This window comes from Euprymna scolopes, chromosome 5, assembly GCF_053919585.1.
Source record: "Euprymna scolopes isolate OS-2025 chromosome 5, ASM5391958v1, whole genome shotgun sequence".
Taxonomy (NCBI): domain Eukaryota; kingdom Metazoa; phylum Mollusca; class Cephalopoda; order Sepiida; family Sepiolidae; genus Euprymna; species Euprymna scolopes.
The window spans coordinates 9,859,297-9,931,385 of NC_136486.1; the positions used below are offsets into that span (position 1 = coordinate 9,859,297).

At 34.0% G+C, this 72,089-nt stretch overlaps 1 protein-coding gene across 2 annotated transcripts; it reads right to left on the reverse strand.

The window, feature by feature from the left end:
- Positions 1-1,062: 1,062 nt before the first annotated feature.
- LOC145276700 (pyroglutamyl-peptidase 1-like) lies at positions 1,063-56,879 on the reverse strand. Of its 2 annotated transcripts, none has more exons than XM_080127892.1 (5): positions 56,469-56,879; positions 12,920-12,972; positions 8,286-8,455; positions 6,133-6,362; positions 1,063-1,276 (listed from the first exon to the last, which is right to left on the reverse strand). In XM_080127892.1, the coding sequence occupies exons 2-5, from the start codon at positions 12,951-12,953 to the stop codon at positions 1,117-1,119; spliced, it is 594 nt and encodes a 197-aa protein (XP_079984018.1). In that variant the 5' UTR covers positions 12,954-12,972; positions 56,469-56,879; the 3' UTR covers positions 1,063-1,116. The 2 variants fall into 2 exon arrangements, with proteins under 2 accessions (XP_079984018.1, XP_079984019.1); XM_080127893.1 differs by having other exon boundaries at positions 12,920-12,969; positions 56,469-56,739.
- Between the last annotated feature and the right edge of the window lie 15,210 nt (positions 56,880-72,089).

Below are 72,089 nucleotides of genomic sequence, written 5' to 3' on the forward strand. Positions count from 1 at the left end.
TAATCAGGAGAGTACTGGGAAGGAGGAAAAGAAATAAGTTGCTAACTAGAAATTATGAACACAAAAAAAAAAAAAAATAAATAAAAAAATAAAAAATAATTGGGATGACAAAACACCCCATGGGACTAACGCAGGGTTAGGCAGGCCATTTTTCATTTGCAATCCTGAATTTTGATTTATATAGGCTGGAAAAAAGAGGATGTGATATATCAAAACAATTTATTTTAAAAAAAAAAAAAAAAAAAAAAAAAAAAAATCAGTCCATGCTAGAAAAACATTGTTAACAGAGGAGGAGTAAAAATTAACTAATTTCACTTTTGACAACAAATTCAAGAGCTTGTATAGATTGGTGATTTAAGCAATGCATTTCAAGTGAAAACATTACGCATGTCGTCAAAATTATAAATTACAAAAAAATGATCCAGTAGATGTGCTAGGTGTAGTTTTAACAGAAATTTTCCACAATTACACTATGAGATTGTGTTTAAAAATGGCAAGCCTTAAATAAAGGCAATTTAAGTCAAGGGTTATCTCCCTTGTTTGTCATGCTGAATTGGTTACATAACTGTTTCATATTAAAACATACAATAAATTATGCTTGTAATTATTTTTCTACTAAATCATTTTTCATAATTTTTGGAATTAGATTAATTTTGACATAACATGTAAATATGTAAGATTTTCACCTGAAATTTGTTAATTTAAGATCACCAATCTAGATAATCAATTTTTTTTGAGGTTTTAACAGTTATCATTTTGATTAAATTGTCAAGTGTAAAAAAAATTTATTTTAAACTTTGGTGTTTACAAAAAAAAAAAAAAAAAAAAAAAAAAAAGGCAAATACTGTACAAATTACTTATTCAAAATTTGATTTGTGTTTTTTTAAATTACTGATTGTCCTATTTATTTTTTTAAATTTCACCCCACCCCCACCCTCCACCTTTAAAATAATAAAAAGAAATTGTTTTTGTTTGTTTCTTTTTTGCATAAAAATGAAATTGGGGGGGAAAAAAAAAAAAAAAAAAAAAAAAAAAAAAAAACATGAAAGACAAAGAATTCCATCTGATTTGATTTTTCATGTTTTTGTCAGCGGGACAGCAGAGAGAGGAGTCAGGTCAGGAGGAGATCTGTTCAAGCATTGAGAGAATTGCTACTTTCAAGCCATAGGCGAGTTCCTCGGCAGTGTAACGCTTGTCAAGGGTAGGGACATGAATGAAAGCGCAGCGTCTTCGGTTGATGTGAAGCGATGTAAAGTAGGAATAATCACAGAGGAACCTTTGGAAGAAAAAGGAAAAAGATTGCATAAAAACAGTTCATACAGATTTTCAGTGTTCATTTTCAAGAACTTTTCAAAGTTTTTCAAGGTGTTCCTCAGACAAAATTCAAGTTAAAAAAAAAAAAAAAATACACACACAAAACAAATGTTGGCATAGCCAATCAAAGTTACTTTGCAATCTACCTGCATCATTTTTAAGTAGTTTTAAATGCTTTTGATTTCATGTCAAATATTAAATCTTTACGGCTTTTTAATTTCCAAACAAAAAGATTGCTATCTTGTCCATTTTTAGGGGGCCCGGCAGGCCTCATTTTGGGTTATCAATTTTTTTTTTTTTTTTTTTTTCCTCTCCTCCAAGAGGTGGGCACAGTTGCCATTGGAGGAGAAGGAAAAAAGATTAAACACAAAATAAAATTGTATAAAAACAATATGGCTGCAAATTTAATAAAGTGAAATCTGCTAACACACTGATGAGCAAGTTGCATAATGTTCACCTGCTCAGATTGTTAGCTTCATGCATCCAGGTTCAGGAAGGTTTTTGGTTTTAAAACAAAATGCTCCATACAGCATAATGAAAGCTACTCTATGATTAATTAAAAGATTCAATTTAAAATTCATTGAGCGTTATGGACAAGAGTATTATTAACATCGGATTCAGTTTAGAGCATGCACCGGATGACTTTTAGAGTTGAACTTGCAAACTAATCTATTTTGACCTAGTCTTAATTCCTCGATCTCAAATCGAAATCAAAGTTCATACAGATTTTCAATGTTCATTTTCAAAACCAAATTTTATATATAAAGAATGATATAATAAACCAGAAACTAATATTTTCATTAATAATTTAAAATATATTTTAATAGTCTTATTTGGATTTTGAATTTCACTTTGGCCACATCCATAAAGTTTTATGGACAACATTAAGTAGTTTCGTGATAAAGGGACGTAACTCTTATCACAAACACCAGAAATCCGAAATGGAACACATACATCAAGTCTGTTGCCAAGGTCGCTGGAAAGATGGTGGGATCCTTCTATCGCTCCAGAAGATATATCACTACTGATGCAATTCTCTATCTATATAAAAGCCAAGTACGTCCAAGAATGGAGTACTGTTGCCATATCTGGGCAGGAGCTGCTAAAAACAGCCTATCCTGCCTTGACAGAGTACAAAATAGACTCCGTGGCTTAGTGGGGGGATGCCCTTTTCTCTACCCTGCAACCTCTCTCCCACAGAAGAGACGTTGCGAGCCTGTCCTTGTTTTATCGTTATTTCCATGGCAGATGCTCGTCTGAACTCCAATCTCCAGTCCCCCCTCGCCAATCTTTCACGAAAAACACCCGAATCCACTGTGAAAAATTTCCCCCACTCTATATCTGTGCCTAAATCAAAATGCGGATTCCATGAACAAAGCTTCTTTCTTAGAACTGCACGCCTATGGAACTCTGTTCCGTCTGCCTGCTTCCCTCCGGACTACAACTTGGATGTCTTCAAGTCCAATGTTAACAAATTCCTAATGAACCGCCCCCTTAAGTAAACACTTCAGCAAATCTCACTAACTTAATGTACTTGCAATAACCCTTATCCCTGAGTGGCTTCCCGGCCTTGATAAGTGGTGATCACTGTGTAAAAAAAAAATAAAAATAAAAAAAAAATAATGATGCAATTTCAAGAGAATGTATTTTAATTTTATTTTTAATATTCAACACAATTTTTTTTTTTACTGAACATAAATACATTTCCAAGGCCTTTTCAAGGTAATAAAATTACAATTTAAATTCAAGTACTTTTCAAGCCTGTGCGAATCATGTCAATATAAGGATTGACAGTTTTCTGTTATCTATAATATAAATCCCACCTGTGTTTAAATGTATGTATGTCTGCTAAAACTTGAAACAGACAGATTTTTTTTTTTTTTTTTTTTAAGTCTATAGACTCGAAATTTGATATACAGGGTATGGAGATTTGAGAAAATCTTTATAATCTGTTTTCGGCCAGAAATTTGTCTGTTAAGGGGTCAAAGTTCAACGATTTGACCGTTGAGAACTCTACCAAACTCCTCTGCCAATTTTTGGTATAAACAATTGAAATTTTAGATATAGGTTCCTTGGACATACATCTAACTTAATAACTTGATTTAAGCCTAAAACAATAAATGTTAAGGGGGTCCTAATAGGGGCCAAATTTAAAAGAAATTTAACCTCTGCAGTCTCTACCAAATTACTCAGACAATTTCTGGTCTAAACATTTGAAATTTTACATAAAGGGTATTCAGAGGTAGGGCAAGTTTTTTAATCGGTTTGGGTCGAAAATTTGAGCTACCAATATATAAATGTGTGTATGTATGTTTGCATGTCTGCCTAAAACTTTCGACAGAGGCGACTGATTTTCATAAGATCAGTATCGTTTTGGAGCTCGATCCTTCAGACGACAAATATCGAAAAATTGGCTAAAACCATTACTTCCTTCAACCTCAACTGGGAACTTTTCTACAGGGAGGGGACGCTTTTTTCGCCAATATTTTCGAGAGTCATCCTCTCTTTTCGATTGATTAACCTTAATTTAAACTTACGTCACGTCTGGTTTGGCGATGGACGCAACAGCAAAGACGTCCCATTTTTTTTTTACATTCTTTTCCTCCTTCGCGGAATGGGTTTGAGTAGTTGGTGCGCAAGAAAGGATAGTTGGTGCGCAAGAAAGGATAGTTGGTGCGCAAGAAAGGATAGTTGGTGCGCAAGAAAGGATAGTTGGTGCGCAAGAAAGGATAGTTGGTAGTGAACTTTAGAGCCCCATGCAAAGAATTCAACCTATCAAAAAATATTGACGCTTCACCTTGCGATGGAAAAATAGCAAAAGTGTCGTCAACATATCTGAAATATGTAGTGGGTTTTGTTATAGAGTTGAACAGAATGGATTCACAGTATTCAACAAAAATATCAGCTAAAGTTGGGGTCAACAGACTCCATTGAAACACCATCGACCTGACAGTACATAAAATAACAAAAACTAAACTCCAGATTTTGTACACATTAAAACGAGTTCAATAAGAATCTCTAGAAAACCGTGGAGCAGTCAGGTGACCATCATAGAGCGCGTCTGTACATATACGTATAGTCTCATCCAACGGTATGTTGGTATAGAAACTAGAGACATCAAATGAGCAAATAAAAGATGTCTCTGCATTTGAATCCAACCCACGTAAATTAACTGAAAAGAATCAGGGATGCAGTGCATGGTATATAATTCGCACACAGGTTGCAGAATTTCCACAAGCCACTGAGCCAAAGAACGTTGTGCCAAACCAATCATTGATAAATTAGGTCTCAGTAGAACACCTTGCTTATGGATTTTGGTGAGACCATACATTCGGGGACGTGAACCAGAGGGTCTAATCCTGTCATAGACGTTGTTGCAAAAAACATTTTCAAATAATGCAAGTAGACGCCTTTGCATTTTGGCCTCATTCTTGGAAGTATTATCCGTCAACTCGACAGGGCCGCGTTTACGGAATTTCGAAACATCATTGAGAATAACTGCCATTTTCTCAACTGTCCAAAATCACCACTCCTGCACCTTTGTCTGGTTTGCACATATAAATATCGGCATTGGACTTTAACGCTTTCATTAGTTTTAAATTGCGTTATGTTCCATACAAAGTCGCTATAAATCAACAGGTATGTTACTGTATCGGTGAGCTAAGGCAACTAAACTAGATTTCATCCGAGAAATTCTTTCCGGGGAAATTGGAACATTATGGTTAAGTTGGGAGAACAAAACTTCAAAGGCAGAAAGTGTTCTTTATTTATACTGGTTGGGGGAATACAAAAATCTAACCCCCCTAGACAGAACTATTTTCCATTTCTGTAAGTACAGTTTTCGAAAAATTGAAAATATGTTTGCTTCCATTAATGGGTTCACACCCATATCTTCTATGAACCAGAAGAGCAAGTTGTTTATTATTCCAAAGATAAACAACTTGCTCTTCTGGTTTGTAGAAGATATGGATAAAAACAAATCAAATTTGTTCCAGATCCAAATCCTCTATATATCAAGTTTCATATGTGCAGACCAAAAATTGAGGAGTTTGGTAGAGATCATTTTGCACACACATAGACAAGGTCATATAAGAAACCATAAAAAAATTTAAAAATGAGTTAAAGTTCATTTTTCAAAGTAATATGCTAATTAGTTAACCTTCATAAAGTCACTCATATCCATGTCCGAGTATATTAAAGTCGGTTTCAATAATTTTAAATTGAAAATAAATTAATCTAAATACATTTGTTATCTAAATTCCAATCAGTAATCCAAATTACCAATCCCATCTAAAAAATTCGGAAAATGGCTTTTTTCTTTTTTTTTTTAAATAACTTCACTTTTTCAGATACATGATCAAGAATTTTTTTAATAATACTTAAAATAAAATAAAAAATAAAAGTCTAAACATAATAGTGTAAAGCTTTCAAAACAGATCTATACAATCAGAATTTGACAGAAACGTTCCCAGAGGTTGACAAAATACACCTAAAGTTAATTACATCGACCAAATTGTGCCACTAACACTGAAGATAACAGTAGTCAGAAGAATCGAAATATGAATAATCAATCTTCAGCTCAAAAATTCAAAACGGTAATTCAAATACTAATTAATACTTTGAATAACTTCACAACTCTTCAGGTACATGATCAAGAGAATAATTCCAATGTTTGTTTTAAGAAATTAATACTTTAAAAACAAAGAAATCTAAACATACCAGCGTACAGAAAAGTGCTCAAAGATGTCAAAACATCTATAAATTCAGCAATCTGAAACAAAGTTTTTTTGAATATGCAGAACTTTAATATCTACATACCTGCCAGCATCATCCGATGTGACCGCCATTATTTTGTTGGTGTTATTGACAGAATCGCAAACCTCCTGCATGTCAATGGCTGAACTGATAAAGTCCTCAGCTCCATCAACACAGACATTCCCTTCTGGACACATGCCACTGATATCCTCAAGAATGTAGCCATCATTGTGGGCAAGCTGTTCAAGGGTCAAATCGTTGGCAATTCCAGAGACACCCACATGAATGACCAACTGAAAAAACATTTTTGGACAATTTAAATTTAATTAGTGACAAGAATTAATAAAACTAACACATTTACCCAGCATTGGCCGGTATTAAACAAAACCTAAAGACCGAGTCAAGTATGAAAACCCATTAGACCAGCTTGACTATCTTTTTCAAAGCTGAAATAAAGGAAACTGGGAATAGATCAGAATTCTGAGAAACACATGCCAGAATAGTATTTGTAGAAAATACTGAGACCAGCAACTAGTTCTAGAAGTTTATTAAAAACAGGGGAACATCCTCAAAAGAGCCATTTATTTCAAATTCTTTTGATATTTGTGTTACCATCCAACCAAACCACTTCATAACACTTTGCCAATCTGTTGCTTTTTATATGCGACCAATTGATATCCTCAATATTCAATAGTTTTCATATCTGTCACTATAAACATTTTTCATGACAACTGAAGAATTAAATTGCATAGAAATGTCAGTCAATCAATTCACCACAGATTGCGAAGTGTTAGATACAAATAAGAGGAAATAAATGGACAAAACTTTTGGAGATCAACATTATAAAACTTAATTTACAACTAGAACAATTACAAAATGAGGTTTTAATTATTAGGGAGTCGATGTTAAGTGTCCATTCGAATATTTCCTATTCGTTGTCATTTAATCAGGGCAGATCAATTAGTGCTTCAAAATGTTTGTAGGGGAGGCAACTTTTACATAAGTTATTTCCCTTTAAAAAATCTGATGTTACAAAAAGTGAAATTTTAAACGTGTCATGTCGCAATATGTATAAATTCCAAAAATTAAGAAAAAAAAAAATAATTACAAGTAGAACTGGAATTTATTGAATTATAGTTATATTGTATGTTTTAATATGAAAGTTGTACAACTAATTTAGGATTTATTTCCTTTGCTTTCTTTAAAATCCATTAAAAAAGATAGAAAATGTCTAACCGCAAGTGACTGATTTTTTTTTCTTTTTTTTGTTGCTGAAAAATACATCTAGCACACCTACTGGATCATTTTTCATAATTTATTTTGAATTTATACAAATTTCAACATAACATGTTAGTATGTAATAATATTTTCACCTGAAAATTTTTTTTTTATATTCTGGAGAAATACCAAATATATAAAAAAAAAAAAAAAAAAAAAAAAAAAAAAAAATGGTGGCATGTATCTAAAAATATTGAGGTCTTTCCAGTGGCGTAGCAACTATTTTTGCCACCTGGGGCAGTCATAAAATTTGCCCCCCCCCTCCCTTTCACACTCTGCTGGATGCTGATAATCCGTTAACCTTAATTCTAAAAAGTCCAAAATATTTTTATGGAATTACAATCAAGGCTCTAAAATTTGTTTAAAAACAGTATTACACACATAAAACACAAGCATGTTACAACCTTAAAGACTCATTTTGGTATAAAATGAATCATTTTTTTTGTCAGCTTTTCATTCTTTAAATTTTTTCTATTTTTACCCAAGATTTGGAAAAGTCTAAGTAGTACAAATTTGGATTTGTTTTTAAATAAAATAAAAGCTGGTATTCCTGCATTTACTGACCCGCAGTTTCCACAAAGTTTCTTGGATGTGCTTGGCTGATAATAGGAATAACCAGACGCAGCCGATTGCAAAATGTTAAATCACAAGAAAATTATGATAAACAGGAAAAAATATGGAAATACAAATAAATAGAATTACAAACATGTATCTAACCCTAACACCTAACCTGCACAATTAAAATAAATTTCTTTCAATTTATAAAAATGTAGCCTTCATAGATTCGTATTAGCTAAAAGCAAACAGTGCCTTGGTTAAAAGTTGAGGAATGCTCAACCAACATTTTTGGTTATTTCCGTCAGCTGCCAAGTAAGCCTGAGCCAACTTTGGAAATTGCAGATTGGTAAACGTAGAAACACCTAAAAATCTTAACTTACTACAGGATCGAATTCTGACCATAGCGATGGTATGACAGTTTTTACGCTTTCATATGCTACGGGGATTTCTCTGACCACAAGCCGGACATCATCACCAAGGGCAAGTTTAGCTAAATGCTGTACAACCACCCAACTGGCATTGACCTTGTGGACACCAAATGGACCAAAACCTATAAAGAAAATAAAACAGGTCAGTATAAATGTCAGCAGAAATTGTATTTAAAATGCATAAATTGGACATTATATAAACACATACAGGGGAGACCAATAAAAAAAATTTTTTTTTCTTCATCACTGGCAACAGTATTGAGAATGATGATTGCCATGTAGAAAAAAAATGTGTTAGTACAATTAGGAAAACTTTCAAATGAAGCATGCTAAAGCAGGATTACATATTTACAAGAAATATTTATTTACACAGATTACGAACGAACGTTAGAGTTTGTATGTATATGAACTAGCATGCATGTAGTAAAATGCTTATTGTGCGTATGTGTGTGGGGATGTATACGAGAGTTTGTTGAAGTACACATTGGAAGTCAATTGTGTTTGTAAGAGTAAGTTTTGCACAAGTATTCGATCCTACCTTGGAGAAGGAAAACGCTCTGCCGAGGCGCATCTAAGATTTGCATCCACTCACATTAGAGGAAGATTGGGAGAGAAAGAAACGGAAATAGAAAACACCTGTTGGGCAAATGGAAATCACAAGGGCAGGTAATCGGTGCATTATTTGAAAGCATGCATGTGTGTGTACGGTTGGAGTAACGCGTTAGATTTAAAAGACATTTGTCCATAGATGTCAGTTCACTTGCACATTTAAATTTTAACAAAAAGACTCTTACAGTCTCCTTCCAACATGACTAAATTATAAAATAAAATGGCGAATTTAAAACTAAACAGCCATTTTTTAAAAAATCTTTGAAGAAATGGTTTTAATGATTTTTAACTGATAAAGAGTGACTATAAAGGGAGGTAATTCATTTCTCAATGCTTGCAATGGTGTTTTTTGTGGTACTGAACATACAGACAAGTAAATTATTATTTAGATATGTGACATTTAATAATACATAGTTTCTGAATGATTATATCCATAAAGATTTTTTGATTGTCTATCAAGCTTAGATATTACATTAGTGAAAGTTTGGGATTATTCAGACTAATATACAATCATGTCAGTCCCCCTCCCCCCTCCAACAACTGTTGACCCAACATTTGTGTTATAGGTTTCTTTCATCTTGTTCTGGTCATGTCGTTTGTCTTATTGGCAATCACCGAGGATGCAACACTAATCTACATGTTGCATACAATAATAAAAGCAATGCAAACTCACATGAAAAAAAAAAAATACAACTACAGATACATCGTGTATTTGACTTACTGGTAACAGCTGCACATGTGCGTGCATCTAATCTGCTCTATCTACTCGTCTATCTAGATTACCAGAAATCGTTCTGTATGATACTTAGGAGAAAAACACCACCCAATAAATAAGCATCTTTCATATCTTTAGAAACAAGATAAACTCAAAAACTGATGGAAGCCTGACCATTTATTCAATTTGATCTTTGTTCTAATCACCGACGAGCCCTGATCTAAAATTAAGGGGTGAGAAACAAATCACTGAAATCACTAATTATCTCTTGTTAGCCCATATCATTTTACACATCCACATGCTCCAAAATAGTTTTCTATCACGACTCTTTAAGACGTCATGTCCGTTTCTATTATCACAGTCTATCAAAGAGCCAAAGTCGACCCCGATTAAACTCCGTTTTCCATTTCCTGTTATTCTCGACTATTTTATATGCTAGTGAATTTACTCTCAAAACATAACTTATTAAACCCGCATATTTGTAATGTTTCAATAACATTCGAGTATTGTTGGGAATGTTTCTGAATTTTTTTTTTTTAGATAAGGATTGATTATTTGTACTTGCATTCTTTAGACTACTGTTCTCATTGAGTAGTATTCCCACAACGCTTTGGTCGGTGTAACAGATGCGCTACTTTAAGTGAATCTTGTCAAACTCAAAGATCTTTCTGTGAAACTGAATCAGCACAGAATTTCAAACAGAACCTTTATTTAATCCAGAGTGATAGCATGCTTTCATCGCATCAGTCATGACTCGGTAGAAGTCCTAAATAATAGCAATCGCAAAATTTCTATCCAGTCATGGTTGACAGAACAAGAGCATGCTACCACTATGGATTAAATAAAGGATTCCATTCAAAATTCCAGAGTTCAACAGAAAGATTCCCAGAGTTTGACAATATATACCTGAAGAAGGTTGGAGGTTATATCAACCATAACATGAAAATAACATTAAAGATGAAAACAGTAGTTCAAAGAATTCAATATAAATTGTTGAAATGCCTGCTAGTTTTGTTTTTTTACAAAAAGGAGTCCAGGAGGTCACTCGAGGATAAGAGCTAATGAGTGTACAGCAGTCAATAGAAAAATATAGTAATCGTTTTTTTTGTTCAAAAAAGCTTATAAACTGACAGAATCTAAATGTGAATGTTTCCTACAATTGAATATTCATGCCAAAACACTAATCTAAGTGCACTAACATGTCAGAATTGTTTTACAATAATTAGATAAGATGACTTATGCCAAGTCATCAACTATGAAAAGAAAATATTCATAGATAAAAAGCTAATTAGAATTCAGGATTATTTTCATAAAAAAAAAAATTTAAAAAAAATGAGAACCATGTTAAAATACCGATACATATAGGATTTTCAGTACTCTGCTTGTAGTGCTATAGTTAGCTATTTAACTAAGATTATTCACATACAATTGACAATGCTCGATTTAAGTTTCACAAAAAATAAGGTACATATATCTTATTGTTGGAGTTTAATAATAAAACCGACTTGAAGTTAGTGTAACTTATGGTTTAAAATCTAGAAATAAAAATTTGACCCATTGGGTCACATTGATTTTGCGTTATATTGATTTTAAAAAAGTTTGCAAATTAGTTAATTATAAATGTATGAGATGCTACTAAATGCTTCATAAACACGTTCTGAAGACATAATTTAAATTAAACCGATTCGAGAGTAGTAGAAGATACTGATTATATAGTGTTCGTTTGCTATTCTTTAGCACTCATCTCTCACAAATAGCGAGAAACCGAATATTAGGTTCAGTATTAAAAGGTCTGAGATTTTATATAGTACTAAATGCTTCCTAAACACTTTCTAAACACACTCATTAATACAGTAATAATGTAATATTGCATACAGTTCTGTATTTCATTAATGTAGTAATGATAATGTAAACATTGTAATGCAACAATAATTTAAAAAAAAAAAATTAAAAAAACAGTACAGGAGAACAGCAACACCTCAGTCATTACACATACTGTATTACTGTACCGTATAGTCATTTTCTATGCATACAACATTAGAATTGACAGATACAGTATTCTCTAACTATTCATGAGGGGTTATATTCTTGCTCCTCTCTGCAAATAGCAAAAAACGCAAAGATTGAATACTCAAATTTCTAATTTTTCTGGAGCGTATATACATGAAAAGAGACTACATTGACATAATAGTTGTTCGTTTCTGCATAAGGAAATGGATCTGTAAAATCTGTACCGAAATTTTAACATGCTGGAGGAGCTGTTTTGCATGAAAAAAAAAAAAAAAAAAATTTAGATCTTTGAAAGTAACTATACCGTTCTCTCATTATATATATATATATATATATATATATATATATATATAACACACCAATATTTTATAATGCATGTCTACAAATATTTGAGATGTCATTGCAAATAACTACAGGTTAATATATCGTTTAACAATTTTTGGTTGTTTTATTCTCCATCCCACCTGATTAGATTGTTAAGTCAATTTTATCAAGACAAGAAAAAGTGCTTCATAGCTTTACACAGAAGTACTATCTTACGATGTATCTCACTCATTGATTGCATTAAGAGTTGGATTCTTTCTAGAGTGATCCAACTATTTTCGCAGCAACATTAGCAACAGATTGGATGCAAGTCTTCCATTTTAGGTTTGGAGTAAAGGTCAGTCATAAGCATTCATTAAGCAAAGGGTTTTCATTTCAACTGGGGAAAAACAGATCTAAGAGTCGGAGGTTAAAGCAAATAAGTTTGATATTAAGTGTTAAACGTAGGACTCTCCCTCCCTTGCACTATGTGCTTCAGATCAGAAGAGAATCTACAAGATCTTGATTATCAATGCTCTTAAAACACGTTTGAGAAATTTACTGCAATGCTTGTACAGAATAATGACATTCAAAAAATTTAATTTGAACTAAAAGCAAATGTTATGTACTTAATGGTCATGTCAAAATTACCATATCCAAAAATTATGAAAAGTGATATTGTAGAATATTAATTAAAATTACTTTCAAAGAAATTGAAAGTTTTACTCAAACAAGGGAAGTAACTCCATTTGGGATCTGTTCAAGTTACATTTTGAAATAATGGCAGATCAATGGATCAAGAAATCGCGAAAGTAAAGGTTTTATTTAATCTAGTAATACATATTTGACATGGTATTAGATATTGCTTTTATTTGAAATTCAAATTTTCGATTTCATTATTCTGAACAAGTACCTTTGCTAGCAAAGAAAACCATAAAAACCAACAAACCTGTAACCAAAACTGTTCTCTTTGTGGTCGGCATTTCTTCCCTGAGAAACCTGCTGCAAAAAGATAAAGATAAATCAAGTATTTAACATTGGCTAGGAAGAATATGTAGTATCTGTTCTAATGCTGAACTTAATCGATAATGTCCTCAGTCTATGAAGGAGAAATCCTTAAAGACTGAAGCAATTTTTATTCCAATCCAGAGTGTCTTTTTGGGGAGGTGGCTTTTCCTCACATTAAAAAAAGCCAACCTTGCATCTGACTTTGCTCTTGTGGAGAGGCAAGTAAAGAACATTCATGAAAATAAAGTTCCTGCAACCTTGACATGACTAACCAGGAGTGTTACTGCTGTCAATCAAAAGAGCGCATGAGGATGCATAGAAGTGAAAACAGGCCAGTGAGGGTTGAAGACGTGTTGCATGGAGAGAAATAATGAGAATTATATAATTGATACATAATTGATCAAGCTTCAGAGGAAGATTAAATTTGGAATATAGGGTTGGTTGGTTGTTTTACGGCATATCAACCTTTTTCAGGTTATTTAATGCCGAATCTAGTTATTTTGAGGAACGAACTTTAATGGAGTATATTTTTTTAACGTCAGATTCTATTTAACCCCTAGTTGGGACCCTAACAGGTACTACCACTCCGGGTCATAGTGGACCTGGGAGCAATGGCAATTAAAGGGTGGCTCCACACTCCCCAAAGCCCGCAAGATGGGGCCTCACCATCGGATATAGTTTTAAGTCATATCCAGGATCTGGAATATAGGGAGATGGCTACAGAACAGGAGACTTTAATAGTATGATCACATTGAAAGAATGTAGGAGATTTCTTAGATTATTAGATGTAGAACAATTGGAGGTAACAAGATTATGTTGGCAGTGGAATCCAAAGAAAACATGGAAGTAAAGTGAGAGATGGGTTTGGTCGATAGGTTATATTGGAAGTCGATTTGTAAAAGCCATCCAAAAGAAACTCAAATATGATGAAACAAGAATAAATTGATTCCTAAAGATATTAAATCTGCATTTTTAGCAACAAAATTAAATGGAGCAAAAAAGTTGGAATGTGCAATAAGCCATGTAAATGCTATGTTAAAGTTGAGCGTGATTTGTGCATTCGATTTGTGCATTTCATAATGAAAATACTGTCCCAACGTGTGGAATGACAAACCAACCAACAAACAAACTTAGACAACCCGACGTGTGGACATGTAGCAACAAAGTGTACCCTCTGATGCCAAAAATGAAGATAATTAAAACCGTTTCTGCTCATAGCTTGACACATACGTGCCGAATCATAGAAATTTCCAGGTTAGTATCTGGGGGCACGTTTTATTCACTGGGGAGATGCAACCCTGAATAAACTTGCATGGCAGGTAGGCAACAAAGCAGTACTCCACGTAATGGTGCACTGGCAACCTGCTGCAAGATGCCTTCCTGAACCTGCATATCAAGCACAGGTTTGCCGCCGTGAATGGAGACATCTGAAGTATGCGAGACATGAAGTTGCACCTCGTGGATCACCTTAAACACTTTGTAGCTGAGGCTGGCTCAATTCTAATGAGCAAAATGTACACTCGTATTCAAGTTCTGCAGCTGACGACACCCGCATGAATTAATAAAAACAAGTAAAATCATTTCAAGTCAATCAGATGCATTTCTTTGACCAAATCAAATTTGCCATTTTGATCCAATTCAAGTGCATAAAAGACCATTTTTTTTTCTTTTAATGCGAACCAAGTGCAAGAGTGATACAAACAATCGAACTTAGAGACAGAATCTTAAAATGATCTCTCAGTTGGAATGCATGTGAATGTCTGGCATACTAGCTAAAAAAAAAAAAAAAAAATGCACTAACACTATAGTCAAAACTTTAATAAATCTGGGTCCATTCTGTTTTGATATAATGAATGTATATTTTTGAAATGAGGATTGATAAAATAAAATCGTTGTGTTTATCAGATAACATTCTATGGCCCTCAAATTCAAGCATGACGAAAAATAAAAAATTTCCATTAAAAATATCTTCCTAAAACCAGCACACACACTGGACCCCTACAATGGATCCCTTGGACACGTCTATAAAAGAACAAGCATTTTTATTTTACATTTGTGGCAATTTAGGAAATTTAATTCTCAAAAATCTGCAGAGATGAATACACACAGCGAAACAAAATGAAACAAGTATAAAAAAAAATTAAGTTTTTAAGATATTGATTTTTATATTAATTCAATTCTAAAAGTCACTCTTGAATAATTTTTATTAAAAAAATATGCATTTAAATTGGAAAGTTTAGACTAAAAAGAAAAAAATAATTTAAAAAGCAATTCAAATGACATGACATTTAGATGCAACAAATGACATGACATTTAGATGCAACAAATGCAGGTCAGGGTTCATTGTCGTTTGAACTGTACAAGACAAAATTCTTGTAGAGATTTTCAACAAAAACAGGTGAACAAAACTTACAAATTTCATTTGAAAACCTTTAAAAGTCTACCATAAACATTTTTATGTTAAAATACAAAACTGAATCTGGTTCCCACTATTATTCTCACGTTTTAACTGATATAATCCTGAGATCTCCAGATGTATCTTGTCAAACTCTGGAATCAATACAGAATTTCAAACTGAATCCTTTATTTAATCCATGATGGTAGATTGTTCTTTATTTTATTCTTAGTATCACCTCTAGTGACGATTGAACTTTCACCTTTGAAGAATCCCTTATCAACTGAAAATTTTTAAAAGTGTGATGATTAAAAGTTGAGATATATATATATATATATGTGTGTGGTTAGATTATTTTTGAAACTTGATTTGAATTTATATAAATTTTCATAATTTCCCAAAACCTCTAATGGAGGGGAGACTAAAACTTGCTATAGTTTCAAATTATCTGAAATAACAGCAAGAGAATTGTTAATTCACTGATAATAGTTGGGTATCAACTACAGTATTTGATTTGTTTTTCAAATAAAAAAAATCTTTGGAACTAAAATTGTGGATATCTATGAAGGCTGATAGCAATGCAGAAAAAAGTTTTAGGCATGAATAAAACCAATTGAAGATAATATTTGGGTTTCAAATCTTCAGGAAATCTATTTTTCAGAAATATTTTAATTCAATTTCAAATCAATGAAACTTACTGGTAAATACTAAAAAAAATATCTGATATCATGTAACATCTTTGATAATTTGGATCAATAAGTAAATATTAAGCCATCATCTAATCAATACCAGACATATTTCACATGTATATACCGATAAGTTTCATAGCAATTTCATAATATAGATTGACGGAAGATTATTCACCGCAGGTAAAAAATAATTTTGAATTTAGAAAGGAAGGAGCAGTTTTGCATATAAATTCGACAAAATGATCTCCCTATTTCAAAGCCAATCTTACTTTTTAGATCAATTAGCCCTCGAAATTGATTTCATTTTTTTTTTAAATAAAATAGAAAAATGAAATTGCTTTCTTACTAAAGCCTTAAAAATATCGTCCATTAAACATACAATCAAGCTTACATCCGAGTGACAAGTCTTACCATAAAAAAAAAACTTCCTTAATGCTACCTCTAACCCTAGGTTTAAGTGGCAATCCCCTTACAAAAAAAATATTCCTTAACCATACCACAAATTCAAGTGGAAAGCCTCTACCTCCAACAAAAACTTAAAAACCATTATTCCAAAGAAAAAATTGTTAACTGCCCTAAAATGCTAAAATAGTCCAAAAATAGGTGATTATCTTTTATTTGCACTAAATGTATACAAAAACTGATCCGTCACTCAATTTTAAAATTAGATATTTTTTCTTTCTGTCATAGTTTTTTGAGTGTTCGCACAATTACCTAAGAAAGGTAGAATCTTATATTTTGGGAGGCGGGGAGGGGGGGGGTAGCAGGTGCTAATCTACAACACAAAAAAAAATCTTGCAATAAATTCATTTTAGAACAATCCTAGTATTGGATTTTAGTTTCTTGTACATAAAACAAATTACAATTCAACTGAATTTTTTTTTAAATAGCGACATTGGTATTGTTAAAATATTGTAGCATATTTATGTGCATTTACAGCAGATTACTAGGAAATTGTGAATTCGTGGACATTTTCATGAAAATATTTGGATGCCTTGCCCAAAATTACTTTCATTGCTTAATCTTGTTTTAACAAAGATACCACACAATAGAAAAAGTAGTGTAAAAAAAATGTGACAAAATGCATATGGTTTTAAAGGGAAAAAATATCCAACTGTCAAAAAAGACAACTTATTTTGTGTCAGAATTTTAAAAATTTAGAATTCCTTAGATCAAGTTCTTTCTATGCATGCCATTATGGAGATTAAGAAATTTTAATTTTTCATGTGTATTAACACTAAAAATAATTTAAAAATAATTACAAAGAAAAATTTATGTATATATTACCTGTAATAGAAGACTTGTTAAAAAAAATCCGGAAGTTTTTTTTTGTTTTTGTTTTTTTCAAAAGTTATAGAAATTACAAGCATATCCAAAAAATTTAGATACTCCTGATTGTTAGGCATAAGTATACTGATAAAAAAAAAAAAAAAAAAAAAAAAAAAAAAACATTAAGTAAGAGATAAACATTTTGTCAGATAAATGTAACCAGTGATAATTATGAGGTTTATCACTAAAATGATTGCATCAAAAATGACACAGCAAAAAGAAAAAAAAAAAATCTAGAATCCAACATTTCCTTAGTACTTTTATTATGTGAACAAATATTACAATTATATTTTATTTTTAAGCCTATTGAACACGGGTCTATATTTTGCACAGGCGATAGTATAGAGTAACCTTACATTCAAACAAATATTAATATTGTTATTTTTGATTCTAATATCTTGATTTTTTATGACCATAAAAAAACAAAACAAATCAATTTGCCTTGTGGATGAGTGGGATTTTAACTTACAATTCCACAATGTTGGAAATCAAGTCAGTTCCATCAAAAATTTCATAATATAGATGGAGGCAGATCATCAAAGGGAGATAATTCACTGTTAAAAATAATTCAGAACTTGAAGAGGGGGTTACTTTTGGATACAAATTAAATGATCTTCCATTTTTCAGGCCATTCTTTCAGTTAGCTCCCCCCAATTCCTTCATTTTTTACAAGCTAAAAAGTTAAAAATTAAATTACTTTTATAACTAACCCAAGGTTAGAGTTACAAAACCAGCCCTTAAAAATGCCCCCAATTGAACATATCACTAACCTTAAGTGACAAGCCTTTACAAAAAAAAAAAAAAACCCTTAACCTAGGTTAGAGTGGCAATCCTCCATTAAAAACAAAACATCCCTTAACTACCACAAGTCCAACCTTTAAAAACCATACAAAAAAAATAAAAAGTAATGCACAAGGTTTATCTCCAAGAAAAATGGTTAACTGCCCTAAAACACTAGAATAGTCAGCAAATGAGAGATTCTCATTTACACTAAATTTATATACAAAACTGCTCCCCCACTAAATTCTAAAATTGATTTTTTTTTTGTTCTTCCAAAGAAGGAGCCATAACCAAGAAACAGTGCTGCAGAAACTGTCCTGGCATCATGAAAGGAGAACCTACCATCATTGATATTTCTGAATTGATTTACTAAAAGTTTTTCAACAAAATAAAACGTTCTTAAAACAGAACTACTTGTATTAAAAATAAAAGTGTAAAAAATGACAAAGTATAGTTCATTATTAAAGTATCCTTTTGTGCAGTAATTTGTAAATTAGTTAACTTTACTGAGATCACGTGTGCATAAAGAGTATAGAAAACAGATAGGATGCTGCTATTGTGTAAACTTGAATAGGGTAGGAGTTCAAATTTTACCTTTATTAATAAAATAATGAAAATTTTTTTCATTTACAATTAAATATTAATCAAGTCTAATATTTTATTCATATAGACAAATATTACAAATTTGTACACTGAACATGCTAATGTTTTGGACAAATTGGTTTGCAAACCAAAAGTCACTTGTCAGGCAATGTAAAAAAGTTTTTACACCAAAGGCATCTAGTTCTAAAAATGGCAATGAAATATCTTTTTATAAAAAAATATTAAAATGCTAAATTTAAGTGGGAGGGGGTGAGCGTTTTAATATTTTATTTTTATAAATATATTTCACTTCTTCCATTTTGCAACCAGATGCCTTTGGTGTAAAATAAAACTTGGTTTCTTGCAAGCCAATTTGTCCGAACATCAGCATGTTCAGTGTAGCGACTATATAATATTTGTCGCTATATTTTTTTTTTATTGAGCATTTTTAATTACCTCATTTTAGTTCATGAGTTTTATCTCCTGATAAACTTAACTTGAAATATTAATCCAATCTATATACTTATAAAGTTGAGTTTTTGTCTTGCTCTGACATTGATATTAAAAGACTACTTTTTCTATTTAAAAATTATTAAAACAAAATTCTTATATACTTGGTCATAGATATGCAAGAGACTAAATAGAGGTTAACTAATTTGCATATTCTACCAAACTCCTAAATTTCTGGTTTCCAGACTTGAAACTTAATATATAAGGTTAAAAAAAAAATTTTTTATAAAAACTTTGATCTTGGGCTGATCATAAGTCGATTATCTCCATTTCTTTCTGCGCATGCGTTAATTAACAGTTATAGGTTTATTTTTTCTGCTTTCATATACGTATGGGTTTAGGTCATATGCTAGTGGAGAAGGTTGGAAATCTGCACATTTTGATTTCGATTCTAGCTGATGGCAGTCAAATCTTTTTTACTTTTGAAATCATTGAATAAATTACAATCATTTATTGGGTACAATATAATAATCAATAGAGAATTAGCTCTATAATATATATGAAATCCGAATTAAAATATATTTAAGCATATTTTACATCTGGGCAATGCCAGGTGGCTTGCTAGTTTTTATATTAATCAGATATTAATGAATATTTATAGTGATGAACTAAAATCTGATAATTAAGAAAAGTTAATTTTCCTGGGTGATGGCAAGGATTGGATTGTAACTTTATGAAAATCCAATAATTTCATCCAAATAAGTCAGAACACAATTGTGCATAAACAACTGTCTTGCTATCAATTAAGGAAAACTCACCATTATTGGCATTTCTGAATTCTATTAACTTTCTAAACATTTGTCTACAAAATATATTCCAAAACAGAAGTAATCATTGAATAAAAAAAAAAAAAAAAAAAAAAAAAAAACCTTAAAATTTTTGCCCAGAAATATGCAAATTAGTTGACTTTACTGCCAATATCACATAAACAGTATTTAAAGCTAATGTGTTGCCAGCGTGTAAACTTGAAAGGGGAGTTTCCTCTCACTGCCAGTGCAAAAAATGAGAACTTTTGCATCAATTTAAGACTGTACTTACTAAGCATTCCCTCTTTTTTTACGTTTGTACAAACTATAGGTTTTTTTGTTTTAATCGAGTTTATCCGATTTTTAAAGGATTCTAAAGGTTAAATATGATAATGGCATCGTTTAGTCATTAATTAATTGAAGCAAATTTTCAAACTATTTTTCTCATTCAGATAATGTTTTAGTTTATATAAATTTATAGGATGTGAATAGCTTTCAAAACATTCACTGAATTTGTCAAGTTTTAAGTCAAACTTACTTTCTATTCGACAGTTTAAATGCTTTCAAATTCCAAAGGGTCACAAAGTAATACATTATATTTTTTTTTGTCCAACTTAAAACAAGATTAAAATTGCTAAACCTTTTATGGAAAAAAAAAAAAAAAAATGCATTCTGGTCGATTAATGACTAGCATATACACTAACCATCATCCTCAAGTGGCCTCCATATATGATGACCCACTTTGTAAAAAATTATTTTGTGCAGTTTTGATTTCAATCTATAAAAGCGTGTGTGTGTGTGTGTGTGTGTGTGTGTGCGTGCCCTACACACTAAATTTTCAGTCTACAGACTCGAAATTTGATATACAGGGTATGAAGATTTGGGAAAATCTTTGTAATCCGTTTTCGGCCAGAAATTTGGCTGTTAAGGGGGTCAAAGTGGTCATAATAGAAGTCAAAGCTAAAAAATTTGACCTCTGCAGTCTACCAAATTACTCAGAATTTCTGGTCTAAACATTGAAATTTTACGTAAAGGGTATTCAGAGATAGGGCAAGCTTTTTAATCGGTTTGGGTCGAAAACTTGAGCTACCAATATATAAGGCTATGCATGTATGTTTGCATGTCTGCCTAAAACTTTAAACAGAGGCGACGGATTTTCACAAGATCAGTATCGTTTTGAAGCTCGACCTTTCAGACGACAAATACCGAAAAATTGGCTAAAAACGTTAATTTCTTCACCCTTAACTGGGCACTTTTCTACAGGGAGGGGGGTGTCGCTTTTTTTCACCGATATTTTCGAAAGTCATCTCCCGTTTTCGATTGTCTAGCCTTAATTTAAACCTACGTCACTTCCGGTTTGGCGGTGGTCGTAACAGCAAAGATATCACGTTTTTTTCATGTTCCTTTCCTCCTTCGCGGTACAGGTTCGAGCCTGCCTTCCTACTACCACTTTTTTTTTTGCTCAACATACACCTCCAAACACCCGGGCAACGCCAGGCTGAAATGCTAGTAAATATTTAAAAGAACAAAATTATCAGATGTATTCCCATACAAAACCTCTAAGAACATTTCCAGACATCAAGTAACCTTTTGTGAAAAAATAAAAATGGCCTTGCTATTTCCAAGTCCATAAGAAACACATACAGAGACGTCACCAATAGAAAACAGAAAAGTTTTAAACTTTTCATATTTTTATGCATTTTCATAAAATAAACAAATTTTGTAATACCGTATATCAAATAAACTCCCACGTCAGTTTGATGTATCGTTCACTTTAATTTTCTCAAGTAATACTTATTTAAGTTTTTTTTTTGTTACAATTTTTTTTTAAATATATTTCAAACAAAGTTTAAAAGGAACAAACGTTGAGTATTGCCATGTCATTAGAGATGTGAGGAGATAAACAATGAAATTTGTCATTTGTTGATAAGATAAACAATCTGATGATTTTAGATATATACGTGAGTGACGAAGAGATGACAATCACAAATCCTTTGCAATTGTTTTCTGTTCTAGAAGTTGATGGTTCAATCCTCGGTGTAGATGATACTAATTGCAAATTACTTAAAACTGGCTGAAGGAACGAGAGCATGCTACTTCCCATGGATTAAATAAAGGGTTCCGTTTAAAATTCCATACAGATTCCAGAGTTCAAAATACATCAGAAGAAAGTCGGAGATCACATCGATCGATATGTTACGAAAAAGATGAGAACAGTAGTCTGAAGAATCTTTTTTTTTCATGGAGGTCACCACTTATCAAGGCCCAGAAGCCACTTGGGGATAAGGATTATTGCATGTACAGTAATCAATGAGATAGCATCGTAGTAATCATTAGTATTGGAGATTTGATAGAGTGACTTAAGAGGGCGGTTCGTAAGGAATTTGTTTATGTTGGACTTAAAGACATCCAAGTTGTAGTCAGGTGGGAAACAGGCAAACGGAAGAGAGTTCCACAGGCATGCACTTCTAAGAAAGCTCTGCTCACAGAATCTACGTTTGGATTTAGGCACAGATAAAGAGTGGGGAAAATTAATGACAGTTTCAGCTAGACAGGTGTTTTTCATGAAAGATTGGTGAGGGTGAACCAGAGATTGGAGCTCAGACGAGCACTTACCATGGAAAATAAAACAAAGACAGGCTCGCAAAGTCTCTTCTGTGAGAGAGAGGCTACAGGGAAGAGAAAAGGGCATCCCCCACTAAGCCACAAAGTCTATTTTGTACTCTGTCAAGGTAAGATAGGCTGCTTTTAGCAGCTCCTGCCCAGATGTGGCAGCATTACTCCATCCTTGGGCGTACTTGGCTTTTATACAGGTAGAGAATTGCATCAGTAGTATCTTCTGGAGCGGTAGAGGGATCCTACCATTTTCCCCAGCGTCCTCGGCAACAGATCTGATGTACAGGTTCCATTTCAGATCAGGAATAAAGGTCAAACCCAGAAGCTTGTCAAAACATGGAGCCACCACAAGACGAGAGCCATCCATTTCAATTGATGCCAGATGGGGATCAGAGCATTGATGTAAAGATAGAAGCCTGATTTTGGATGCATTAAAAGTAATCAGCCACCTCTTCCCCCACTGTACCACATGCTCAAGATCAGAGGAGAGAGAGAATCAGAGAACCTTGTCATTTACGGCCTTTGATGTGTTGTCATAGATGGTCATGACATCAGCATAGATGTCAACAGATGATTTAAGTATGTGTTTTGGGAGATCATTGATGTAGATCAGGAAGAGAGTTGGACCCAGGATGGCCCCCTGAGGAAATCCAGCATTAATACTGTGGGCCTCTGATTTCTGCCCATCAACCACTACTCTTATGAACCTATCGGAGAGAAATGATATAATTGAGAAAACATTTCCAGTGATACCGTAGCTGGAAATCTTGTGAAGTCGGCCCTTATGCCATACCTTATCAAAGGCCTTCGATATGTCAAGAGCAATTGCCCGGGAAAGGAAGTCTTTGTCGAGATATTCGCTAATCCTACGAGATAACCGTTAGCACATCTGCGGTAGATCTTGCAGAGCGGAAACCATATTGCATGTCACTAAGAAGGTTGTTTCTGCTGAGGTGGTTGACTACTTTATTTAATATGGATTCCAGCAACTTACTCATGACACAGGAGACTTATTGGTCTGTACCGAGAGGGGAAATGACTTATTACCCGAGTTCTTAATACAGGGCATACTGATGTTTTCCAGGGTGTTGGAAAACACTTAAGGCAACCCTTAAACAATTTTGTAAGTATGGGGGCAAGTTCTGGTTGGAGCTTTTTCAGCACTATAACTGGAATGCCGTCAGGGCCAGTTGCTTTACTGGAATCAAGGTTCTTGATTAGCTTGGTGACCTCACGCACAGATATTTGTATGTTGCATAGTGTGTTGTCTGTTATAGGGAGGAAATACAGGGAGTTGATGGCTTTCGTCGCATAGGGTAGAATTAGCTGCAAAGTTCTTGGCAAATAGTTTGGCCTTTTCTGATGCTGACGAGATGACCTCAGATCCATTGATGACGGTTGGGATAGAATGCACGCTTCTGTTCAGGATCCTGTTTGCTATTTGCCAAAATGGATGGGAACCAAGCTGCTGCTCCGCTACTTTGGATTTAACGGACTGAGCATATAGCTCTCTTGCATTTTTTTTATTACTCTTTTACAGTGGTTGCTGGCAGTCCTGAAAGCAGCTTTAGTCTCAGTACATCTATTACATTGGTAGCTATGGAAAAGTGATTTTTGTGTGCAATGGCAGCAGCACATTTTGGGGAAAACCATGGTTGGCTGTAGGGTTTTTGTTGGAATTTTTTTGGATGGTATGAATCGGTTTATGCCTACAATTAACCATTCGGTCAGGTCTGATACTATCGAAGACACATCCTTTTTAAAAATGGAATGCAGAGGTAGATCAGATATGAATGTACGGAAGCTATCCCAGTCAGCCATAGAGTATCAATATACAGTACGGTGGAGAGGTACGTCTGAAGACTTATTACATTTCATTTTTATATTAACTGATACAACGGAACATAAACATAGCTCATACTGACTGGTAGTATCGGGCAAACGGGTGGGTTAGTGAACAATCTGAGTGAGGTCATATGCAATGGCAAAATCATGACAAAACCTCCCCTCGTCATCGGTCTTATTTGAGTGGGTCAGTCATTCCATATTATGGAGATTGAAGTCATCGCAAATGTGAATGTTAGCCGAAGGATGAGCAGACAGTATGTGGTTAAATTTTCTCAGATATACTCTTAAAGATAGTAACCCCACTGTTGTGTGGGGGGGGGGGGCGATAGAGGGCAAATATAAATGCAGTGGTGTAAGCTAGTGCAACCTGGAAGCACATAAGGTAAATTGGGGTCTTCTCTGGAGATATCCTTACCATATGGAAAGCCATCTTTAATGTAGGCACATACTCCATGCCGATCTTGGGGGTCAGATTTAGATGTTAAGTTAGAGTATCCTTTAATTATGAACTCATCTAGGGAAGTGGTCGGCCCTATGCCAGTTTCACTTAGAATAGTCCGGTTTCGTCTCCTGTAATTGTTTTTCAACCTCTGGAAGGTTAGAACGTAGACCCATGATGTTGGAGAAGGAGACCTGGTAGTAGGGGTCTACATTGGAGGATGGGGTTCTAGGTTTATTCATATTTTTTTTTTCTGGAGATGTGTTATGTTGAGGTTTTGGGATTTGTAGAACAGGTCGATAGACTTGGTTGGAGCAGGACAGAGAGGGAAAGAGAAAAAGACAGGAAATATTTTGGTAGCACATAAGGTAAAACCGTAACAATTACCCACTTGTATGACATTGAGAGGCCCTACCAGAAACTACTGCATGGTCCAGAATCCATTCACCAAATGGCAATACAGCAGCCCCGGTACTTTGCACCTGCTGATAGGACAGCCTCCTTAGTGGTTAATCCAATGTTCAGGTCCCTGACTATGAACACTGTTTTGGTTAATGTAACCTACCTTCTTCAAGCGCATCTACTTGAACGAGAACGTAATGTAACGAGGATGTATCTGAAAACGGTTGAGTTACATCGGCCAAAACATAGGAAATTTCACATTAATAGATATTGGTGGGATCTGAGGAAATTCCACAATGGCATTTTTCATATGTATGCTGCTGAGCATTCTGTGGACGTTCAGCGTTAATCGAGGCCCCGTGACATTGTGGCCATTTTGTTAAAACTGTAAGAGTATTTATCTAAGTAATCTGGTTAATGTAGTGTTAGAATATGTGGTTATTGCAGTTTACCTCCAATACCCTGAGGAGTCTGACATTTCCATTGTATGAATGTCCAGCACAAACGAAAGCCCCACGATATTATACCATCTTTAGACAGAACAGACTACCCTTGGATCCTAGTCAGTAGACCAAGAACGTATATTTTAGTTTCACGTACAGCCTAAAAAAGGCAACTTGTTTTTTTACATTGCGTCTTTGGTGATCAGGAAATCTTATTAAAATGGAGGATAGGTGATAACATACTACAAACATTAAATTAGCATATCTATATTCTAATTTAATGTTTGTAGTATATCTTTTATCCTTTTTAATAAATAGGACCCCCCCCCAATCGAATAATTTATAATTTGGAAACCATGATACGCATGTACATTAAAAAGTTACTAAGGTATTAATATATTTGTTATTTAAATAAAAATTATGGGTTTTTGTTAAACACCAGATATCAATAAAATAAAAATTTAAGCATACAGATTGATTTTATCGGTCTGGCACATCAATAGATTGGCTTATTCAATGAGAAAGATTATTTGAACAAAAGTTGCTCAAATCTGAAATGTCGTTTTTGTCACTAAATGTGTTGACCATGAATATATCTTAATATTTGTTCTTGTTTTCAATATATTTTCATAAAATTATTAATTACACCATACTTTGTTGGAAATAATGACATGCGATGATACTGGCTTAATACTTGGATTTTTAGCTATGAGCAAAGTAAAGTATCTGTTTCAAAACTAAATTTTATCTTTTCTCAATAAAGATATCCTAAACTAAGGCAATGTAGTTTTATTTTTACTCCAATTCAATGTTCGTTTTTTTTTTTTTTTGTCGGGATGGAAAAGGGGAGGATCTTCCACATTAAAAAATGACCTGGCGTCTAATTACTATCATGTGAAGGCAAGTAATAGAGATGAAAAAAAAAGTTGTTTCTTTTTGGGAAGATGGGGGGGGGGGGCTAATTTATCAAAATATTGAGCACTATACCAACAACAATATTTTATTTACTGTTATTTTTATAAATTACTAAACTGAACTTTAGCATTCAAAATATAATTATAAAACTCAAATGACCTTGTAACGGGTGTGTAACCCAACATCCAGTTTACGACTTCCGGTTGTGCATGCGTACATAAATAATCAACGCGACAATAAAACATTGTTTTACTGTACGTTTCAGCGTCCCAATTGTTTTATTTCGTGTTTAAATTAAGATATCAAAATTTAAATTGAACTAAGTATTATGGTATCTGTTCAGTGCACATTTACCTATAAATATGGCAAACCACTTAAAATTCAATGGCAGTAAGTTTTGTTTTTTCAAAAATAAACAATCATAAACAGAACTCCTAGAAATCTATATTCGCTTTCATTTTAATATACTTTCATAGAAATGTTTTTGTTATGTCAAAACACAATTTTCTTATCACAAGTGTCACGTTCATACATTAATTCCATAGCTAATATAACATACTGACAGGTAGTCTAGTATATTTATAAATTTCAAACAAAAATGTTCATTTTCGTAATAATACATTGTTTTCGCTTCAAACATATCTAATACATATTTTTTTTTATTCAGACTCAACGCTATCAAGGAACATACACACTCCTAACTTTGTATGTTTTTCTCCATACATACGTGATGACGTCACAAATGGATGTTGTCATCCACCAAAACAAATCAAGATCCTTTATGACGTCATACATGTAACAAAAGCATGATGCCATCCATTTAAACAAAACTCCAGGTGCACAGTATGTTATATATAATTTTTATATTTCATGTATATACACACAAATTTTTCCCCACAAAGGAGTCACCACTTATGAAGACCAGAAGGCCACTTGAGGATAAGGGTTAATGAGTGTATGGTAGTCAATGGGACTATATTAATCATTAGTAGTGGAAATTTAGTAAACTGAGTTAAGAGGATGGCTCAAGAATTTGTTTATGTTGGACTTGACGATATTGTAGTCAGCTGAAAAGCAGGCAAATGGAACAGTTCCACAGGCACGTAATTCTAAGGAAGCTTTGTTTTGGCACAGATAAAGAGTGGGGGGAATTATTGATAGCGGTTTCAGCTAGATGAGTGCTTTTCATGAAAGTTTGGCAAGGGGGGGGAACTTTAGAATGGAGTTCAAACAAGCACTTGCCATGAAAAAGCAGTGACAAGCTTGCAACGTTACTTTCTGTGGGAAAGCGGTTGCAAAGAAGTGAAAAGCTAAGTAGTCTATTTTGAAGTTTTATTCTTTGAAAAAAGGCTAAATACAATTTTTTTAAGGCTAAACTGCTTCAAAATTTACAAAATTTGGCTTTAAAAAAGCCAATATGGCAACTCTAAACAATGAGAGTGATCTCCCTTTGATGTAACCATTTTTGAATATCATTGAAATGGTGTGAGATAGGAACTCAGAAGTCTGATATTCAGTTTTTCAAAGTTAGTGAAAAGTTACATAAAAAGGAGCTTTTGAAAGAAACATGGCAAAAAAAAAGAGGACATTGTCTGCAAGGAGGTGCTGGACTGACATGATTTTGTTATGTGTATGAATATCTGTATCACAATATTACTTTGAGTATTTATTAATACTTATTAATTTCTCATTTAAGTTCTATATTTAAACCTAATTTTATAGAAATGTTAACTCATCTGTTGTGCGTTATTGGTTTTTCTGGCAAAATAAACTAATCTTTTGCGCTATCCAGAAAAAGTATCAGTTTTATCAAAACATTCGTTGATAAATATATTAATCATTCTTTGGGATTTCCACAGGTTGTGCCACTACACATATTTTCAGTATTTACTTCAAAAGTGCTCACTACATGAGCAGAGCTTAATAGTATAAAAATATATCAAGTAAGGTACACAGAAACCTTCAGGTTTCATTCCCACAAAATTATTCGGCACGTTAAATTGGATAATAGCCAACATGTGCAAAGTTCAAATCTAATCGATTTCACTTACTGATGTTATAAGCTTCAGTCACTACCTACCAAGGCCAAAAGCCACTGAAGGATAAGGATTAATGAGATTGATAGTTGGATGATGAACAATGTCATGAGAGTATTAGAAACAATGGAAACAATAGAATGATCAGAGCACTAAGTGCCTGATTTTCCAAAGTAAAAAAACCTTAATATTTCTGTAGCTTACTTGCCATAAAGTTTTTACAAAAGGAGTCCGCACTTATCAAGGCTCAAAAATAAAATCTTTGTAAAACATTTTTAAATTATAAGCTGAACATATAGCTTAGAGCATTTGACTACAGATCGAATGATACTGTGTTCAAACCCAGGTGTACCTCACCATTTTATCGTCATTATTTCTTAGTTCAATTTACAAAAAAAAAAAAAAATGTACAATTTAAGATCGCCACAAGTCATTTATTCATTTGTATATTTGAAACTAAACATTAATCAGAAGCGACTTTTCCAGAGCATTCATCATCAAGCCCAAATATCGGCCGACATGATATCAAACAGACAAAATTTGATATTTTTTTTGCGAATAAGTCCACAACAATAAGTTAACAGAGGATTGATTCTATAATAATACATATGCAATCTGCATAAATTAAAATATGCTACAGCATATTGTACAGCTAAGCTGCCAGTTAGTGTGTGTGTATATATATGACTTTAGAAAAAGAAATCCAGCAGCATGCTCAATGAAAAGGAAAATACAAAGATATCTGAAAAATAAGAGCGTATTTATATTTTGTATTTTGTGTACAGAAAGTTGTTAGATGAGTCATTTGTACCGTCGATTTCAAGCCAGATAATTAGAACCGTTTTAGATATCCATATCAAGCTCTCTTCAGCCAATACTCATCTAACAACTTTCTGTACAATATATATATATATATATATATATATATCCCGTTAATTATCTTTCCTTATTCATTCATCATGCCATTTTTTATGTGAAAAATCTTTTTCTCTTGTCTTTTGTGGAAGGTACCTAATTTACCAAAACATGAATAAATTCGTTTTCATATGAAAAATGCTTCAAAAATGGTAATCCAAAACAAATTCAACTAATGGAAAATTTCACACAAAGAAGCCATTTTACAACACTGGGCAAATTTTTATGAAAACTTGTATAAGGATAAAAGATTATGTGATAAAGAATGTCGCATCCAATAAGAATCCTGAAAATGTTAAAAAAATGTTTAGGGATTCAAAGTTTATTCAAAACATTTGAGAAATGGCAGTGAACCTCTAAGGCAACAGACCATCCTTATAAATGCAATCCTATAAATCAATTGAATTTCTTCAGTTTAAAGAGACAATAGGTATTTTTACTAAAACAGTTCTTTTTCAACTTCCACTTTCTGTTTAGCAGAGGTTTTGCTAAATCTTGTTGGGGTTACAGCAAATGAAAATCCTTTCTGATGATTATGTAGTTCCAGTTTAAAATGTTATCAAAATATATTTGTTTAGTCTTTACATTAGAAAAATCATTTTCAAAATAGTTTTATATAAAAAAAATGTACTAGCCTGAGTGCCAGTTGATGGTATTAATGTTTTTGGCCAATTTTTAAATATTTGTCATCCGAAGGGTCAAACTTCAAAACTATACCGATCTCGCGAAAATCCATCGCCTCTGTCGAAAGTTTTAGGCAGACATGCAAACATACATTTAAACAGACAGGCGAGGTTTATTTTAGATATTTAGATATTGTCCTGTGAACCATGTATTGCACTTTAAAAACTCGAAACTGTTCATTTAACACTAAGTGGACTTATAACAGATTTTTGCATCTCCAAAATAGGAAAAAAAAAAAAAAATTTTAAAAAGATTTAAGAAAAATGCTTTAAAAAGGTAAAGAAAAACATATCGTTTGACTTGAAAGAAATCTTAATATTCACTTTTTTAAATATGACCTTATTTTTAATAAATATATTTTAAAAGTCTACATAGTCCATACTTTAAAATCAAAAAATAATTTCGAAGTCAAAACTAAAATATTTTGATAACTTTATTAAAAATAAAACCCTTCCAAAACAACCATTTTAAAGTTTGTTTTTTTTTATGGAGAGTTTTAAAATTGTACTGAATTCACCTAAGTATTAATCAAAAGCCCCCCCCCCCCGAGTATAAAACCAGCAAAACTTCTGCTAAACAGAAGTTCAAAAGAAACTGAATAAAAAATAACCTCGTATTTTGATGAGAAAGGGTGAAACGGTGCAGAAAAAGACAAATCACCAAGATGGAATAATAACTAATGATAATTTTATGTTGCTCGACTTCCAGCTCAATCAGTTAATCAAAATAGTGACAGATGGAAGTAAAAACAGGATTGATCCGATTCCATAATAAAAGAGAATGCATGTATATGTAGAAAAGTAATAGACAACAGTTTTGTCTTCAACCACTATCCCATCAACGAAATGGGAAATGTTGCATCTCTCTGCCTATTTTACAAGTATTTTAATGGTAGATGCTCCAATGAACTAAAAGCCCTTGTACCCCCTCCTCGACAAATACCCGACAAACGGCAAAATCCCATCCCTACACAGTTGGGGGATCCCTAGATGCCAGAAAGCCTACTATAATAGTTTCTTTAGTACTGCTAGACTTTGGAATTCCCTTCCAAGTTCCTGTTTCCCTAACTGTATTGACATGCAGAAATCCAAGTGTAATGTAAACAGTCATCTTGCTGCTAAACTCCCTACATAGTATCCCTGTAATCATGTCCCAGATATCCAGATGGTAGCCCCCCCCCCCCCATCAAAGTGGAACCGTGCCTTGTTTGGGATGAAAATGCAATAAAAAGTCATGTATAGTAAGCAGGAAGAAATAAACTAAAAAATATCCGGGGGGGGGGGTATCCACGTCCACCTACACACAGTGATTCCAAATGACTATGGCCTTAATAGAGCCGAATAGGAAAAAGAAAATGACAAGATGGATTTAAAGACAAAGAAAAGGTAAATTTTTATTTTAACTGCAACTCAACACACCTTTAAAACGATGACTTAATGTTTTCAGGTATGGTGAAAACGAACATCGCATTCAAACTTGGGACAAAGTTTTCTGGATATTAAGACATTTTTCCAATGTATTAATGAATGTCAGTGGCCGTCGCCATTCTTAACATTCTTTGTAACATGCACATTAATATTTATCCCGTGAAAACAAGAGATTACATTGGATAATAAAGGTCTTAATATCAGAAAACTAATCTGCCCTAAATTTAAACGTGATGTTCATTTTCAGCACACCCGAAAACATTTTAAGTCAATTTACCAGGGAATGTTAAGATGTAGTTAAAGTTAAATAAACTGAAATAAAACATTACATTGGTTGTTATAGGAGCAGCTGGCTTAATGAAAAAAAAAAATCTTAATACTTGAAAAATTCCTGAAAAAAAAAAAAAAAAAAAAAAAAAAAAAAAAAAAAAAAAGCTGCGATGAAATACAGATAGCAGCAATAAAGAAAACAATGTCTATTCATAAGAGGCCTTGATTATAAATTCAAATCAATCAATTATATTCAGGATAGAGTCTGTTTATCGAGGGGGTTCCCCCCCCCCAAAAAAAAAGATAAAAGTTGACAGTGATATTTCACCCAATTTGTTGCACGAACAGTCAATGTAATAATATCTTACTAAGAAACTAACATCTGTTCTCATAACTTTAAATTTGGCAAGTAAACAGACTTTTTTTTTTAATAAAGCATAACATGTGAGCGTGTGTTATAACTAGTTGTATTTAGTAAACTTCATACTGGATGGGGGATATTACCTTTAGGCGGCTTAGAGAAAAATAATTGAAAATATCGTCTCGTTTACAAGTTTTTTTAATGATCGATGATGCAACAAAACTGCAGTAAAGAGTTCAGCTTCAGCTTTGTAAGTCTATATCTACATTTCTCTTGGTCTGTCTGCATTCCACTTTCTCAGAATCTACTGCGCTGGTCTAGCTGAAATTATCGAAACAAGTATTATGGTATCTGTTTAATGCACAGTTACGAATTAATAGGGATTAATCATCAAATTACACATTAGCCTAATGCACTCATTCTAAGTCAACAGGCTCTAACTTTGGCCAGTTTTTAAGTGTGTGCGCGCGTGCGTGCTATTAGATTCATGTACATTTTTTTTTTTAATTCCAGTTTTCCTTTAGTAGCTGCCTATATTCTGTTGTAATTTTACTAATACTCATTATGTATTCATTTAAAATATTAATTGTATTAGAAATTTTTCAATAAACATCAAACCATTTCTCCAGAAAAATCTACACTTGTGGAATTGTTACAATCAATGAATTCTACCTGATTGCGTAATATGGATTGCGATTGAGTGAGTTATTAGGTGCAATTCCTTCTTTGTCGGGGGGGGGGGGGCAAAATAGCACTACATACATGTTGCATCACGTAAAAGTCCAGGATAAAACACACTGGAGAGAGAGCATTAACCCAACTACCATGGGATGGATGTAGAAATACTGGAACACTTAAACTCCAGAGAAAACTAATGGTTTTTGCTAGCAGAAAATCATTGTAAACAGCTGTTGTAGAACACAAAATGATTTTTTAATGACCATGAAAAGTGTCAGAAACTTGAAAATATAGGGAACTTGTCATTCGGACTCCAGGGAATACCACTGATTGTCAGCAATCAATCCTTGATAAAAACTAGCATGAAAATGCCAAGTGAGTAAATAATCATATTGGAAAATGAAAAGTACAAAAATCATTTATATAGGCTTAAAAATATGTTCATCTTTTTTTTATTTCTTTAAAAGTGTCGGAAAAAAAAAAAAAAAAAAAAAAAAAAGAATTTATCGATTTGATTTTGTTTTACGGCATATTGACCCTTTTCAGATTATTTAATGCCGAATCCAGTTATTTTGGAAACCGTTTTTATGCTTCAAGTACTTTATATCTTCAAATATATTTGCAGAGTTCGGTTGTTTTACAGCCTATCAACCTATATAATGCAGAATCCAGTTATTTTGGAAATGGTATTCATGTTGTACCCAGTTATTTTGTAAGAAGGTTTTTATTCTTCAAGCTCTTTGTATCTTTAATCACTAGTTTGTAGTGTTTGTTTTAGTCGATTTCATCATTTTTGTTCCCTGCTTTGCAGAACATGAGTTTTGTAATGGGAGAGGTTTACAGTATTAATGTCTAGTATATTTTAAGTTAGGAAACTAGTCAGGAAGTGAGATAAGAGAAAAGGGAAATGGGAAGAAGGAAAATGGGGAAAAGGTGGATTGTTTTTTTTGGGTTTTGCAGAAAATTAGGTTTTGCAAAAGGAAGTAGAAAAACAATGAAGCATCAATGTTAGGTGCATTTCATCTAAGGAAGCAAATATCTTCAGACAGCCTGATCTGGTAGCACCAGGGATTGAAATCATATCTCTAATCACTCATAGATACGGGAGTCTATGCCGGATTGCAAGTCAGCGTTTAACAGTTATCAATCGGGTTTTACTTTGCCTTTTCTAACCCTATGGGAGAACTGAGGCAGTTACTTTGTAGGTCAACTCTTGATTGACCTACAAAGTACGACAGTCAGCAGAGACATCTCATGAGGATAACTTGTCAGAGTTTTGCATTGGAACATACGGCATTGTTAGTCCCATAACTTCACTAATAACCTTAAACTAAAACAGGAATCACAACCGAGACGAAGATAAAACATTGAAATTCAAACTATTATAAATTGCATAAAATTGCGCACACTACTAAAATGTTAGCAATTCCTATGTGTCTGGAATACTTGTTCAACAATCAAAAAGATTATAGCATGTAGGTGGGCATTCTCAAAGTGCCTTCTCCCTGCTCCTAAAGTTTCTATCAATATTATTCCCAACTTCCTTCTGGAGAGTTTTATTGAAATCTGGAAATTTTCCCCATCTGGAATGCTATTTTCACAACGTTTCAGCTGATGTAACTTCCAACCTGCTAAACTCTAGAATCACAAGAATTGTGATATAATGGATAAAGTATTAAGTAAAATTCAGTTCTAAATGAAACTTTGTGGTTGAGGGTTCAATCCTCAGTGTGGGTGATACTAAAAATACAATTGCAAATTACTTCAGACTTCTACCAGATCACAGCTGACGAAACAAGTGCATACTACCCTCATGGATTAAATAAAAGGTTGTTTGAAATTCTATGCAGATTCCAGAGTTCAACAAGATACACCTGAACGTCAGACTACATCAGCCTAAACGTGGTGATAATGAAACTAAAGATTAGAAAAGTAGTCAGAATAATTTGAATACAAATTATCAATCCTCAACTCAAAAATTCAGAAACATCAAAAATGTTTATATAACACCATTAAACAAAAAGACATTTTGAGCTATATAGTCTGGCCTTAGACAGGAGAGCACATATTTGGCTCTATGCAAACAATTAACTACTTCCTGCCTTTTATTTAATAAGGCAACCTTAGATACTAGCAGGGAGATTGGACATTGCCATACATTGAATGATCAATGAAGGTTTCACACTGCCATATTTTTATTGTCATCGAAATCGTGAAATCACCCATTTTTCTATCAAATCAATTGATTGACTGTTCTAGCTGGGAATCCATCAGGGTGCAACGAAGAGGAAGTTTCACATGCCTCCCGGCAGTAACAATCCACAAAACATTGTAGTCTAATTTGCACTGTAGAGAACCTATTCTTGCTTTCATAATTTTTTTTTTTTATAAATAATAGCTCGAATTAAAGTTTAAAATGCAAAAGTGAAGTATCAGTGCAATTATGCTTTAAACAAAAACATTAATTTCAAACATGCCCCTGTCATACCAAAGAACTTACTGTTGATTTTATGTCGGGACTTATTGCTTGTGTGGTAATAAAACTTCTCAAATGTAAAGCTGTGTAAGGTGTTAACTTGGGTCAAAATCGTTAGTTCCTTCTTTCAGGTAATTTCAATTATCGATACTTACCAAAGACATTCAGATACAAAACCTATCTAAGACCACTGTAAGGTACATAAAGTACCTTTGTGTGAAATTTAATAAGAATCGGCCGAGCAATTTTAGAGTCCATAGGGAGTGAACACACAAAGTTCCTTTTATATAAGAGATTATATGGTACGATTCTAGAGTGCAAAGGTTAGATTTACTTAGTTTATATTTTCTTGATCCTCCTAATACTGACCACTTAGATATTGAAAATTAAAATTAGGAATTCTTTGTTTACGAAAAGTGTGTTCGGACAGACAAATAAAATTCACATGAAATTTAGTCACGCCTGACATCACAAACAAAAGAGATTCTCAATATATTGAGATGGGGTTCGTAGTTAATCAAGATCAAAGTCATAGACAAGAGTCAGACAGCGACTCAGTGGAGCAGATCTCCTTAGAGGCAAAGGGAGGGGACCATGTAGTCAAAAGGCTTGAATCCTGGACATAATTGGCCGCTGATGAATAAAGAAATCAGCATCTATATTTTGTAACCGTTTTAGTGTCATTACAACTGGAAGATGAAGGTGCTTTTTCTATCATCTTAAATGAACTTTGTATAACTACCCTCCAAGTATTAATTGTCTGTGCCTCTTCCATCATCAATAATCATCTCCCCTCAGTGTTAAGAACTATTGCATAAATGTCTCCGCTCCATATTATTAATCATATGAAGTCCCCAGGAATCATCAGTCGTCGTGATGTAAATGTATATAAATGTCATCTGTTTTTGAGTCCCCCATTATGTGTCCCAATATGAATCCCCCACTACACAAGAGTAGTTGAAAAAAATTTAGCAATAACATGCCTATTTCTAATTGCCCTGGATAAAGAAATCAGTTTTCTACATGGAGGGGGGGGGGCGCTTTCCGTCAACATTTTTACAAATCATCAGCTCCTTACAATTGATTACGTTTAATTTCGACATTCGCGACTTCTGGTTTTGCCATGGACACATCGGCAAAGACGTCACTTTTTTTTTTTTTTTTTTTTCCACCTTCATGTTAAGAGTTAGAACCTGCCTACAATTTTTCTAAAAACCTTTTCACCAAAACAGCCTACTGTTTTGATCCCCCCCCGCCCTTCCTTTTACCCCCCTCGGGGTTCCTTACTACACCTCCACACACTGAGGCAATGCCGAGTACCCCTGCTAGTTTATAATTAAGTCAAAAGTGCAAGTTATTTTTTTTTCTTTAATTCAGATATAATTTAAAAAAAAAAAAAAAACAAACATGAGTTTATATGGATATTTTAGTAATATATCTAAATAGATAGCAAGTGTGAACACTGGCGAAGTAGAATTCATCCCACCACCATATTTTTGGAGGGTAAACAAGTTTAACCTAAGATTTGCATAAATTGTAGTAAAATCTTTCAATTTTTACACCGAAACAGCAGGTACATTACTAGTGTACATATAAAAAAGTTGTCTGCATGTTTAGCTAAAACTTTAATACATAAACCCATTCAAAAGTTGTTTTCCTTTTCAATGTTATGATTAAAAAAAAAAAAAAAAAAAAAAAAAAAAAAAAAAAAAAAAAAAAAAATTCCTTCTAGAAGGTCAAAGTCATTTGAAGAATGAAAATTTTTAGCTATTACAGCACAAAAAATGAGTCAGCATTTTATTTTTTTTTATATACACAAATTGAATTTATTTTTAACTATAGTCATTTCTATACAAAGACGAGAAACTTAGTTTTAGTAGTGCTCTGGAGGCATCCTTAATTATATTCGAGGCTTTCCGTAGTTTCCTAAGTTTTATTTTTTTTTAACCTTTACATAAAAATTCTCCTCTGGGATGGGGGAGAAAATTAGCTATTTAACACCTATTTAGTGTTTCTATGATAGTACCCCTGCTAGTCTGTGTCACACACACACGCCCGGTCGTAAAATATGCTTGAATGATATTTTGATCAATGCAGATATATATATATATATATAGTAATGATTATAAAAAAACTTGTGCGCCACCACTGAGAATCAAAATAAAAATGTTTAGCTTACGATTTACTTTTTCCTTCAACATTAATGTCTGAGCTATGGTGACGTGTTTGCTTCAAGGCTAAAAATTAAAACATGAATAGCTATTACGTTATGCATCTGTAATGCCGTTTGACCTTCACCTGGCAAATTCCATTTTTTTTTTTTTTAATTTTCACTTTTGCACTAATTTTGCCCAGGTTAAAACCTAAATATAAAGTTTTATATGGGTTCGAACACCCTATAAAGTTCCATGTCCATAGATCAAAAACTGACAGGCAAAATATTTTAAATATAAATACGTAAGTATAAATATAGAAATAGGTTTGCGTTTACTATAACCTTTTTATGCAAATATTACGCAAGTATAAATCATGTAGAATATCTGCACAAATTACACGTAATAGTTGAAGATGATCATCCCATAAAAAAAAAAAAAATTTTTTTTTAAATAAAGACTCAATTGCTGATTCCTTACTGCCTGCCTTCAGAGATGGGGAATTAAGATGAAGAAAACTACAACTTTTAGGATTTCAAAGAAAAGAAATGACTACCAAAAGCGAACCTTTTTTCTTCAAACATTCAGCATATGGTGATGAGGGTGAGAGGTTACTGTATTTTATTTTTAGCAGGAGATAAGTATCTGTTTTTACTATGGCAACAACATTGAAATCAAAACAGTTTCAAAGAAACTTGTTTTGTTACATATCAGAAAAAAAAAGGAAAGGAGTGTGTCGCTAATTAGTTACCCTCCTCCAGTGTGACATCCAGTCAAGGAAGCCCCCTCCCCACCAAAAAAGGGATTAAGCACCGAGAATACACATCAGCTAATTAAAATCATTAAGTATATTTTGGAATAAAACCGAATGGCAAGGGAAGAAAGCAGGGGGAGAGGAGTAGTCAATATTTATTATAAAAAATTTGGGAATTATTGAAATAAGATTTACAATAAAAATGGAAAAGTTGAATTGAAATTCAGCTCAATTTTGATTTAAAATTGTTTTCCCATATGTGATCCTTAATCTTATACAATACTTACAAATGTGTCCAAGTGAACACTACCAAGAATTTGGTTTAGATATATGATAGTCCCCCCTATCCACTGCTTACCCCGGGTAGACAAAGGAGTAAAAGGTATCAATTTACACCTAAATAGGGAGAGCTAAGTAAAAAGTATATCAACCTAGAAATGGAAATGCGTTTCTGTTTGGCCTTTACAGTTTTGGGAACCCTTGAATGCCCGGGGGGGGGGGGGCGTTCTTGGAGTCTTCAAAAATTACTTTATTGGTTGGGGTCTGCTATATATATTTTTTTAATTCAAGATAATGTCAATTAAGGAGAAAATTTATTAAATTCATTTTTTTTTAGTATTTTTAAATGTTCACTTACCAATGCAAATTGGATATAACTTTAATGCCTACTAGACATTATCCTCGAGTGTCCATGGTCTATACACCTCCCCATGTTAAGAATAGTTTTCTAAAATCTTGCATAAGTTTGAATTATTTGGAATCATCTCCCTTGTTCTATCAGAATATTTTTAAAAGATCGATGCTCATAAGCCATTAAATTTTATGTTTTAAAAATAAAACTTCAGTTTACATCATTTTTGGTATACAATATTTTCTTTTTGTCATGAGTACATACAGCATAAATTTTTTTTTTTTTTCATGGAGCAAGAGGGATTCTGAACAAAGCATCAAAATCCTTGACAAGGAAAGGGGGGGGGGACAAAAAAAAATAAAATAAAAAATAAAACTCAAAATGTTGCTTGGAATGCTCCCCTTCCCAGACTAATTCTCTTCCTGCTGAAATGCTCTGCTGGTTATTAATGGAAAAGTTTCCTGATTAGATATTTCAATGGTTCCTATGCTACAATTGAACGTCTTAACGCATATTCCAAATAATAGAAACGTAAACAGATCAATTTGTGTCGCATCACCCACACAAGCCATTTTAAGACTTAATCTTTTTATCAGATTAAATAAACAAAAACTCCAAGTACTTTTTTTTTTTTCATTTTCACTCCAAATAAGGCACAGTGCTACTTTGGTGTAGGGGGCTACTATCTGGGACACAAGTTGCAGGGATAATATGTAGGGAGTTGAGCAGCAAGATGTCTTTACACTTGAACTTCCACATGTCAGTACAGTCGGGGAAGCAGGAACCCGGAAGGGAATTTCAAAGTCGAACAGTTCTGGGGGAAGAAACTAATAGAGTAGAAGGCATTTGGGGATCTGTGTAGGGGTGGGATTTTGCTGCTTGTCAGGAGTATTTACGTCAAGGGGGTACAAGGGCTTGTAGTTCAGAGTATCTACGATTAAAATATTTGTAAAAGGCAGAAAGAATCAATTTCGAAGAACAGACACAGGCTGAAGCCTACCTGACAGTTCAGGACGTAAAAGGTTAATGACTTTTGAACTATCCAGGAGCGAGAGACTAGTAGGAGATGCACTAGCTCAAATGTGACAATACTCCATACATGGAGTAATGGTGGCCTTGTAGATGTACATGATACTTTCAGACCTAAGTAACTTTCTAGCATGGTAGAGAGAGCCCACCTTCCTCGCAGCAGCTGCAGCAATGCCCTCGATGTATCTGTTCCAACTTGTGTTCCCTGTGAATGTTAAGCCAAGGAGTTTGAACAAGGTACTTTCAGGTAATGTATCATTCGCCATAGCTATTTGTGATAGAGAAAGTTTCTTGCAATTATCAAAGGAAACGAGCTTAGTCTTGCCAGCATTGAATGTTATCCATTATTGGTTAATTCCTATTTTAGTAAAATTATTTAGTGAAATGAGTTTTGGTCACTATTCTAAAACAACTTGGTTTAAAACCATTTTTGAAAACAAAAATTAATAGTGGAAAAATAGCGTACATGTCAAGGTTGTGGTTTCATAATCAAAAAATGCCATCTGCTTATATCTTTTTTTTAGCAATGTTTTGCAGAATATTAAAGCAAGAATGGGAGAAGAGATAGTTCAATGGTAGTTTCCGTTTAGGAAACGGAAATTTTGACATGGGCACCATTTTTTTATAATAAACAATAATTTAACATATCTTGCATATGAAGCCCTATTTACTTGTTCTCCCCACCACCACAAGGGCAAAGATAGACAAAAGGTTGTTTGTCTCGGTCAAGAAGGATTTCTCTTGATAGAGGCGAGACCATATTACAGTTTGATACTAGCCTTCCAGTTAAGAATTCTCAAATTGAAGACAAAATTATCAGTGAATCGCACCGAAAATAAACCACTGTTGACGATATAAAGTATTTTGCAAATTTATCAAAAAATTTGCATTTGTGACCTATTTACGCTAAAAATAAATTAATAGACGATACATGTATTTTGTGACTAAGGTTTGTAACGTAGTCGTAGCAAACAAAAGAAATAAAAGTCTGGGTCAGCATCTTTTCTTTAATAAAAGCATCTATTAGCGTTACTCTTCCATCTCGATATGACTCAAAGTTTCTTGCTGCCACATGCCTGGCTCACATTTCTTTTTCTTCTGACCACATGCTAGCCACAACCAGCCAATTCTTGTCTTCGACTTTGCACGTCTATTTTCTTCAACACGCATTTTGCTTCGAACACATGGTGCATTTTTCTCCTTGCATGCACTTACACAATGGTATATGCAAATTCGTAAGTTTAAAAATTACAATTTGTTTCCGCAATTTGTAGTTTACACGAGTTGTCATAATGTAAGGATGCCAACAGGGTTACAAAAAAATATGTAGGCCAAAATAAAAAATATTAAAGGTATTTTACCATAAATGGCGTTAGGAATTATAACTTTATTCAATTTGAATAATGAAAAATAAAAATTAAAAATAAAAATATTTGCTTATTTGATTTAATTAGAAAATCAAAATTCATGGAAATGCTTGAATATTTAGACATCTATGCTTCCGGTTTTTTTTTACAAAAATGAATGCAAGATAGTGTAGTTATCGTTAATGGTACTTATTCAGATTAGCACCTATAGCGATAAAAATGAAAAACTTTAGTATGTACTTGTGATGGAATGAAGATTTTATATTAAAAAAAAAAAAAAAAAAATGCTGTTTTTACCAATAAGTGACAAACTATGCCATGTTTTTCATAAGGAGAGAATAATCAGCGATTATTTTGACACTTTACGTGCATTAGGGTTGTCTGCCCTTATCCACCGATTTATTGGATGCTTTTTTCACCCTCATTGAAACAGTAAGTTTATTTTCCGGGATAAAAAGATTACTTCATCAAATTGCATGATTTTCAGAATTTCTCATCTCCATCCCGTGACTAGTACATACAGACATTTCTGTACTTTCTTTAATTTTAAATGTCGCCGTAAGTGCTGATCTGAATAAATCTTTTTTTTTTAAACTTTCCACCTCAAAACTTTCAATGACTATTTTTATAGATTTACACATTTGCGAGTATACTGAAGACAGTTGCCAATAGTGGAGAAGGGACAAAGATTGGTTCATGTGTACGAGCATTAGGCCCCCCCCGCCCCTTTAGTTTTCTTTTTTTCAGCAGATAATCTAATGGACACTAATCTACCAGATAAAAGAAAATCTGGTCAATATTTAAATATTTGTAAGGAGGTGCTCGGTTTCAAATGCAATGTTTTAGTAAACCTATTTTTGAACCACTCGACATTTAAGCCAAATTCAGAATTTAGCCATTTTTTCTTAAAGTCTGTTTTTCTAATTTCACTTGAAATTTGCCATTTTCCAATTATTTTATATACTTATTTATGGTTACCTTCAGGTTTCATCACACGACAATTACAAAGGTTTTGCCCAAGCAATTTTTTTTTATATGAATCTAACTAGCCTGGGTGCCCAGCTTTGCCTGAGTGTTTGGAGATGTTTGCTGAGGGGGAAAAAAAAAAAAAAAAAAAAAAGTGGTAGTAGCCAGGCAGGCTCGAACCGCGAAGGAGGAAAGAAACGTGTAAAAAAAAAAAAAAAAAAAAAAAAAATTCTTTGTTGCGTCCATCATCAAACCAGAGTAATGTAAAATGAACACAATTTAACAAAATTAATTGTGTGAACTGGTAGACCTAAAATTTGTTTTCAAGGGGTTTTTGGGTGTGCTGAAAACTATTGCATTTAAATTTTCCGCGAATAGTTTTCTAGATATTAAGCCATTAGATATTAAGCTTATATTATAAGTGGCAAAAATATATGCATGTTCAATAATGGCCACCACTTATAAGATTTACATTGCTTAATATCCGGAAAACTTATTTGCAGAAAATTTAAATGCAACAGGTTTGTTTTACTATACAGATTAGAAAAAGTTGTCAAATTTATAACAAATGTTATCAAAGGCAAGATAAGTTACTCTACCTAACTGGTAGAGTTTTTAATGTTTTATTTCATGTAAAATGTTTCTGTTAAAAAAAAAAAAAAAAAAAAAAGAGTAATGTTGAATGCTGCTGGAGAACAAGAAAAGATGGCCGCAATGTCTTTGAAGACTCGATAATCACTACAAAATAAGAAATCAAGCAAAATTATCGAAACTCACCCGATAAACGTCCCTGTGACATTTATTGGGTAAGTTTCTACCACCATTTTGTTTTTATTTCTTTTGAACCGAATAAACATTTTACATTAAATAAAAATGCTGCTTATGCACTTATGTTACCATGCTATTTTTAAATAGTATTTAAGTTAAATTCAAGTTCTACGATTTTTTTTTTTTTTTTTTTTTTTTTTTAATTAAGTGAAAGTACAGAATTACAAAACACTCATGTTAAGAATGGTTTTCCAAATGTTATTTCAGCACAGTAACAAAAGAGCACAAGTATCCATTTTAGGAACGGCTTAAAAATTTTAAAGTTTTTTTTTTTTTGTTTTTTTTTTAAGGAGTTAAAAATCTGTTAAAATCCATTATTCTTAAGCAACTTTTTTCCAGAAAGATAAAAACCTGAATTTTATATGAAAGGCAGAATATAAAACTTATACAGAATTTGAAATTTAAAAAGAGAAATTGCAGTGAATTTGTTTGTTTTTTTTTATCTTGATGGGTAACATTTAAATTTTTTTGAAAGGTTTTGAATTAATTTTTATTTTTTGTCTAAAGATTTAGAATGATTTACTATGAAAATATGCAAAAATAAAAGTACCTGAATCTCAAATAATTTGATCTTTTATCTCCATCTATAGATTTTGCATGACAAAATTCAAAAATCCAAAATTTAATGATTGTTCGGTAGCCTTCATAGGACTAAAATAGGTTCATTTAGTCTTGTAAATTTCATGTATTTTGAAAATTAAGAATTAACTTGGTAAGTGAGATATATATAGCCTACATAATCCCCGAAGTTACGCAATGATGAGGCTGGCCAGTACCAGATGGGTGACCATTTTGGGAATGCTATGTGTTGGAGAAAACTCGTGCATCTAGTATCACACTTTGTCATCTTGACCCTGTCTTGCCATCGAGACTAAATGTTTCTGGACGAGAGTGTGGTAGATGCAAGTCCTCCACATTTTAATCCAAGTCAAGCACAAGTATCAGCAAAGAAAAAGGGGAGATAACTTTGTAAATACGAAGAACCGTTTGTAGGTATTATGGTCACCTATAAGGGAATAACACGTAACAAGAAATTGCCAAAAATATTTTTAACAAAATGCACAGTGATTTATCAATTTGTCTGAGATGGGTATATATGCTGATGACACCACTCTATAACAGACGACAGGAAAACAAATGGACACATATCTAAAGAAATGACAGAAACACTAGAGGATAACCTCCAATCTAGTGGAATGGAGACAAAAATGAATGGTCGCATTCAATGCTGCCAAGACTAAACCCGTTTCCTTCAATAACTACAGGAAACCTTCTCTACCACCAATAGCAATGGCCAAAAACTATCTGAAAGTACATCTTTTAAACTCCTTCGCCTAACGTTCACAGGAAACATGAGTGGAACAATTACATTTAGAGCATTGCCAGGACCGCTGCGAAAAAGGTAGGTTCTCTCTACCGTGTTAGAAAGCTACTGACCCCTGAAAGTATCCTGTACCTCTATAAGGCCACCATTCACCCAATGTATGGAGTATTGTCAGATTTGGGCCGGTGCATCTGCTACTAGTCTTACTCCTAGACAAGGTTTAAAAGAGAGTCGCCAACCTAATAGGTCTTGAACTATCATCCAAGCTTCAGCCTCTGTCCCATCGATGCAATGTAGCATCCCTCTGCCGTTCTACAAGTACTTTAACGATGTAGGTTTCGACGAGCTGCAAGCACTTGTACCCCCTCTATGTAAATACCGACAAGCAGTAAAATCCCATCCCTTCACAGTAGAGATCCCTAGATGTAACAGTCTTCTCTTAGTTTCTTCCCCAGAACCACTAGACTATGAACTCCCTGCTAGGTTCCTGCTTCCCCAACCGTACTGATATGCTGAAGTTCAAGTGTAACGTGAACCGACATCTTGCTGCCCAACTCCCCACCTAGTAGTACCCCTGTAGCCTGTGTCCCTAATAGTAGCCCCCCCTACATCAAAGTGGCAATGTGCCTTGTTAGGGGTGAAAATGTAATAAAATTAAAAATTTTTAGAATCGATTCTTCAATGGTATATGAGCAATATTGGACTAACTAAAATTAATTTATTTTCCAAAGATTTTTAAGTGTTTTTCGTAAAAATTGTTTTTGCTAATCTGAAAGATGATTAACATCCAAATTTCACACTTCGAACACAATGGATGAAAAATTAAGAATTCAAAATTTGGATTTTCCACCTTAAAATCCGATATGTGCACAGTTTGTTTTTGTTATCTACAATCCTCACCCTCCCCACAACAATATATTTTGTTCAGTTTCAGCTGATTATTTTAAGCATATTTGTACCCACAAATAAAGGGGGGGTTGTAGGAAAAAAAAAAGTTATAAAGTTCATTCTTCACTTAATGATCGGTAAAAATTTTGTATGAATTGGATAATTACTTGATTTTTGGTAGATTTTTAAAGAAAGTCCAAAAATACTCCATCCTTCTATTTTAGCCGTGCCTAACCTATCTGTTATATTTGACAACTTTTCTAAATCTAACAAACCCAAATAAAATACTCTTCATTATCATGAAAATTCATTACAGTTTCTATTTTGAACAAATATGGCCGCCACGTTATATGAAACTTGCATGAAAGCAGGTTTTCAGTATCATGAGAACTAGTTGCTGGCCCTAATTTAAAATACAATACTCGTTTTCAGCATACTCCAAAATCCCATAAACGAGTTTTTCCACTTAAAATTTAAACCGGATAGTTTTTACTAGTTACAAAATGGGCGACCAATTTACCAGAATCGGAACTAAAAAGTAAGAACCCCTTTCAAATGTCGAAATTTTTTTTTTTTTTTATTATACATGGTAGTCACCACTTATCAAGGCCTGGAAGCCACTCGGGGATGAGGGTTATTGCGTGTACAGTAATCAATGGCATAGTATTGTAGTAATCGTTAGTATTGGAGATTTGATAAAGTGTCTTAAGGGGACGGTTTATCAAGAATTTGTTTATGTTGGACTTGAAGAGATCCAAGTTGTAGTCAGGTGGGAAACAGGCAGACGGAAGAGAGTTCCACTGGCATGTACTTCTAAGCTTTGTTCATGGAATCTACGTTTTGGTACAGATAGAGTGGGGAAAGTTTTTGACAGCGGTTTCAGCTAGATGGGTGTTTTCATGAAAGATTGACGGGGGGGGGGGAGATTGAAGCTCAGTAGAGCACTTGCTAGGGAAGTAATGATAAAACAAACAGGCTCGCAATGTCTCTTCTGTGGGAAGCGAGGTTGCAGGGAAGAGAAAAGGGCATCTCGCCACTAAGCAACAAAGTTTATTTTGTACTTCGTCAAGGCAGGATAGGCTGTTTTTAGCAGCTCCTGCCCAGATGTGGCAACAGTACTCCATTCTTTGGACGTACTTGGCTTTTATATAGATAGAGAATTGCATCAGCAGTGAGATATCTTCTGGAGCAGTAGAAGGATCCTACCATTTTTCCCGCGACGTTGGCAACAGACTTGATGTACATGTTCCATTTCAGGTCAGGAGTAAAGGTTAATCCCGGAAGCTTATCAAAACATGGCACCTCCTCTAGACGAGAGCCATCCATTTCAATTGTTGCTAGATGGGGATCAAGGTGTTGATGTAAAGATAGAAGCTTGGTTTTAGATGCATTAAAAGTAACCAGCCACCTCTTCCCCCACTGTACCACATGCTCAAGATCAGAGGAGAAAGAGGATTAGAGAGAACTTTGTCATTTATGACCTTAGATGTGTTGCCATAGATGGTCGTGTCATCAGCATAGATGTCAACGAATGATTTAAGTATGTGTTTTGGGAGATCATTGATGTAGATCAGGAAGAGAGTTGGGCCCAGGATGGACCCCTGAGGGACTCCAGCATTAATACTGTGGGCCTCTGATTTCTGCCCATCAACCACTACTCTTATGAACCGATCGGAGAGAAATGATTTAATGATTGAGAAAACATTTCTAGTGATACCGTAGCTGGAAATCTTGTGAAGTAGGCCCTTATGCCATACTTTATCGAAGGCCTTCGATATGTCAAGAGCAATTGTCCTACAAAGGAAGCCTTTGTCAAGAGATTCACTAATCCTATGAGATATACTCGTTAGCACATCTGCTGTACATCTGGCAGAACGGAAACCATATTGCATGTCAGGTTATTTAAATACACGATGATATACTGATTAGGTTTTCCAGGGTGTTGGAAAGCAATTAAGGCAACGCTTAAACAATTTTGTAAGTATGGGGGCAAGTTCTGATTGAAGCTTTTTCAACACTAATTGGAATGCTGTCAGGGCCAGTTGCTTTACTGGAATAAAGGTTCTTGATTAGCTTGGCAACCTCAGATATTTGTGTTGCATAGAGTGTCGTCTGTTATAAGAGGAAATACAGAGAGCTGATGGCCTTCGTCGCATAGGGTAGAATTTGCCGCAAAGTTCTTGGCAAATAGTTTGGCCTTGTCAGATGCTGTCGAGATGACCTCAGGTCCATTGATGGTGGGGATAGAACACATGCTTCTGTTCAGGATCCTGTTTGCTATTTGCCAGAACTTGTGGGAACCAAGTTCCTGCTCAGCTACTTTGGATTTAACGGACCGAGCATATAGCTCTCTTGCATTTTTTATTACTCTTTTACAGTGGTTGCTGGCAGTCCTGAAAGTAGCTTTAGACTAAGTGCATCTATTACGTTGGAAGCTATGAAAAAAGTGATTTCTGTGCACAATGGCAGCAGCACATTCTGGGAAGAACCATGGCTGGCTGTTAGGTTTTTGTTGGAATTTTTTGGATGGTATGAATCAGTCTATCCATTCCATCAGGTTTGATACTATTTTTTCATTATCTGGTTAATTAGTGTCCAATCAATCCAGGGAAATAAATTTCGAAAACCTATCAATATACAAATTACGCATGCGGTGATGGTTGTACAACTCTGCCAAACTTTATATAAAACATTAGACCCAAAGGCTGAAATAAAATATTTCATTCTATTTTTGGTAAATATTACTCCACCCTTTAAAATTACCACTCTTAAAGTTGTTTTTTTTTGAGGGGGGGGGGTTGCTGAAAACAAAAATAACATTTAAAATTACGGCAAACCGGTAGTTTCCAAGATATGAAAAATGTTAGTTTACAAAAAAAATTGGGCGATCACCTTTCTATAATAATTTAACGTAAAATGAGCACCCACTTTGTGGCCACGATTTTGGAGGAGGAGGGGGTGGGGGCTTTCTTTCCATCCTCGGAAAATTCTTTAAAATTGCCACTACCGTTTAAAATTCCAGGAAACAAGTATTTTCAAAGATATGAAGCAATGCACTCTATGACCATTTTTTTTTTTTTTATTATTGGGAGGATATTCAATTATAGAACTTGTATAGTTTAACAGATGCTTATGAAGAACGTTAACATTTTACAAAAATTCTGTTTACATTTGGGAGGTGGTAGGTGTAGCAGCATTTGTAAAATATTAAACATTTCTCCTGCTTGGTTAATGTTGGCGCGTTACTTAAGCTAAAACGGTTAATTAAACTGCATAAGCACCCGTTAAAAAAAAAAAAAAAAAAAAAAAAAAACAGAGTGCATTTCTTCATATCTTGGAAACTACTTGTTTCCTGGAATTTTAAAGGATTTTCTGAGGGTGGAAAGATGTCCCCCGCCCAAAAAACATCGTGGCCACAAAGTGGGTGCTCATGTACGTTATATAGAAAAGTGATCCACTTTTTTTTAAACTAACATTTCTTCATATCTTGGAAACTACTCGTTTGTCAATTTTAAACGTTATTTTAGTTTTCAGCGACCCCGAAAACCTATGTAATGGTAATTTTAAAGGAATTTGAAGGTGACGTAATTCTCCATATTTACCCTATTTTATTTTTTTCTTATTAGATTAAATGTACGCCCTTCGAGACCGCCGTATTGCTTTTAAAACTTTCTGAAGTTTAACAGATTGGCATTTTTAATGCCAAATTTGGCCTTTTTTTTACGCCCTCAAAAAAAAAAAAAAGAGAATAAGACGCCAAATCTGTTAAATGCTGTTTAAATTTATTTCTTTCCATTATTTTTTTGGGTAAATATCCAGATACGCTACAGCAGAACACCGACCACTTATTTTTTTGTAGGTAATTGAGATCGCTGACATCGAATCTGATAGTCAAACTTGGGGCAAATTCACCGTTTGCATGGTATTAACCCCTGAACCCATGAACTACTTTCCACCATTTTGCAACTTCCGTTTACGCTACGCGCGCTGCAGCATAAACGACGGTTTGCTTCACCGAGCAAACTGCCTTCTCACATGGCGTATCAATCAAAAAATTACGGACTGACATCTTTTTAATTAAAGAAAAGTACAACAAATTGGGGGGGGGGGCTTTTTTTTTTTTTTTTTTTGTCCCACGTAGTTTTTAATGCGGTTTACAAAAATATAAGCCCCAAACATTTGTTTTTCGTTATTTTGCGGGAGGGGATTCAATTATAGAACTTATGTGGCTTAATAGGTACTTCTTTCTTCTGCGGTTTAGTTAACCGTTTTTACGTAAGTAACGCTCCGACATTTACCAATTAGAACACCATTTAACATTTTTCGAAGATTTTACTGTTTACATTGAGGGCGCGAGCGGGGGGCGGCGGGTGTGGTGTTGGGGCGCGCGTGCCCCCCCCCTCCCCCGGTCGCGCCCTCAATGTAAACAGTAAAATCTTCGAAAAATGTTAAATGGTGTTCTAATTGGTAAATGTCGGTGCGGTGCGGCGTGCGCTACTTTGAAAATTCTATATTCCAGGAAAAAACAATTAAATTACCCCCCCCCCTCTCCAACTTTGAGTGCTTTCCTTTTGTTTTATTTCTTTTTCAGCTAATTTTAAATTTTCCACCCAAAAAGTGCTATAATGTATTTTTGAAAATTCTATGTTCTGAGGAAAAAAAAAAAAAAAAAAATTAATTAAATTACTCCCCCCCCCCACACACAAACTTGGTGTGCTTTTCTTGCTTTATTTCTTTTTCCGGGTTTGTATTACTGTACACAGATTCGAAAAAGTTGTCAAAAAACAAATGTTATCGAAGGCAAGATAAGTTACTTTTCTGCCTAACTGGATATGTTTTCAGTGTTTTTATTTAATGTAACATGTTTATTCAGCTCGAAAAACATACTGTGTTTACCGATGTATTGGAAAATTCAAAATGGCGCCCGACTCTTTAACACGGTAACTTTGGGAAAAGTTTCTATAAATATAAAACTATACAAAATACTGTTAGAAACTCGCTCAATATATATTACCGTGACATAGGTTGACATATTCGGTAGTTTTTTTAATAGTATTTTTTCTAGTTTATTATTTATAACACCTTTTCCCGAACTTACCAGAATCGGGCGCCATTTTGAGTTTTCCAATACATCGGTAAACAGTATGTTTTTCAAGCTGAATAAACATGTTACATCGAATAAAAACACGAAAAATATATCCAGTTTGGTAGAAAAGTAACTTATCTTGCTTTTGATAACATTTGTTATTTGTTTTTTGACAACTTTTTAGAATCTATGTGTACAGTAATACAAACCCCTTTTTCCTCTAATTTCAAATTTTCCACGGAAAATGTGTACGCCATGTGAGAAGGCAGTTTGCTTGTTGAAGCCGTCGTTTATGCTACAACGCGCGTAGCGTAAACGGAAGCTGCAAAATGGTGGAAAGTAGTTCGTGGGTTCAGAGGTTAATACCATGCAAACGGTAAATATGCCCCAAGTTTGACTATCAGATTCGTTGTCAGCGACCTCAATTACCTATAAGAATGCAAATTAGAGTGGTCGGTGTTCTGTAGTAGCGTATCTGGATATTTAGCACCTTTTCATGCAGTGACAAGTACATACATTATAAAGATTTTTTTCAGATTTTTATAGTAAAAAAGATTACTTGTGGACCATTTATGGACTTGCACCGAATTTAAAAAAAAAAAAAAAAAAGTTTCGTCGTCGCGTTGACTGGACCAGATGAAAAACGAGACGCCAAAACGGATTCCGTTGGTGCACAAGTTGGTAATCGTGAAGAAAGAGAGAGCCTGTTTCCTCCGTTCGACTATAGGTGGCGTTACTGTCTGTCCACCCAGTTACGGAAGTACAAAATGTATATAATGCCACCCTTGAAATAAAAATAAATGTTTTTGTTATATTTTAATTTTAAACATGTTTCTTTTTTTTTTTTTTTGTGCAAACAAATTTAAGTTTTATTTTTTTGCAAACATATTTAAGTTTTATTTTTCCAACCATTTACGTTTTGATGCTTGTTTATTTTTAAACATTTACGTTTTTTTTTTTTTTGCAAGCATAAACTAAATGTTTTTGCTATATTTTTCTTTTAAACATATTTATGGGTACAACCGTTTTTCCGCGAGTATTTTTTACGCTCTTATGATAATAAAAAAAATCAACGTTTTTTCTTTTATCTTTTTTATGGACCCCCCCCTTTTTTCTTAATTTTTCTGCACTTATTTTACCTTTTCTGCAAGTATATATATATATATATATATATATATATATATTTGAAAAAGGATATTGTAAAACTTGAATCTTACTTGAAACTACTATTAAAAAATAGCGCGGTACCAATAAGTGCATAAGCAAACTTTTCAAAAAGAAAAATATTTCAAAAATATTTAGTTTATGCTTGCAAACCCCCCCCGCCCCCAAAAAAAAAACGTAAATGTTTTACAATAAACAAGCAACAACACGTAAATGTTTGGAAAAATAAAACTTAAATATGCTTGCAAAAAAACAAACAAAAAAAAACGTAAATATGTTTGAAAAAACAAAAAACAAAACTTAAATATGTTTGCACCCCCCCCCCAAAAAAAAAACCATGTTTAAAATTAAAATATAACAAAAACATTTATTTTTATTTCAAGGGTGGCATTATATACATTTTGTGCTTCCGTACTAACTGGGTGGACAGACAGTAACGCCACCTATAGTCAAACGGAGGAAACAGGCTCTCTCTTTCTTCACGATTACCCACAAGTTTATCCTTCCGGGCCTCAATTTTGAGTGATTGTTGAAAGGAATATACTCACCTCGATCGGCATTTTCCACACATCATAAACCACTCAAAATTTTGTGGACCTTCAGGATCCCAGTATCCACACACAAAATGTAGAACGAATGTGGCTAGACGTAAAACAGTGGATTAAGCGGCTTGGTATTCGAGCAGAATTCATGCAGCTTGCAGCAATACCTAGCCAGGTATTTATTTATAAGGAGCACGAACAAGACGAAACTTTTTGCATTTTTTTTTTTTTTTTTTTTTTTTTACAGGTTGCTGCATTGTACAGACACAAGTCGGAACTTGGAGATTTCTTGTTAAAAAAAAAAACAAAAAAAAAACTTCCTTTCCTTGGAAAAAATAAAAATATTAACCTCAACGTTTTCTTCCTTGTTAGGAACAAAACATTTTGTGTTAAAAAAAAAAAAAAAAAAGGAGGGGGTATTAACCCAAACCGGTACTTGTACAGTTTAGTCAAGACATTAAAAAAAATGTATCGAAAAAAGTTTAAATTGTATGTATCCGTTATGGAACGAAGTTCTCAGAGAGAGAAAAAAAAAAAAAAAAAATTATGATACCGAGCAAAATCTTCGATTTTTAGGAAAAGATAATATTAAAGATGGGAAGGAGTGTCAGCGCTTTAACTGGAGTTATCTCCCTTTGGCATTTCTAAAATTCAAACAATTTTAGAATCCAAGATGGTTGCCTTCAATGCGCTCTCATGAAAACGTTTTTCCGCTGTAAAAAAAATTTTTACAAAAAATTTAGTGACTTTTTTTTTTCGGAGAACTTCGTTCTATAACGCATACACACAATTTAAACTTTTTTCGGTATTTTCATTTTTTAATATCTTGACTAAACTAGACAAATACACCAAAACCCTTTATTGGAAAAATAAGAGTCTTAAAAAAAAAAAAAAAAAAAAAAAAAAAAATGTTCACTTTTTTTGGGGGGGGGGGGTCATGCGCAGTTTGATACCGGCTGTCTTGCCTGGCAAGAATCATGGTGGCCATAAACTATTACCCGAAAGCATTGTTTTTTTTTTTTTTCGTGTCATTATTGTACATAACAGTCTGCGACACTATTAAATGTGTTTTTTTTAAGCAGACCCGACTGGAGCAAATATTCGGGTGGTCCAACTCCACTTTCATCTAAATATTTACCAAATGTAAGATAAGTTACTTTTCTACCTAACTGGATAATTTTCTAGTGTTTTTATTAAATGTTACATGTTTATTCAGCCAAAAAAAAAAAAAAAAAAAAGTTTAGATGTATTGGAAAATTAAAAATGGCGCCCGACTGACACGGTAAGTTTGGGAAAAGGAGATAAAGAACTAGACAAAATACTGTTAGAAACTGGCTCAATATGTTACCGTGACAAAGGCTGACATAATAGGTGGTTTTTTAACAGTATTATGTATATTTTTTAACTCCTTTTCCAAAACTTACCGTGTCAAAGAAAGAGTCGTGCGCCATTTTCCAATACATCGGTAAACACTGTTTTTCGAGCTGAATAAACATGTTGCATTACATAAAAACACTAGAAAACTATCCAATCAGGTAGAAAAGTAGCTTATCTTGTCTTTGATAACATTTGTTTTAATTTTTTCGAATCTGTACAGTAATACAAATCCAACCCAAAGGCTGGAAATTTTTTTTTTTTTTTTAGACTATATGTACGATATTAGAAGCCGGGGTTTGTATTACTGTACAGATTCGAAAAAGTTGTCAAAAAAATATATAAATAAATGTTATCAAAGGCAAGATAAGTTACTTTTCTACCTAACTGGATATATTTTTCGTGTGTTTATTCAATGTAACATGTTTATTCAGCTCGAAAAGCTTACAGTGTCTACCGATGTATTGGAAAATTCAAAATGCCGCCCGACACTCCTTAACACGGTAAGTTCAGGAAAAGATGTTATAAATAATAAACTAGACAATATACTGTTAGAAATTCGCTCATTATATGTTACCGTGACATAAGTTGACATATTCGGTGTTTTTTTTTAATAGTATTTTGTCTAGTTTATTATTTATAACACCTTTTCCCAAACTAACCATGTTAAAGAGTGTCGGGCGCCATTTTGAATTTTCCAACATCGGTAAACACTGCATGTTTTTCGAGCTAAATAAACATGTTACATTGAATAAAAACAAAAAAAATGTATCCAGTTTGATAGAAAAGTAACTTATCTTGCCTTTGATAACATTTATTTGTTATATATTTGTTTTATTTTTTTTTTTGACAACTTTTTCGAATCCATGTGCACAATAATACAAACCCAGAAGCCGCTGTGTATTGCTTTTAAAATTTGGCCTACGGTTTGACAGAGTGGCCTTTTTAAGACCAAATTTAGCCTTTTTTACGCTCTTTCATTACAAAAAATATATGGCAGCCAAAAACAGTTCGTGAAAGAGCGTAAAAACGCCAAATTTGGCTTTAAAGCCAATCTGTCAAACCTTTAGAAAGGCCAAATTTTAAAACAATATGACGACCGCGATTGTACATTTAGTCTTAAAAAAAAAAAGTTGAAGAAAAGAATTTCTTAGGTTTTATTTCAGCCTTAGGGTCTAATAAGGTTATTGTTCTATATAAAAATAGTTTATAATTTTATGTCTTTCAAATAATTTACGCCGCTAAACTATAAACATGCCCCATATTTTTGAAAATTTCAAATGTCCGCTAAAGATTCCTCTGCGATGTGACAAGTCACTTTACTACGCGAACGCATCAAAGCAAAGCGTTAACGAAAGCGGTGAAAAGGCGCAAAATAGTCCCAAGGTCCAGGGGTTAACACCATGCAAACGATGAATTTGGAACGGGTCTAAATACCAGATTCGTTTTCAGCGGCCTCGATAACACCCTACAAAACGAACTAAAATGGTCGGCGTTGTGTTACAGTTAAAATAAACATTTACCGATTAGTGTCCATTTGATAATAATCCGCTGAAAAAAAAAAAAAGAAATTTGAAGTGCTTGTGCACTTTTGACACCGCGCTATTTTTAAATAGTTTTTCAAGTTAAAGGTATTATTATACAAACACCGTGACAGCGAATTAACCCTAACCCTGTCACGGTGTTTGTATAATAATACCTTAAAAAATTTAAGCTTCACTATATCTTAGATTAGGTGGAAGGACGGAACAGTTACGAAGCATCTCATGTAAAGAATAGCTTTCAAAATAACTATTTCAGCACAGGAAAAGTGCACGAGTACCAAAATGAAAAAGCAAACAAAGAGGTTGCAAGCTTCTTCAGGTCCATCCCTTTTATATTAATTGTTAGGTGAAAGTTAGAACACCCTTCCCATGTTAAGAATGTGTTTCTAAATAACATTCCAGCACTGTAACATAGGTGCATGAAATACCAAAATCATTAAAAATGAGTTTTAAACGATCTTAAAGCGATTAATATTATTACAAGGCTGATCTCGCAAGTTAGAATTATCGTGAATTTAGCTGCACTTTTTTTATGGCGACGAGAGACTGTCTTTTTGTTTACAGATAAATTTTCTAAGTTAAAAGTAAATAGTAAAGTATGGGATCAATTTACGTCATTTTTGGAAGATGACATCTCGGTTCCGTGGCAATTACGTACCTCAAAGACGTGTGTGCGTGTTTTTAGGTTGAATTTTAAATATGAACCATTATTTTTCATGTAAATCACATGAGTAAATAAGTCAAAATAAATTTACTAATTTACCAATTGTAGTAGCTCCTTTCATTCATGTCGGCAATGGTAACAATATTTAGCGAATTCTTAAATATTTAACATTAGGGGGAAAAAAAAAAGACAAAATGGTGCTTATGCACTTGTATCGCGCTAAATTCAAGTTTTACGATACCTTTTCTATTAGATAGAAAAGTGAAAGTACAGAATTATTGCAACCCCCCCCCCCTCCCAATGTTAAAAATGGGTTTCTAAATATTAACGCTATTATTTCAGCGCGTTACAATTGGTCAAGATCAAAGCGTAGTATCTGTTCTTCAGATGCTGCAGTAGTGCTGCTGCTGCACTTCCATTTCTTGTTCTCTTTCGGTGGAGGAGAAATCCTTAACGACTGAGACAATTTTTATTTTTGTACCTTTTCTCCACGTTAAAAAAACGACCCTGGTGTCTAACTCTGTCCCGTGGGGAGGCATAGTAAATAGGTACAATAACTACAAAAAATTATGAACAAGCGCAAAAATTCATATAGCAATGAAAAAGTGGAAATGAAAAATACTTGAAGATCTCACCTGGTGAAAATAATAATCCGGGATGACAGACGAAAGTAAGGAGTTTATATATTTAAAAAAATAAAGTGTGGACGAAAATATATTTAAAAATTTTTTTTTTTTTTTTTCTGAAAAGTATTCACTTAAAATTGTACTACTCTACGAAGTAGAGTTTTTAAAAAGAAGTTGAATCTAGGGGACGTTTAAGAATTGACAGGATATAAAAAATGAAATTAATTTAAATTCGAAAAAGAAAAGGGGGGCTTGGGGAAGCTAAAATTAAAAAAAAAAAAAGATTTTTTTTTTTTTTTTCCTTTCTTTTTCTTTTTCTACTGGTCCATTTTAAATAAGGAAAGTCAGAATTCTCTTCGAATCTCCTCCTCAGCCTGATTCTGCCGTTCCGCTGACACCGGTGACTTTACTTCATCTGATGATGATCTGCTTTTTATCACACCGCATTACATAATATACCGGTGTCAGTTTTTTAATTAGTTCCTCGTGTAATATCTTCCTGCTTATACGGACGTCATTCAACGGAGATTTTAATTATATTTATTCGCTTGTAAAGACTAAAATAAGTTTTACAAACAAGAAATTTTACAAAAAATATTGAAAAAATTACAAGGTCAAACTGGGTGGGATGGATGAGGATCGTGCGTCATCCATTTTGAATGGGGACCAACCTAGGTGTATCATCAGAAATTTGGAGGAATTTTTGACACCCCTAACAGAAAACTGAGAATAAAATATTTAAAAAAAACTCGTAATTTCTCTTTTTAAAGTGGGTTGTTTATTTTCTGTATGGAATATACTTCCAAAATAAACTATTAAAGTTGTTTAAAAAAATAATAGAAATATTATTTTTTTATTTAAAAAAAAAAAACAGTGTTTACAAAATGTTTACAAAATGCCGACGTGCCTTTATGCAGTCATTCTTTTTTACGTAATGAAATCAATTGAATTTTACGAGTTAAATATTTTTCAATTTTTAAACTTAAAAAAATCTATCAAAATTTCTCTATTGGTTGAATTCTTACGATATTTTCAGAGTCGATGTGAAATTTTATGCTCTTTCCAATAAACTAAATATAATATTTTAGACAAACGTTTGTTTTTTTTTAATTCACCCCCCCCCCGTTTTGAAATGTCTATTAAAATTTTAATAATTAATTAATGTACCAAAGTTTTATATATCACAAATTGAAGATAAAAGATCAATAAAGAAAATATTATAATTTAAAACAAAAAAAAAAGAATAGTTTTTTGGAAATTTACTTGTGTATGTAATGTGTAAAACCTTTTTTTTTTTTTAAACCACGTTGATTTTTTTATGAAAGCTCATGTTATGCTGATATCGTCAAGTAAATACCGGATGTTTGCGGCAAATTTTTCTATTTCATTCAATGTTTTCTTTTTTTAGATATTAAAAAAAAAAAAAAATTCAGTCGATAAAGAAGTATTAAAATATATCAATCAAAAACTTGTGTATTTCATTAAGAGAATTAAAAAAAAATCGGTGAACTGGATTTTTTGTTTTAGGGGAAAAACTTATAGGTGAATGTGCGTTTCTTTTTAATTACGGAGGACGAAAAATACTAATTTTGGTTGACACACGCAATAAAAAAGAGACATTATTTATGTCCCTTTGAGGAATCCATATTTGATAAATTTCATATTAGCAGGAGGAGCTCTTTTAAGCTTCGTGCAAAGCACGTTCTGAAAATGCGATTTTTTACGACCCTCGCTTTAAAAAATCCTTTTATTTAAAAAATACATGGAATTTAAAATATAAATATGGATAAGTTCTTAACAATGAAGAATGGAACTACCCATTTAATAGTATTTTTTTTAGGTAAGTTATATTTTGGCATTTATTTATATACATATATTTATAAGCAAGTCAAAATATGTTGATTTTCTTTATATTTTTTTTAAAGAAAACCGCTAAAAAAAAAAACAAATATTATATAATTTGCTATTAAACCTGTGATTTTTAAAAAATTTGGTCTATGCTCCTTTAATTGAAAAAAAAATTAGGGTTTGAATTACATTTTTCAAGTAGTTATAAGCTTCAAAAAATAGTAAGTTGAATTATTAAAGTTCTGATCATCATTTTTAATGGTCACTTTCTGATACACCTAGACCAACACGTTCCCTAATGTTACAACGATGATATCGATAAAACCTAGAATAGTTGAGAACTCATAAATAAATAAATAAATAGTAATTTACAGCAAACGCAAGAAAAATAAATTCACTACCGACCTGTATGCTTTTAACAAGTGTAAACTGCGTGCAAGATTTTTTTATTTCAGAATTTTATTTCGAGTTTCGTTTATACGAAATCTAAGTGGCGACCGACCGACGTGATGGCTTAAGTTTGGTAAACTTCATGGTGAAAAGATAGTAACAACATTACTTCTCCTACGACTAACCCTAAGTCTGAATGGTAAGTCCTCGCCAAATAAAATTCTCATAAAACAATAAGTACTCGCCTAAGTATAATCAAAGGTTAATCATGTCTGCAGCTGCCATTTTAGCTTTCATGTGCATTATTAATATGCGAACATAGAAATAAAATTCTGAAATAATTTTTTTTTTTATAGTTTCCACATATTAAAAGTATACAGGTCAGTAAAGAATTTAATTCTACTGCGTTTGTTGTAAATTATTTGCTGTTTTTATTTATTTATTTTTGTTTAAAGGTTCTTGATTGATAACTATTCTATACTTTACTCTGACTCTTTACTCATGAAATGAATGAGCATGAGGTATGTATCGAATTTGACTTTTCCCCTTTCAACTGTTGGTATCTGTCTGTCTTAGGAGACAAGGAAGTTCTGCACCTGAGATTAGTCTGTTGCCGAATTGCAGTATCTGCTGTGACTGTGCAAACCTATCCTGGATCGACAACCTCTGTTGTAGATGCCACAGATGTAGAAGTAGTCTGGTTGTAAAAGTTCTGTTGCAGCCCTCTATCATCTGTGTTTTTTTCTTCTCCCTCCAATGTTGGTCTTTTCTCTCTCCTCACTCCTCCTGACGCATGTGTTCTCCAATGGCTGTCGTTTTCAGCTATGGACCGCAAACCTGTTTGGTAGATACCACCTGTCCTCATGCTTCACTTGCAAACATCCTTGTAGCATATGACAAGTCTTCCTGCTGGTCTGGCACCAATTGCGAATTAACAATAAAGAATACCCTTTGGAATTCTCCCATCATTCATTGACCTGGCATTGCCATGCCACCAGAGTCAGCATTGGGTGGGTTGAGCATAAAATATAATTGCCTGTAATAATTTCAATAAACAAACGAAACATTAAACAAAGGAACCACATAGTCTTTTCAAGCAAACACATACTTGTGTACATGTTCTGAGTTATCACCAGTGAGCAATCACGAAACACAATCTCTATCTCTACTTTTGTATAAAAGGAAAGTGTGTGTGTGTTCCTCATGGACTCCGAAACAGCTGAGCCGATTTTTATGGAATTTCGCACAAATTTACTTTATTGTATCTCGGAATGTCTCCAACAAGTATCAATAATCAATAATCTAAATAATCCAATGAAAGAAGGGACAGGCGATTTGGTGCTTCTACACTGTCAGAACAAAACTTCGGAAATCGTAAAACTGAATTTCACATGAAAACAATGGTATCTACGTATTCCTTGTATTTTTAAGATGATTATATCCAAAAATTACGAAAAATCAATAAGATAGAAAATTATTTTTTAAAGATAATAGAAAATAGAATTTGAAGAAAATGATTATATTTGCTTATGTAACACACGGGAGAGTTCAAAAGTGATGTAATTTTCCATTTCGATTTATTTTATAAAAGTAAGATGGCTGCATTTTTTCACCTACTAACATGATTAAAGTTTTTTTTTTTTTTTTATAATTCAATAATATTCAGGTAATTTCGACTGCATAATTTGGAAGCTAACATTGTAATTTATTAGAATTGACAAATTCAGTAGAAATCATTCTTTTTCATCATTTATTGACTACAAAATTTCATTCTGATATGTAGAACCGCCAGTGATTTTTAGCAAAATTAACACTCTTACACAGGCTAACATCACAAGTGCATTTGAGAACTTTTATTACTACACAAGCAGAAATGTTCGGTATATAAAATCCCCAGTAGGTTCTTTGATATGACAGGGACGCTTTTAAAATGAATGCTTCTGTTTAAAGTTAAATTGCACCATGATACTTGACTTTTTCGATTTTAAACTTAAATTTAAGCCATTATCATTGCACAAGCAGAAACGCCAGGCATATAAAATCAACAGTAAGTCCTTTGATATGACAAGCGCGTGTTCGAAATGAATGTTTCTACAGTACAATGGAACTATGGGACTTGACTTGAAATTTATACTAGTTAACATAATCTCTACCTACCGGCATGGAGTCCTAATATATAAAATTGTTCAAGATGTGGTCTTTCTGGATGCTTCTTAGTATTATCTTTGAGTTACCTATGTGGAAGGAATTGCATCTATTATCTTAACAGGAGTGGAGGGCCATGATTCACTGTTGTAGTCATGGGCGAATTTGTGATGTAATATTTCTGATATTTTTATTAAATATAAACTAAAAATAAAAATGTATCTATATATAAATGATAATAAACTTTAAAGAATAAAAAAAATAGAATAATTCACCTTTTTTCTGATTGGTCTAAAACTTTTGGTTATTTGAAGCCGCCATAAAAAAAGAAATAAAAGAACTACCATCTGTTAGCATAGCTCGAAAGCAATCGTTCGTTTTGGAAATTAGAAGAGCATCGTCACCTTCCACAACCCCCCCCCCTCCCGGGCTGCCATACTCTGGTAAGTTGGCCCGTTATATCCTATATTTTTTGGGGGGGATTTAATTTTTCAAGTTGAATCCAATTTTTGCGGTGCGTTTGTTTATTAACGATGAAGATACAGAAGAGTAAAGGATGGATTTCTACATAACACCGTTGTTCCAGCGCGGTTCGTGTTCTGCATAAGTGCCGAAGCGTATTATGGTCCTTTCCTGATCCTGGTGAACTTGAAGAAATAATCTGATCAACTTTAATCATCCTTCTAGTATAAGGGAGTACCTGAACCGATAAAAACCAAGTGTATTAAGTTTTGTAGGCCTATCTAATCTCTTGCAAGTATTCACAAAACCTACGAATTATAGCTCATTTGAAAACGCCTCAAAAACTCTCTGTCAAACATGGCATACTTTCATTCCAGGCATTATATAAAAAAAAAAGTGACTGCAGGGAGGCATGTCAAACTTCCTGTCGTTACATCTGGTGGGTTCCTCAACAAGAGCAGGCAATCAATCAGTTTGATTGAATAATGGTTGATTTCACCAATTTCAATGATAATATAAGTATGGTAATATGAAACATTTGTTACTTTTCATTAAATCTCGGTCAATGTCGGGTCTCCCTGCTAGTCAATTAATAAAAGTCTCTTTGTTTTGCATAGATGTGTACAAGTCCATAACAAAGCTTCTTTCTTAGAACTGCACGCCTGTGGAACTCTGTTCCGTCTGCCTGCTTCCCACCGGACTACAACTTGGATGTCTTCAAGTCCAATGTTAACAAATTCCTAATGAACCGCCCCCTTAAGTAAACACTTCATCAAATCTCCACACTAACGTAATGTACTTGCAATAACCCTTATCCCTGAGTGGCTTCCGGGCCTTGATAAGTGGTGATCACTGTGTAAAAAAAAAAAAAAAGTCTGACTCTCATTTTTTATTTCTTGCATTGTCTAGTGGCTAGGGTTGGCTGTTCAGATCAGGGTAAATAAAACTCATACATAGAAACAGAAGGAGACTTGTTGGCAGTTTTATAGGCTTTACTATGGAAAGAGATTCTTTCACAATTGGAGAGACTAAGATTAACTCCTTATAAAAGAAACGCTAGAATTAACTCTTCTTTCTTACTTAATTTTCTTACATAGCTTTAAAAAAATGGCCGACAAACGGACAGATCTTGAAAAAATTTCTTCTAGCTTTTTAAATAGTCGGTATGTTTGGATCGGTTGCAAACTCCTCAGAAACTCTCTGTCAAACACATGACACAATTTTTATATCACATACTGACACCTGCTTCTAGCGTGTTTTGTCTAGGGAGCTGACCTCTGAACCTTTGCATGAATCAGACCAAGTGCACTGGGTTCATTTCTACTGTTATTCCAACATTTTTTTTTTTTTTTTTTTTTTTACACAGTGATCACCACTTATCAAGGCCCGGAAGCAACTCAGGGATAAGGGTTATTGCAAGTACATTAAGTTAGTGAGGAGATTTGCTGAAGTGTTTACTTAAGGGAGCGGTTCATTAGGAATTTGTTTACATTGGACTTGAAGACATCCAAGTTGTAGTCCGGAGGGAAGCAGGCAGACGGAACAGAGTTCCACAGGCGTGCAGTTCTAAGAAAGAAGCTTTGTTCATGGAATCCGCGTTTTGATTTAGGCACAGATATAGAGTGGGGGAAATTTTTCACAGTGGATTCAGCTAGACGGGTGTTTTTCGTGAAAGATTGGCGAGGGGGGACCAGAGATTGGAGTTCAGACGAGCATCTGCCATGGAAATAATGATAAAACAAGGACATGCTCGCAACGTCTCTTCTGTGGGAGAGAGGTTGCAGGGTAGAGAAAAGGGCATCCCCCACTAAGCCACGAAGTCTATTTTGTACTCTGTCAAGGCAGGATAGGCTGTTTTTATCTATTCTAGTTAACATAATCTCTACCTGCTAGCATAGAGTCCTAATATATAATATTGTTTGAAATGTGGTCTTTCTCGATGATTCTTAGTATTATCTTCTTAGTATTATGTGGAAGGTGTTGCATCTATTCTCTCTACGGGACTATGATTCACTGCAGTAGTTATGAGGAAATTATAGCTCATTTGAATGATGTCGCATGGTCCAATACTGGTAAATCGAGAATACGACAATGGCACGGTTAGTTTAATAAGCAAATTTACATTTGCTAACACGAAGTAGACAATAACTACAATAATGGTAACAGCAACAAACCATTATTAACAGTGTTTTGAATCTTTGCTTGATTTCTAAGCTGCGCTCTGACTGGTGTACATATTTTGTTTCTGGTTTGCCCAGTTAGAAGAAATCTCTAATGTGAGCAGAGACTTGGACTGGAGTTGATAAAAGGGACCGCATCTTCCTTAAGCCACAAAACAGCACAGCTGCCTGACTCATCCACATCACTCCTTTCAATCCCCACACTTCTCCCTGTGGACACAAATCAAAAACCCAACTGTCCCTGGTATTGAAAAGAAGGCTTAAACATTTAACATGTTAACAGCCACACACATGCACATGGACTTATGTCATTCTAACACGCAAACACACACACGCATACTTACTAACACACATGAACATTCTCATAATCTCTAATCTATTATATAAAAGCGAAACTGTGTGTGTGTTTTTGTGTGTGTGCATGTGTGTGTTTGTGTGTCTATGTGTATGCACATTTTTTGTATGTTCGGCAAAGGCTTTTTTCAGGAGGGCACTCAGAGCAGTTACCACATCTTAAAACTTTTTATATACTCCCTAGATTATAATATGTCCGATTTATGAAAGCAGGTCATCTCTATCTTTTAGTTGAGCGACTTTTACACGCTATTTTTGCGCTATTTCTTACTCTCGCCTGTTTGTTTGGCTTTTCCGTATAAAAGCGAAACTAAAAATCAAAAGCAAAGTGTGTTCTCGGTCGTTCATGCTGTCTAGAAGTAATGAGCTTTGATCAATGCAGGGAAAACCCGTCATATCAGACAATTGCTATTCATTTGGACACTCCCCTTTTTGTGAGGAGCTGGTTTTCCCAAACATCTTGGGATAACAAACAAATATGCAGAAAGTGTAAAGCTTAATTGGCTCTGTGTGATTTCATTTCTCTATGGCGTGACGTTTGACCTAGAAAAGCAGACGTTTTTTAAGCGTTTAATGTCAACCATTCTCACTTCTCTGTCCTCTTAGTGTCACGGTAAGATGTCATGCTTTCTTTTCCGCCTTCGCCTTAAGGCTTCAGGTTCGAGCCTACCTGCCTACCAAAACTCTATATTTTTTTCCTACACACACACCGACAAACACCTGGGCAATGCCGGGCACCCCCCCCCGCTAGTTATATATAAAAGGAACATAGTTTGTGTATATGTGTGTGTGAGTTTGGTTTCTTATAGACTCCGAAACAGCTGGACCAATTTTTTTTTTAATTTCAGACAAATGTATTTTATATATTTGGGAGTGTTCTTAAATAGGTTTTGTATCGAAATGACTCTGATAAGTATCGAAAATCAATAATCGAAAAAATCCTATTAAAGAAGAAACAATCTGATTATTACCAAAGTAAACACTCTTATACAACCTAACATCACAAGTGCATTTGAAAAGTTTCATCACCACACAAGCAGAAGGGCCAGACATATAAAATCATCAGTAGGATTTTTGATAATACAGGGGTGCATTCAAAATGAATGTTTCTGTTTAGAGTGCAATCGAATTATAATACTTGACTTTTACAAGAATATGTGCATTTTGTTGCCATTTAATAAATGTTACAGTTTGAAAACATTGCAGGAGGACTCTTGATGTGCCAATGACTTCTGGCAAGGGAGACAACCCTGCGTCCATTCTCATATATTTCTATTGATGGCAGTCCATATAAAACATGACGTCACCAACTTCTGAGTCGAACGGATGCCAGGATGTGATAGACTGTGCAGCTTTGTAAACACAACTCGCCTATGTTTCAGGGGCACATAGGGGTGTTCGTGACCGGTTGTGATGTCACACCATATCACTTCATTGGAGAAGGGTAAAGGAAATTGGACATTAGGTTTTCAGAAATGTATTAAATGACCCAATTCTTCGTCATTCCTCTAGTCGACTGCGATCTGTTGTAGATCGATATTATCGGTAGCGCAATGATGTGTCTGCAACTACATTCTCAGTTCCTTTGCTGTACTTGATATCCGAAGTGAATTGCAAAATATAGTCCAAATGATGAGCTTCTCTGGCCGAATGTTTGCCAGATTTGGCGAGTAAATATATAAAGTGAAATCAGAGCCTTTTAACATGTAACAAAAATTTTTGACCAGACAATAAGCGGCTGGAAGTTCTCTGCCAAAGGTACTACATTTGGTCAGCGTTCTGGAGGCATCTGGAGAAAAAGGACAGCGATTGCCACACATTATCGACAAACTGCTGCAGGACTCCTCCAATGCCGATATCAGATGTGTCTACTGATAAGGCTAAGGGTGCGTTGGTGTGAGGAAAAATCAACATCGTTGCATCTGTCAAAGCTTCTTAAACTTGTGCGAAAGAGCATGATTCAGATTCATTCAATGTTATTTCTTCATGTTTCTTCTTTTTTTATTTCTGGGTAAATCAGTAAAAGGTTGTGTGATTTCAGCACAAAACGCCTGTCAAAATTGATCCACCCGAGGAATTCCTGAAGTTTATGTAATGAAGTGGGAGGTAGATAATCAATAATGGATCGAACCTTCTCCGGGAGAGGACGAATACCGTCCAAATCGATCACATGACTGAGGAAGAATAATGAGGAGACTCCAAACTCACATTTACTGGGGTTGATTTTGACACTGTATTCCGATAGTTTGTGGAACAATTGTTGAAGGTGTTGAATGTCTTCGTTTTTCGATGAGCTGGCTACTAATAAATTGTCAATGTATACATAGATGAATGGCAACCCACATATAACTACATCTATAAACCACTGGAACATTTGGCCAGCATTTCTCAGTCTGAAAGGTATTCATAAAAACTCAAAAAGTCTGAATGGAGTAGTGATCGCAGTTTTAAGAATATCTTCGTGATTGACTGGAATCTGGTTGTATGCATATATAAGATCGATTCTAGAAAATATTGATTTCCTATGGAGAGAATTTGAAAAGTCTTGGAGGTGAGGAATAGGGTAATTGTCTGGGATGATGTGGCTATTGAGCGCCCAGTAATTCCCTCAAGGTTGCCAGTCACCAGCCGTTTTCTTGGGCAGTATGTTGAGTGGCGATGATCAGTTAATATTGGAGGGTCGAATTATGCCTAAGTCTAACATGTGCTGAAATTCTTGTTTAGCAACTCTCAGGCGATTGGGTTTGAGTCTGCGGCAGTCCCTTGGTTTGGATGTGATGAGTAACGTTGTGGCTAACCTTGTCGTCACTAAAAACGGGACAAGCTATGTTGGGGAAATCTTTTAAAAGGTCAGTGTACGTGTCCATTGCTTATCCCCGCTGTATTATTAATCCTTCCCTGCACGGTAATTCCAGTGTTGTTGTCAATTAATTTCCCATGCTTGATGTCCATGAAGATGCCGAAATGGTGTAAAAAATCCGCTCCCAAGATCGGAACTGGTAGCTTCACAATGGTAAATACACACTGGAAAATGCATTGAAAACCCAAATTCAACATTAAAGATTTTTCTCCAAAAGTCAGGATAGGTGAGTGGTTCATGGCTTGTAAACAGAAGTTGACTGGGGTCGCTTCTCTTTCGCTAGTCTTTTGGGTATGATGCTAACCTCTGCACCAGTATCGATGAGAAAGCCTGCATTCTGATGGAATGAAAAGTCAACACACTGTCACGTAGTACAGCTATGTACTACGGCCTTGCAAAAAGGCATGGTTTTAGTTTTTATACACGGATAATTTGCATGGGTGTAGATAACAGATGTATGCACAACTGGAACACTCCTTGTCCAGCCACTCCAATGTCTGTGATGAGTCGCTGCACATAAATTCATATGATTAATTTTTAATACATTGAAATGATATAAATTCCATTATTTCAAAATGTGTGTTTATAATCATAGAATTTGGAGTAAACGTTTCCTATTTTTTTTTCTATTTATTAAACGCTAAATTATGGCATCAATATGGCGAGCAGTGAAGGTTTCTATTGACCACTTCATAAAAATGAATACATACATTCATTCAAAAAGAATACTTAATAATATTTCTTTTTTTATTTAGCATTCTCCTATATTACTGCAGGCATCGCCAGGAAACGGGTCTTGCTAGTATAAAAATAATCAATCAATTTCGACGATAATAAAAGTATTGGAAGTGTGAAAGATTCGTTGATCCTCATTCAGTCCCAGGCAATTATTCTCCTTTCCCTAAAAACATGATATTTATTATTCATGTTATAAACTTTCAAACGTTTTTCTCATCCACACTCCCATACATATCTTTTCAGTCATTATCACGTGTTATCGATGATGGCCAACAAAATTGTTTTAAATGTTAGAAAGAGACTTGGACGTTTTTTTTTCTACCAACATTCTAATTGTTTGTTTCCTTTTTCCTTTTTTAAATGCATCTCTTCTTTTTTTTTCACCCCATACAAGGCATAGTGCAACTTTGATGTAGGGGGTCACTATCAGAGGGATACAATGCAACGATACTATGTAGGGAGTTGAGCAGTCAGATGTCTGTTTACATTACACTTGAACTTCTGCATGTCAGTACAATCAATGAAGCAGGGGCCCGGAAGATAATTCCAAAGTTTAACAGTCCGAGGGAAGAAACTATTAGAGTAGAAGCATTTTTGGCATCTAGGGATCTCTACTGTGTAAGGATGGGATTTAGCCGCTTGTCAAGTTTGTCAGGAGTTAGAGTTAGGGTTAGGGTTTGTCAGGAGTATTTATGTCGAAAGAGTATTAAGGTTTGAAGTTGTTCGGAGCACCTACCATTAAAAATATTTGTAAAACAGGTAGCGGGATTCAGACTTTGAAGCCTAGCTGACAGTGCAGGACCTATTAGGTTGGCGACTCTCTTTTTGTAAGGTCTCCATGTTTTTAGCTCAAAAAGTTGAAGAGCTATGAAGACAGGAGTGGTACCATTAAAACAAGCGACCTTAGAATTTATTTTTCTACATAGTCACCACTATTCTCAATGCACTTTTACCACTAATGAACGATGGCTGTGTATGAGCGTGCACTTTGTCATAATGATGCGTGTTAGCAGCAGAAGCAGCAGCAGCAGCTGTATGACATATATGCAAATGACCAAGCTGGTGTGCAATGTAGTGGCATAGCAGAGGAAAATAAGAGAAAGAAAAAGCAGGAAAAAAATGCACCACGTAGCAAGGGACAGAAAAGGCGTATGTTGGTGTAAGATGAATGTGTGGTCCATGGTAGCGAGAAACTTTTAAGCCCACATTGAGACGGCAGGGTTTTGTTAACTACATGGCAGACAAGATAGACAAAGAGACCTTTATAATAAGATTCAATGTGATATTTTGGAAGAACAATAAATAAATATTTTTATTTCATTGGAAAAAATTGATTCTAATTTATTTCCTTTTTTGTTCCTTTGCAACGGTCTCTGTATGCAACGTGTTGGGTCAAGTGTTAACATGTAATTACACTGTCAAAGAAGACTAACGACTATGTCACATATGTTTATTTTGGTTCAGAATAAAGAAAAAAGAAGAAAGAATGTTACTACAGAAGAGAATAGAATTGCAAAGAAAGGATATAACAATGAACCAAACCAGGAAGGAAAATTTGGAGACAAAAAAAGAATTACACCACACTGTGAGTAATATGATTTATTTTCGTTTTTTTTTTTTTTTGTTTCTCTTTTTTGCTTCACATTTTTTCTCCTATTCTATGTGCACAAGGGCAGTTTGTAGGGGCCTTAAGTCACCGCCAATATGATCTTTAATGTTAAAGACAAAATTTCGAGTATTATGAATCGGTTATATAACATTATAGGGGAAATGCTCATTTAATATCACAAATATTTGGTTTTAAATAAGAATTTAGAATTTAACGTTTAGAAATGAACATATTTATATTTATATATATTTATATTTGTAGTTTTGTATTTGGGTTATTTAAGTGATGTCCGACTCCCAGCTGAAAATACTAAATATCTCTAATTATTTTACGGATTATTACAGTTCTCAAATTAAAAAAAAAGAAAAAGAGACGTCCAATTCTTAGCAAAGACTGTGCTGAGTGACTTATAACTAGATTTTTTTTTTTTTTTTTTTTGTAAGTTTTTAAACCATGTTTGGTGTTGTTACTTTTTGGTACTTTGTTACTTGGATTTATGTAAATCTAATACCGAATACAGAAAACATAATATTTAAAATCATCTTTACTTTTAAAACTAATGGCTAGCAAAATTGCTTGGCAGTCAAGTAAGACACTTGACATTAACAAAACTTTATTCTTTAATCCTGTGACTGAAACTCTAAATGAAAAGAAGATGCAGCAATTGCATCACTGCCATCATAGAAAGGTAAGTGTCTGCTAAGCATTAAAAATACTTACTTTTAACATAATAACCGATGTATAGTTTCTTGATATGAACTCGCTACCTTTGTATTGGGGCAACTCTTCCAGACAGAGATTCAACTATCATAGCAAAATGAATAAGGCACTTACGTGTGTTGCAAATTAATATCAAAATATAGTGTCCTGTTGTCATTTCTCCATATTTACTATTTCATATACTACTTATACAGTAGAACCCCAGGATACAGCATTAAAAATTAGCAAGAAAATACTGTACAGTATATAATACACATGTATATAATCTAATAATATAATAAATAACACCATAAGGCGAGACAAATACTGTAACCAGGGGGCCAGAAAACCATCATATTCCACATTGTAACCTGAAAACAACGTATTCCAGGGTTCTACTGTACATGGTGTTCCAAAGTGGAATAAAAAAAAAGTAAATAAAAAATAAAATAAAATAAATGGAAATACAACAGCCCATCCCAAAGTCAAGAATGGAGAAACTTATTAATGAAGCTAATGGACGAATATGAGTTTGAGTGAGTTTGAATACGTCTTAAACTCCTACCCACCAAAATCGTTCATCTATTAATGCCTCTTACATTCTATGTATTTTGACTTTTTATCTACAACAACCACTGAAAATGTCTAACCCATACTCCCCCCCCATCAAAATAAACTGAAATCGACCAAGTAGCGTTCATGATGCAAATGCATCAACAACAGCTTGCCATGCAAGAACAAATGATACACCTTATGGCACGTTTATTCCCTGCCGAGCAACATGTACCCACACCATTTTTGTGTCACTCACATGGTGAACCTGAGCATTCATAGAATCAGACTCATCAGATGATAAACAGATTATTTTCAAAGACGCATGGTTCTGCTACAAAGAGATGACACAGTCAGTTCACCCCACAGAACCTTGAAACAAGCTACAGTTCACGTGCAGTTCATCTGTTAACGAAATGCTGTTCAATTGGTCAACATGTCCTAAATAATGCCACAGAGGAACAACGGCTAGGATACATCAAATTTGTTGCAGTGAAATCCGTTCATCCTGACGTGTACCAACAACAATTCTTTGTCATAAAGGTGATGGGTAAACTATCACGACTTTCATTTCCTGCTTGAAGTCGCAATTGATGCACTTTCAAAAGGCAATGTGGTTGCAATAATCAACGATATACAATCATTTTCTGAGGATATGATCAAATCCCAGATGATTGCCAGCTTACGGAACATTTCCCACCAAAGTAAAATTTTGACAGAGATTAGTTCCCTGCCAAAACTAAGTGACTTAACTGAACACCTGTTAACTCTAGCACTTTTGACCGGCAGAGACTCCACAAATTGACCCAATAAAATCTGCATCATCACAAAAATTCCCACCACAGAATAAGACAAGTAATGACAACAAATGCAAAGGTTGCGGTCACAGACCACACCCAAAGGGGCGCAGGCAGTGCCCCACTTTGAGCAAGTCATGCCACAAATGTGGAAGAAAAAAACACTACTCAAATACATTTTTTTTTACAAGGTTGTCACCACTTATCAAGGCCCGGAAGCCACTCAGGGATAAGGGTTATTGTAAGTACAGTACGTTAGTGTGGATATTTAAGAGTGTCTACTTAAGAGGGCGGTTCATCAGGAATTTGTTTACATTGGACTTGAAGACATCTAAGTTGTAGTCAGGAGGGAAGCAGGCAGGCGGAACAGAGTTCCACAGGCGTGCAGTTCTAAGAATGAAGCTTTGTTCATGGAATCTACGTTTTGATTTAGGCATAAAGAGTGGGGAAAGTTTTTGACAGTGGATTCAGCTAGATGCATGTTTTTTGTAAAAGATTAGCGAGGGGGGACCAGAGATTGGAGTTCAGACGAGCACCTGCCATGGAAATAACGATAAAACAAAGATAGGCTTGCAACGTCTTTTCTGTGGGAGAGAGGTTGCAGGGAAGAGAAAAGGGCATCCCCCACTAAGCCACGAAGTCTATTTTGTACTCTGTCAAGGCAGAGCATTATCTAATGCCATAATGGAGAATAATCCTAATGGCAACCAGAGTGATGACACTTCTTTTATATCAACTATGAATATGCAGCCCAGATAACTAAAGGAAGAAGAGGGAATTTCACATGATGTATGCACCAACAACCAGTTCACACTAGACCGACCCCATTCATTAATATTAAAGTCACATGGAATACGATTGTCCACAAGCACCTTAGACATTTGATGTATGTGAAACCATGAACCACTCAATTAGCTGCTATGGCAGATACTGGGGCTGAAACCAGTACAGCTGGAGAAGATACATTGTATGATTTCGCGTACACCTCTAAACATC

What these genes read in the sequence shown, in the direction of transcription:
- LOC145276700 (XM_080127892.1), bottom strand. Translation starts at nt 12,953, where the DNA reads ATGCCGACCACAAAGAGAACAGTTTTGGTTACAG. An exon ending in GAGAACAGTTTTGGTTACAG is followed by an intron (nt 8,456 to 12,919) that starts GTTTGTTGGTTT and finishes TTTTCTTTATAG; the next exon opens with GTTTTGGTCCATTTGGTGTC. An exon ending in ACATCGGATGATGCTGGCAG is followed by an intron (nt 1,277 to 6,132) that starts GTATGTAGATAT and finishes TTTCTTCCAAAG; the next exon opens with GTTCCTCTGTGATTATTCCT.